At 34.2% G+C, this 72,089-nt stretch overlaps 1 protein-coding gene across 5 annotated transcripts; it reads left to right on the top strand.

The window, feature by feature from the left end:
- Positions 1-13,821: 13,821 nt before the first annotated feature.
- Positions 13,822-58,325, top strand: LOC149566691 (tRNA-specific adenosine deaminase TAD2-like). Of its 5 annotated transcripts, XR_016362290.1 has the most exons (4): positions 13,822-14,508; positions 33,842-33,909; positions 45,619-45,864; positions 57,678-58,325. XR_016362290.1 is itself a non-coding variant. In XM_089820002.1 (2 exons), the coding sequence occupies exon 1, from the start codon at positions 13,855-13,857 to the stop codon at positions 14,410-14,412; it is 558 nt and encodes a 185-aa protein (XP_089676128.1). In that variant the 5' UTR covers positions 13,822-13,854; the 3' UTR covers positions 14,413-14,422; positions 57,678-58,325. The 5 variants fall into 5 exon arrangements, 2 of the variants coding, with proteins under 2 accessions (XP_089676128.1, XP_089676129.1); XR_016362289.1 differs by lacking the exon at positions 33,842-33,909; XR_016362291.1 differs by lacking the exons at positions 33,842-33,909; positions 45,619-45,864.
- Positions 58,326-72,089: the final 13,764 nt, after the last annotated feature.

The raw sequence follows: 72,089 nt of genomic DNA, 5'->3' as shown, positions 1-72,089 counted from the left end.
ACCACAAGAGTTAATGTGCAAGACTAACATCAATGTAGCCAATATATTAATGACCAAAACCATACAAACAAATAGTATGTTTCTAAGACCAAATCATTTAGTGCACCAGATCCATAAAATGTTTTATATCACAAATGTTCCATAATTGAATGGTTTTGTCAGCTTCTAGAAAGATATCTTCAAAATCCAATCCATCAACATAACGAGGTAGAGCTTTTGTCATAAGGACTTTCTTGAACAAAATTTCATAGCTCCTACCGAGACATCTGCAGTGGAAGTATAGCAATTTGGAATCATATCATTCCTTAATACCACACCCCAACCAACGAGCATATTACCTTGATAAAGATCAACATGGTCTCTAGGGTTGATGACTAAGCATTCTACATCATGGGAAGGCAATTGTGTATTTTCTGACTACAAAACAACTGTCTACATGTTTGTCAGATACAAAAACCAACAAATTTCTACAAAACAAAATACAAGTAAAGGAAATACATGTTCAATTTCTCCCTCTTGCACAACACGAGTTTTTTTCAATGTCCAAGTCCTCTACAACATCTTCCAAGGATTTCAAAGGGGATTCTAGATTTATTGACTACAAACTAGGTGTCCAAATGTTCACAAGAATACAAATCCAACAAAATTCTACTAAACACATTTGAAGTTAAAGGGAATCTATTCTACTACATGTTTGAAGATAAATATACACATATATATTCCTATAATGTACAAAAAGATTAAAATATGCAATTATGTATGTAATAATAAGTATAGACATATACATGCTCACATATAAATATAAATTATTATAATACAATATATACAGATAATTACACATAAACTATATTTCAGTTTTATTTACTTATAGGATGGTTAAAATAGTGAACACGTATGATTAAAGGAGGATGGAGGGAGTCCACTTTCCACTTTATTTAAAATGTTAATAAACAAACACATTTGCAGAACATAGGTATATATGAATGAAGTATACCATGCCCTTCAAATGAAGTGCAACTCTAAAAAAATAGTTGATCCTATTCAATTGTCACCAATAGACTAAACACAACTAAAAAGACAATAATTATAACTAAAGTAGAATCACACCATGTTACAACCACAATATGATAACAACCAATTATGAAAAATATACCAAATAAATTTAGATTTCCCTTATTGTACATTAACAACAAAGCGCAACAAATAACCATGCATAAAATATGCAATGCGTATTTTATGCATAAATCAAAACACATAGTTTGAATGGTCCAATTGAACTAGAAATAGGGACCTAAAGCATTATAGAATTAAATAAATATAAAGGAAACAATTGCACATTTGGAATAAGCACTAGTTCCAATTTCATTGAAGAAGGGTGGCTTTTAACTAATGGCATCAACAATGCTTAGTAACCCTACTAATGGTTTGTACACTATTCAATGAAAAACTAGAGACCATTGCCAGTTACCATGGTATATGAAGCAATCCCTAATATTTTGATGTTGGTTTACTCCTCCTTTGCTATCTATTTTGGGCAACAGAGAAAATGCTTTCATCAAATGTACGACACCTCTTGGGGTCCTTGTGCACCATTGGAGGGGTGATACCTAACATGTAAAATTTGAGGCTATGTCTTTTAGGGGTAGGAAGGGGATTGTTAGATTCTTTAACCACCTTCAATGTGTCCTGCACTTTAGCCTAAAGTTATGAACACAAGTTGGATGAGTGCACCCTCCAAATAAATGACATCAATAAATGCAAACATCAATAAACTATTAGCATAGGAAAAAACCAAAGAGACAATAATACCTTATGTTGCTCCAAATCTATATTAGAGGACAGGTCACAAATGTTCCATGCTTGAAAAGAATTTAACGAGTAAGTTAAAACTTTAGAAAAAGAATGAGGGTAGGGTAGCCTAGCAGTTGGGTTAGCAACCTCTACAATTTTGACTTTTGTAGCCCCTGCACAAAGTGGTTTGCTATTGCACATCACATCGCTTCCTACACCTTCAATGATACCTTTACCTACCAATATACCCTAACATCATAGGTATACATGATCACAAATACCATAAGAGAAAATTGCTTCCTCTTTGCCTCCCTCGTCATCATCCACTCCCTGCAATTGTAAAATATGCTTAGAGGAAACCTAGGTTGTTTGTCCCAATTATAATTATATTGTTGCTTATAAATAGAAAGAAAGGATACATCTGTCACTTTTATTGATTCATGAGGACTCTATGACTTATCTTGTACATCTATCTAACTTTCCATGCCAATTTCCAAAGGTGCAAGTTTTTGAATCTCTAATGGGTGTGAGCTTATAGTTCCAACTAGCCTTTTGGATCACACAATCAAAGAATCATGATATATCACAACATCTCTCCTCATTATGTCCTAGCCCACAAAAATTAGAAAAATGCTTTCTCAAATTATAATAACTCTAAAACAATCTTCCTTTGGGCACTAATCCAAAACATATTACATATATCTCCATCTAGGGCCTCCATCATGGATGGAGTATTAAAGAAAACACCACCATTGTCGACCTATATTACATATAACCAAATAATATAGGTATTAAGTCACATGGACACTATCTGCTAGAAAATGTGACTTGTTGGGAGCACAAATCAACAAACAAACATTAGTTAAAAATCTCAAATATGCATCAAAGACACAACAAAAATGAAGGAACATTAACTAACTAATGCTTGCTTGAGTTTTGCAACTCTAAGTAGCCAACAAACCAAATCCTCCAGCCACCTCTACAGCTCAACAAAGGCACCCATGAGAGGCTTTTTTGGTGTGTTAGGATGGAGGGTATGTTTGGTGTGTTCTCCCAAGCACAACAAAATGATGAATCTCTTGAGTGGATGTGCAAATGTGAGTAATGATGAAATATGAACCTAAGCTGCAATGAAATGAAGAACACCTCAAGAAATGGCTATGGAGAAAGCCATACTTGAAGGCATTCAATGGTGAAAATATGAAATGCAACAAAGAAATTAACTAGATATGCAAGCTAAACTAAGATGTAAATGAAATGGAGATGAGAAAATGCATATAAACTAAACCAATAATGCAAATGCAAAGCTAAACCAATTACCAAATGGTTAGTATTCACCTAGAAATCTCTATGAAAACTCAAACTACAATGAAAACCCTAGCATGAAAACTCAAGACTCAAAATGGCATGGTAACAATGCAATAATGGGAGATCCAATGCCTAAGACAAGGCCTCTATTTATATGCTTGAGAGAGAGCTTGGTGAGGTGGCATCCATGTAGATGCCACATAATGCAAAGCTAAACCAGCTACCAAATTGTTAGTATTCACCTAGAAATCTCTATGAAAACTCAAACTACAATGAAAACCCTAGCATGAAAACTCAAGACTCAAAATGGCGTGGTAACAATGCAATAATGGGAGATCCAATGCTTGAGACAAGGCCTCTATTTATAGGCTTGAGAGAGGGCTTGGTGAGGTGGCATCCATGTAGATGCCACATAAGGTGACATACAAGCCATGCAAGTAGTCAAAAATTCAAAGTTTGCTCACACATGTGTGAGCAAACTTGAGAAGAAGAGTGGGAGACGAGAGTGCAAAGGGGAGTGTGTAGGCATGCCATCTCACACGTGTGAGCACACTCTTGGGATAATGAGAGGGATTAGGAAAGAGATTAAGAATGATTAAGTGGGATTAGAGAAGAAGTAGGCTTAAGAGGATGAAAATGATGGTTATAGGCTAGGCTCTAGGTTATGCTTAAGATTAGATTAAATGAAATTTAATTTAATCATGGGTTTAGAGGAATTAATAGGATGTGAGGATTAAATAAACAAAATTTATTTAAAAAAGGAATGATGTAGGATAATGTGTTAAATTAATTTAACACATTAAGGCTAGGAGTATTTAAATTAAATTTAAATACTTAAGAGAATGAACTCATTTAATTAAAATAATTTAATTAAATAAGTAGAAGAATGTGAGCAATATAATTAATTAATTAATAATTAATTACAATGTCACGGGCAATATTAATAAATTAATATAGTCTTTAGGGATGATTTTAAGCATCTACAGATGCCACTATCAATATTTCATACACTAAAGTCTCTACTAATCATTAAATTGTATGTAAACATACCACTTCTTCAAAATGTTCAATTGTAGGTTGTTGTCTTGCACACCCCTAAGCACCACCATTACCATTAAGAGTGAGTTATAATGAAATTAAGAACACCAATAACATATGTGTCAAATAACACATTACTACGCTAGCCACATACTACTTACCCAAACTTCAATCTCATTTTCATCAACCAACATTGCTTGTTTGTGCTTTCCTAATGCAAATTTACTGTCACTCCTGCATTTCACCAATGTCAATTTAACACCTGCACATACAGAAGTCATGAGAGAAAGGACATACCCATCTTTACACTCAACTGTTGTTGCAAAAGTGTCTTTCGTGGCAGACAAATAACATAGAATAAAACATTTGTTCCAATTTTTTATATATCAAACCAAAACATTCACAACCACAAAATGCATGAGTAGTGAAAAAAATTAAAATTAAAGTGTTATTCGATCTTACAAAAATAGAAAAATAACATTTTGTGTTCCTTGTTACCTCCACCCTCTCATTCTAGCAACAGAAGGGATCCCTCTTAAATCATCCTCAATGTCAATAGTTTTTAAAGCTCTTAAAAAGGTTCTTTTTCCTCTACCAGACTTATTCCGTCATGCACTAGATCATTATGTGCAACTCTTATCACCTACAAATGAGGTAGAATGTGGTGCATATATTTGATCTTTAAACAATGTCATCCACAAAACCCATATTGGCTAAAGATGGAGTACTCTGGCAATGATACATTTAATGAATATCGACAGATTGCTCTAAAGTGGTGCACATTTTTGCATTGATTTTTCACATAAAGAAAAAACTATTATATCAAATTGATCATACCATGATCTCTCTTCTCTTCACCAATGCTACAACCCTTTTCAATCTCTCCTTCCTCAACTCATCACTCTCATAGTAATGCATTTCCTCTTCAATCTTGGCTAGACTGTCTTTCAGAAGGAGTTCAACTGAAAAGACCTTGTATAGTTTGCATATGTGTTGTTGTAAACACCTTCTTTGGGCGTAGAACTTATCCTCATCTGGTAATCAACACTTGTGGCCCTCTTAAAGATGTATCCTATTGATTTTGACTCTTAACAATGTCACTCACTATTCCTTACAAAAGGCCACCCGTGACAAGGTGCCTCAATAAATGGGAGATTGTGAAATTGCATCCTATGTGGGTTCATCCTTGCAATGTCCCAAAACTTTTTTCCCCCATCAACATAACAACTTCCAACAAGGTAGTAATATATCCTCCTTTGGGTAGACTTTTCAATTCTATATCAACCACTCCCCTACATAGATGAGACCATAACACAAATATAAATATTAATATACAAAAAAACTTATAGCATGTAACTATAATACATATGAGTGACAACTTCCTATGGATTACATCATTTATCAACAATGAATGCAAAATTTGAGCCTTTGTACAATTGAGGGATGTGTCACCAGCAACATCAGTATCACATTCACGAATTGGAACATCTCCCATTGCTTCTCTTGATGGAAAAACCACTGCTCTAGGTTTCTCACTTTGTATATGAAATTAATTGTAATTTAGTAGAACTATCCACACACAATTCATTCAAATTATACAATGTCAAAATGACTATAAATGATAATGACTTTAATTGTCACACTCATATGGCCATCTCTAGAAAACCTGGGAGAAGTCCTCAGCACAACAACCTTGCTCTCTTAAGAAAGGAAATAAAAAGAATTGGACATTTTCAACATTGTTCTTTGTACTCGGAGGATAATCTATTTTTTGGGTGTTTTCAAACCACATCTTACCAATGTCTTTTTTGTATGCACTCTTTCCCTTCTGTAGAGCACCTCTTTCGTATCCACAGAAGGATTCACTCTTTCGCCTATATAGGGTGCCTCAAGTGAATTACTAATTTATATTAATTTCTCTCTTAATTTTAACATCTTATATAGTTTACAGTAATATAGTAGGCTTGCTATTGAACACAACTTCCTAATACATTCAGCACCTTGCAAAAATTAATAGTTCCATGATGTGTGGCTTTTAATAGAACATAGTACAAATTATTGCTTCATTGTCTACAACATTAAATATGGAGTTCATCCAATCTTTGATATCTATCTATATTTAAACTTATTCAAATTTTTATCTATCTATATGGTGTTGCATTCTTGATGGAATTTTGTTGCATAACATATAATCATAATCATTGTCTCCAAGACTACACCTAGTGTGTATATGGTGTATTGTCATTAGCTTTAAACCATTCAAACATGTGGATGACAAATCATAAAATATGAGATATATATTTTTAGGTTGTAGAGAGTATTCATGAACCAAGATTTAAGCACAAACTATGAATAAATCCTCTTTTGAATTGTGGTAGATGGCATAATCAAAATATTTCTCTCACTAATTACACTCAACCAAATAAACTACAACCTTTGATTATATTAGAACATAATGTTTTTTAGTTATTTTTTTGGTATTGAATCGATGCAAAGATAGAGTTATAGAAAACTTACACTAAAATACTATTATAACTTTGTTTTTGTTGGAGGTTTAGACTTGTGAGCATGGATTCTCAATAGAGGCACAAATTCTGTGAGCAAACCAATCCAATGAGGGTCACCACAAAATTTTTGTTATCCAATAGGAGAGCATGAGTGCGCAAGTCAATGAGTTGACCTCTTCAACTATGAGCCAAGAGTTGAGAGGTATTAATTCTGTCAAATTCATCTGAAACATAACCTGACATTATCTCTTATAATGTTGGAGGCCTTACACTCAACAAAACTTTAGTGACATAGATTTATTTGAAACCATTCAACTTCTCACCACCTTAAAAACAATAAGACCTAATTAATTATTTAATTTTTCTAAATATTTCATGCCCCATTTTAACTAAATTGCATTTAAAGCTCCATGTATATACCATCTATTATTCTAACTCTATCAGAGTTGTTTGAACTCTATAAAAGATATAATCAATGAGTATTATTATTGGCATCATCAATTGTACTCGAACTATTAAGCTTCAACCCTTTCATTATCTCAAACTTAAACTCAATGATTCCTTATCAATCAAGTTATTCTATGCTTTTGCAACATTTTAACCAACCTACATTTGAGGTCTTCCCACATGTATACATATATGTAGTATTAGCTATAACTCCTCATAGAGATTCATTGGAGAGGTAACAAATAGGCATATAAGTTTCTTTCCATTATAATCTCACTGAAAAGTAGATTAATGTCTTGATCAATGTATCTACATCTCTTGCAGTACAAATATTGATTGATGCCTTGAGGCTTTTATGAGTTAAACCCAAGTAGGGAAGAGGAATTTTGAAGAAGTGTTTTATGCTTTATTCAGTAGTACTTTTACTTAGTTAATCATGGATGCTAGAGCCACTGGAATAACAAATAATGGGAAGGAGAAGCATGGGTTCAGTGTACTTTAGAAGACCATTGTAGTACCAAGTAGGCAAACTAAGTGTAAGTATTGTGATCTTGTAACATTTGATATTCCTTGTGTTACTATTCACTACAACCAAAAGGTGATTATATATTCTTCCATAAGCAAAGGGTTTTCCTCCATAGTAGAGGCTCTGAAGAAAAGCCTCTTGGAAGCTCTGGCCTATTTCTACCCTCTTGCTAGGAGATTGTGTATGAAAGATGGGATTCTTATGGTTAAATGCAATGATCCGAGAGTAGACTTTATCCAAGCTTCATGGAATGCTGTTGCAGTTGGTGATCTAGTAGGAGCATACTCTACTTACTTTGATGGAGGACATTGTTCTTTTCAATGATACCATTAACCTAAATGGGTTTTTCCTTCCAATGCTTACAGTTCAGGTGAGATTCCTAGGAATGTTTCTGACCACAAAAATGTTAGGAAGAATGGAATTTTATAAAGAAAATAGAATTAGAGGGAGTTAGATATACATATTATTGTTTGGTTGGTTACCATGCATCACCAAGGAGAAGTCAATGCAAGTTAGGCTTCGTAGACTATTGTTAGAGTTATAGGATGAGTAAATATTCAAGTTGATAAGGAATATGTTTGGGAGTATGTTAGTTCTCATGTGGTCACTTAAGCCAAGTCTTTGCTAGGTTCTATGTGAATATAGTGATTAATATTACTCTCCCTAATTTCATTACTTTATAATCAAAACTTATAAACTAGGATTTATGGGAATGTTGTAGTTCACTATCAAAAGTATTCTAAATTAGGCCATGTCATAGCTGATTGTAGGGTATAGCTAGCTGATGCTCCAAAGATGAAGGGGAAATTCCCTACTCCACCTCATAGTGAAATCCATGAGGGAGAATTATTTCAGAGTGAAGACTGCACTTTTACTAAAGAATTCTTAGAGCTAATTAACTCCATATTTGGTATTAAAAAAATGAGGCCTTTACAAAAACAAGATTTCTTGCATCTCCTCAAAATTCAACATCAAAGGTAAACCATATTTTATTTTGTTTTAGCTCTCATAAAACCTTTCCTTGAGAAATTTAATTCCAATTTGATAAAATTTGAGTCTCTTTAGTCTTAAGGTCACCTAAAAAAAGTTTTCAAAACAAGATAATTTTAAGTGTGTCTATAAAAACACACACAAGCACATGCACACATGCAAAAGTTTTCACATATAAAGACACACACACACACACACACACACACACACACACACACACACACACACATCTATCAAATGAGCCCATGAAGAAACAAAAACTAATAATGTGCACCCTTCATAAACCCTATAGGGCCTATACAAATTTAAACTTTTGAATATTATAATAGTGTACCATACAAATGCAAACCTCATCTCCTTGAATAAATTTGTAATATCTTCACATAGATTGTCCACATCATCAGTGAATGAGAGTGTATGTATGTATGTATGTATAGATATCTGAACATGTATGTATGTATGGATATCTAAACCCATACTTGTACATAGGGAAAATAATTGATACACCATCATGCTTGATACTCATACTCATGACTGTACCAAGAGCAATAATTTAGATTATAGGAGTGAAATGGCAACAAATATCAAGATAGATATAGATTGTGCAAGATCAACAAAAATTGCATGTTCTTACTCACCATGACCCAATATTTATTGTTCATAAGAATACACCCTAACTCCCACACCATACCCTAAAGATGTCATTTGACAAATGTTAGCTACTTGAGAAGATGCCTTCTATTAAGTATTTGTGTTAGATAGAGTATTTGAATTCTCATCAAATGGAGTTGCTAAATAACCAAGTCTCTTCCATAATAGCCAAAACTTAGACAATAAAATTGGTAAGATAAAACTTATGTTACATTCAATTTTCTGTTAGTCAACGTTCAATTTTCATGCATCCTTCCCTTGTAATGTTGAAATGCTTATCTTTGAGATTTTTTGTTCAGTTATATGATAGTTAAGCAAACATTTAAAGTAAAAATGAAATGGAAAATACTTTCTTAACCATGTCAATCAAGAAATCCTTCAAAAAATTTCAAGACTAAGGATAAAAAAAGAAAATTCTACACAATCAATCTTTTTGAATTAGTTAGCTAGGTTTTGAGTACACTAGCAAATTATCTTCCTCAATAATGTCATAAACAAAAACACAATTTGAAACTTAAGAAATACCATAAAGAAACCTAGATTTACTCTTACAAGCTTGCAAGAATGATGTTTTAAGCATTTCTGTTGTCTCTCAATGAAGATTGAAATGGACAAATAAAATGAAATATGTGAATAAATGATTGTAGCTTTCTGTGTGAGGAATATATGTCTTCTACATTCCATCATACTTAATATATAATCATTAATACAATGAAAATGATGCATCCCCCTTCACTTGAAATGAACCACAACTCTTAGGTAGGGATGAAAATAAATGTGTATTGGATATAGCTTACTTTCAAACCCTATATATGAATATTAAAATAAAAATTTGGCACACAGAAGAATCATCTCTCTCTCTCCCCCCCACCCACCCTCCCTAGTTTTCTACCCTCCCTAGTCCTAGTTTTCCACTCAGCCACATCCATCTCTCCTTGATTTTCTTCCCTATCCTTGCCTCTATGTTTCTCTCTCACATATCTGCTAGTTTTATTCCATTAGCTAGCTTTCAATCCTATAAGTGGATCAAACTGAATGCAATTTTCTACCATACCTCTATTCAACATTGAGTGGACGATTTGACATCTTACTAAGATCAAAAGTTTCTAGACTCATACAAAACAACCACTTTGTTCATATCCTACAACCATGATATTTCATGAAAGTACATTTGTTTTAAGCATTTTGCCAAACAATTGGTGGTGTGTCTTGTCAAGGATCATACTTTTCTCTAGATTTTGACGTGGTAGATAATGGATTCAATAATATAACTAATTTGTAATGATTTTGACATAAACCTAAACTGATTCTTTAATCTTTAATGCTTTAATTGATTGAACCAAAGCGATAGTACATTTATCATAATCATTGTATCGACAGGATTGACATTGCTCTGTAGGTAGACAATTTATTTCCTTCATTTTTTAATCAATTATTTTTGCATCGTTTACATTTTTGATAGGTAAAATTGTTTGCGTGTGTGACTTTCAGATGTAATCTCCGTTGATAGGATCAAATAAACTATAATTTCACAGTGTCAGTATTGGTAATTTTAAATTTTACATATATTCACACTGGGTCAATTTTTTGGGGAGACTAGGGTCTGAAATTTAATCTGGTCTCTGGTTCGAATCTCAAGGGACAAATTAGAAAAGGTGGTGGATTATTTTGATGGCGGAGATTAAAATCAGATCCTTTAGACAAAAATAACTTCTACCTTCTCAAATACAAGTAAATGCAACATTAATTAAAGAAAACATAACAATAGTAGAGAACATAAATATATATGAGAACATAAACATAAACCCTACAAGAGCAGAGAACATAAATAGATATACAACATTTGAATGCTATATTAAGAATAAAAAATGACTCCAGTGATCTACATTTTCAAATAGAAGAAACCCTACAAGCAAATTCATTCAATGAGATGAAATTCAACATACTTGAATGCTGCAAAAATGATTTTGTATGCTGATTTTTGCAATATTCCCAAGTCAAAGAATGCTAGGAAGACGGTAAAGATTTGAACCTTATCACCGATCTTCAAGAGCTCATTGATCTTGGAGATGCCAGAGGAAATTGCAGAAGGGAAATGCTAAGCTTCCACAAATCGACCTAAATAATATTCACCAAACATCGCATAATAGTTGCGTGCATTGTATTTTATTTTACTGATCTTAATAGTTAGATGACAACTGCCAGTTGTCTACCTAATTGTCAAATGGACAACTACCAATCACTAACCAAACAATCAATTCCCCCTTCAAATCGAGAACATCGAGTTATGTAAAGTCAGGTAACAATGAGCGGTTAGGAGTCTACAGATGGTCTCTGTAATGGTACGATTATGTTAGCTTTTTTGGTGGATGACAAGTAATCTTAAATGAATCGGCTAATGATTCCCCTAATTATTAGCATATTGTCGTCTGACAAACAAACTAACAAGGATCAGATTGACACCCTGACACTGGATGTATGGTATGGTAGTAGCATGCACTTTTTGTCTGGAGATTAGCTTGTCCCTTACATTTTAGTTTACGATTAGCCATTGCCTAGTTTTGGGGCTCTGGTTATGATGCAACATATTTGAACTAGAAGCCTTTGTCATTGGCATGGCTACCATTCTCATTCTCGCATGTGAGCATCCCATTAATAAGTACACTGTCAGTGCTTGCATTCCAATGCACTATCGCCTTATGTCAAGTTAGTAATTATTAATTCACTAACACATTTCTTATAATTTCATTCAATTAAATAATTATACTATTTTGTGTTAATATTTATTATGAAATTAATTAATTTTAAGTTTTGTTATAAGTAAAACTAATCTTAACATTCTTTCTTTTTTCTTATTTGTATAAATGATTATAATTTTTAATTTTTAACTTTTGTAAATCAATTTTAAAAGCAAGTAAAAATCATTGTGAGGGATTCTTCTTATCAGTTTGTGAGATGTTTCTTTTAACAATATCAAGATTTACTCTATAGTTTTTGAGTCAACTTCATTGACTCATGGTTCATGAATATTGATTCACATGAATCCATCCCTTAATAAATGGAACACTTAGCACTTATTAGATCTAGGTAGTACTCACAAAGGTGAAGCAACAACACTTTTAGGAGGTCATCCATCCGAGTATATTTTTTGTAAGATTTTTCAATAAGAGTTTCAAAATAATATTAGAATAAAATTCAATACTTTGTAAATATCATTGAAACATTTGTAGACTATAGAAGTGAAAATTATAGAAATTATAGAAGTGAAAATAAGATAAAAGTAATTTTTACTTATATAAATATAAAAAATAAGATAAAAATTCTATATATATATATATAAAAGTAAAAATAGAGTTAAAATTATTTCTATAATTTTATAAGTGAGAATTATATTACGTATAGAAGTATATTACAAAATCATTATACATATTCCTATATATGGTTGAAGTGACATTAAAATAGTAAAAACTTATTGATGAATTATTTAGAAAGTTCCCTTAATAGTAATATCAAGTCAAAGCCTTCCTAAGAAGTTGATTTGTTAGCTTAAGTTGGTTGATTATTCATTGTAAACTAAGAACTATTTCCACTAATTTTTTAAAAGATCTTATTATAATGATTTGTATTGGATCGGAAAACATTGGTCATATTATAATACAACATTAAAAGAGCAAGTGGAGATTTAGATATAATTTTATATTTGATGTTTTCAATTTTAATGCAATTTGAATTTTTTTAATGGTTATTAATAATTTATGATTGTTTTTTCTATTTTCCGAATGATAAAATAAATCAACTTTAAAAGTTCAATTTGTATAATATAACTGAAATAAAATAATTTTATTCAAGATTCATAAATTCAATTTTTTATACATAACATCATTTTGGTCATACAAGAGATAATAATTACATTCATTAGTTTTAATTTTAAATATAATTAATGCTGATAGACATTCTATAATAACATAATGGGTGGTGTGGGATAACTTTTATTCTTTTAAGTTAAATTTGACAACCATCTATATGTCAAAAGTTTAAATCTTATTATAAATAGAAAACACTTTTAAAAATAATTTAATAAATATCACATAAAATATTTGTTTGAATTATAATATTTGGCAATATAAATCATTCATTTAAAAAAATTAAAATTAAAAGTTTAAGTTAGTAAAAACTTAAATAAATGAAAATAAAAGAAATATAAATAATTTTAAATGTAGTAAATTAAATTATAATTATTTTGTAGTGTATATTTAGGTAGATTTAAAAATTAAAATTATTTAAATAAATAAGATGAAAACAATTTTAGTAAATGTATCAAAAACTAAAATTATATATAACATTATTATACTTATATAACATTATTTTAGTATAGCAATAAATAGTAATTACGTTTATAAATTTTAATTAAAAAATTTAATTGTTAAATAATATGATTTCAAATAAATTGATGATAAGAAAAAATTAAAATTATTTAAATAAATAAGATAAAAATGTATTGATAAATTTATTATAAAATAAATATTATTTTACAACTACAAACTAATTTTTAAAAATTTTTTTTTTTGGTTATTTTCGACTACCTACATAGCTTACATGACGACACTGACATTGTTCATGCCCAAGATGGCATATATGGAGGCGGCTATGGAGGAAGCGAGGCGGGCGTTTTCCCAACTGGAAGTTCCCGTGGGGTGCGTAATTGTTGAAAAGGGTCAAATCATTGCACGAGGGAGCAACGCCACCAATCACACCAGAAATGCAACGAGGCACGCCGAGATGGAAGCCATTGATAATCTTCTTCATCTTTACCGTGCTGCCAATCTCACGCAACAGCAAGTCGCTCAGCGCTTTGCAGCATGTGAGCTCTATGTCACCTGTGAGCCCTGCATCATGTGTGCTGCTGCACTCTCCCTACTTGGGATCACACGCATTTTCTATGGCTGTGCAAATGACAGGTTTGGGGGATGCGGGTCTGTCATGAATGTGCACAAGCATGGATGTGGCCCTTGCGGGGACAATCAAGCCGAGGAGAGGGGTGGAGAATTGACATGTGTTGGGGGATTAATGGCCGATGAGGCGGTTCATCTATTTAAAAGTTTCTATGAGAAGGGGAATCCTAATGCTCCAAGGCCTCACAGGCCTCTCAGTTGAGAAATTGACAGTACGCGTTCCTTTCAAATTAAATTGCATGCTGCAATATGATTTTCATATTTTGTTGACAACGGGCACGTTTCCTTTCTAGCTACTGTAAGATTTATTTACTGATGAAACATTTATATATTTATGAAAAAAATGTTGGTGACATTTTCGGTCCTTTATATGGCCAATTCGACTTCCTGTACTGCTTCCTCGTTGGACTTGTATTTCTTTCAATATAGCCTCTCTTCTTCTGTTAGGAGATCTTTTAAACGTTTTTTTGATTTTTTTTGGATTTGTTCTTAATTTTTTTGCCCTTCAATTTACGAGACAGGTTCTTTTGGATTAGTACTACTTTAGAGCCCGCAGTTTGGCAATTGTAAATTTAGAAACAGCATTTTAGTAGATGCATATTCTAGTTTAAATACATTACAACCGTTATTTTGTTGGAATATTAATTGCAGTTGGTTGTTTCTCCCTGGAGCCAAATGCCCACCTACCACCCTTGGCAGATTGCAGAACAGTCATAAACATGAATGCGGTAGGTGAAATTTTGAAATAAAAAAAGAGGGGGAAAAATAAGACAAAAAGAATGATCTGATTCATTTCGACCACAGAGAGAGAGCAAAAGAAGAAGTTGAAGTTGCAGAGCAGAGAGAAGAGAAGTGATCAGCAGATCCAGTCGTCAGAGTGCAGAGAAAATGAAGTTCATTTCGTGCTTGCAGTTGCACGTGTTTCTTCTCTGGTCATTCTGTAAGTTTATTATTTGTTTGATTCGACCTGTTGAAGCAGTGTTTGCTTCAGGCATTGTAGTATGCAGCCATTAGAGCTGTAAGTTTGAAGTTTTCCAGTTTGAAATTTTAGGGTTATTTTAGGATTTTCTGGTTGAAGCCGAATGCTCCCAAATTTTGTAATGATTTAATCTAAGTTGAATAGAAAAGTAAGCAAACAGGCATATGTGAATCTATTGCTTCTTGTTCTTGCATTTGATAAGTTTATTGTTGAGTATTTCAAGCTTTGGGTCTCTGGTTTTAATGGTGAAAATATTCACGTCATAAGTTTGCACTCGGTATTGTCTTTGGTAGAAGTCATCTGCAGTGGCTACCGAGTTCACTCAGTGCTTTCTTCTACCGAGCTTCACCCTCTTGTGGCTACCGAGTTCACTCGGCATCCACACTACCGAGCTCATTCGGTATCCAGTGTCTACCGAGTTTTTTTCATTTACCAAGTTGTTTCTTCATCTATCAAGTTGCTCTTCTACCGAGCTCACTCGGCATCCTTTGGCTACCGAGTTGCTTGCTCTTCATTTACCGAGCTCACTCGGTAACCTCTCCTGCCACTCGGTTTCTTAAGTGTCGAACAAATTTTTGGGACTCGGCAATAGTATTTGCCGAGCAAATTTTTAGGTTTAGGGTTGATTTTTAAAGGTTGTGATTAATTTTTCACATGGTATCAGAGCTTTGAGGCCCCACATCCACAGTGAGTTAGGGCATTTGTTTTTCTGGGATATTCATCATGGCAGGAGATGCAGGAAAGATATGGCAGCAGCCACCACCATTCAATGGACAAAACTATGATACATGGGCAAAGAAGATGAAGACCATAATGGTTGCAAATGATTTGTGGGAGTTTGTGACATGGTTCAATGATGTAACAGATCCAACTCAATATGCTGCACTCACAAATGCACAAAAGACTCATTTGAAAGAGTCAAGGAGAAAGGATGCTAAGGCATTAAGTCTTATTGAAGTAGCAATGACAGAGACAGTATTTCTAAAGATTGCAGCAACAAATTATGCAAAAGAAGCTTGGGATATCCTTGAGACAAACTTCAAGGGGACTGATAAAGTCCGTACAGTAAAGCGACAGAATATAAGGAGGGAGTTTGAGAACCTTCAGATGAAGGAAAATGAATCAGTTGTAGATTTCAGTTCAAGGACCTCCAATGTGATTAACCAACTGAAATCAAATGGAGAAGACTATCAAGAGCAAAGGATAGTGGAGAAGATATTGAAGAGTTTACCTCATAAATATGACAATTTGGTCATGACCATAGAAGAGGCAAAAGACCTCATTGTTTTGACAATGGATGAGTTGATGGGTACACTTCAAACCCATGAGCATAGGATCAATAGATCTACATCTTCTACTTCCCAAGAGCAAGCATTCATAGCTCAGTCAAATCCAAGAGGAAGGGGGAGAGAAGGAAATGGCTCAGGCAGAAACTCCAGAGGTAGAGGCCGAGGTAATGGAGGACAAAGAAATGCTGCAGCAGAAAGCTTAGGAAGAGCAGATGGAGCAAGTAGCTCACAAAATACTTCAAAAGGAGGTAAGAAAAACTACAACTCAAATAAGAGTAATGTAGAATGCTACTACTGTCATAAATATGAGCATTATGCAAGTGAATGCTGGAAGAACCAAAATGATTAGTCAGGACAAGCAGAATATGGGAAGTGGAAAGAATGCCACTGCCTTCATCATGTGTAATGTTGGTGAAGAAGGAAGTCCTGAGATTTGGTACCTCGACAGTGGATGTAGCAACCACATGAGTGGTAATGAAACCTTGTTTTCATTCATTGACAAGAGTTTCAAATTTGAGATTAAAATGGGTAATAATGGAACCCTACCAGTTGTGGGCAAAGGATCTATTATGGTCTGCACCAAGAAAGGTGAGAAGAAGGAAATACAAAATGTATATTTTGCCCCTGGTATGAAGCACAATTTGATGAGCATTGGTCAGCTCATTCAAAATGGATACAAAGTGCTGATGGAGAATGACAGGTGTATCATTCAAAAAAAAGATGGGAGCAAGAACCTACTTGCAGCAGTTCAAATGACAAAGAACAGAAGGTTTCCCTTGAGGATAGAGACATGTTTCTCATTTCAAGTTGGTGCTGCACCTCCCACAAAGTCAGCTCTAAGGAGTGTGTTTGAAGACCCCTCACGGCTATGGCACCTCAGTTATGGTCATCTTGGCTATGCTGATTTAAATTTGTTATCAAATAAAAGAATGGTAGAAGGTTTGCCATGAATAGGAAATTCATGTGACAAGTGTGAGGCTTGTATTTTGGGTAAGCAACATAGGCTTCCTTTTAATTCTGAAAATTCTAGGAGGGCTAGATATCCATTAGAGTTAGTCCATACTGACTTAGTCGGTCCTATGCAAGTTACTTCCATTGGGAGGAGTACTTATTTCATGACATTCATTGATGATTTCAGTCGTAGGACATGGGTGTATTTCTTAAAGAATAAATCTGAAGCATTTGATAAATTTGTAGAATTTAAAGCCCAAGCTGAAAGAGAATGTGGACACTATATTAAAGTCCTAAGATCAGATAGAGGAGGGGAGTATACCTCCAATTCTTTTGTAAATTTTTGCAGGAAACATGGCATAAAGAAAGAGCTCACAGCCAGCTATACACCACAGCAGAATGGAGTGGCTGAAAGAAAGAACAGGACCATTGTTGAAATGGCAAGGAGCATGATGAAAGAGAAAGGTCTCCCAACTGAATTTTGGGAAGAGGCTGTGGCAACAACAGTTTACCTAATTAATAGATGTCCTACAAACGTAGTCCGTGATAGAATTCCAATGGAAGCATGGTCACGAAGAAGATGGACAGTTGAACAGCTAAGGGTGTTTGGATGTGTTGCATATGCACACGTGCCTAAAGAGAAAAGGCAGAAATTGGATGACAAAGGTGTGAAGTGCATCTTCACAGGGTATAGCTTAGAATCAAAGGCATACAGATTGTATGACCCATTGAACAACAAGATGACTTTTTCAAGAGATGTGGAATTTCTTGAAAATCAGTCTTGGTATGGTCCAATTGATGAGTCACCGAGCACTTCAAGTAAAGTGCCAATTATAAATGAAGAGGATGCTGATGAACATCAAGAAGGAGCAGATAGAAGAAAAGGCAAGCAACTTCAGTCATTACCGAGCTCCTCTAGGCATGATCGAGTGTCAGTGCCAAGCAACAGCAGCGAAGATTCTAATCCCACACTCTCCTCCCTGTTACCAAGAAAGACCAAGAGTCTTAGGGAGATATACCAAGATGAAAGGTATGAAGATTATGATGAGAGTGTTAATTTTGCATTATTTTCTCATAGTGATCCAATATATTCTGAAGAAGCTATTAAGGAGAAGAAATGGTGTAAGGCCATGGATGAGGAGATAGATGCTATAGAAAGGAATGAGACATGGGAGCTAACTGATTTGCCTCCCAAGAAGCAAGTGATTGGAGTGAAATGGGTCTATAAGACCAAATGTAATGCTGAAGGCAAAATTGATAGGCATAAAGCAAGGCTAGTAGTCAAGGGCTACAAACAACAGTATGGCAGAGATTATGATGAGACATATGCTCCGGTTGCAAGAATGGAAACTGTGCGTGCTGTCATAGCAATTGCAGCTCAGCACAAATGGAAGGTATACCAAATGGATGTGAAATCCGGCTTCCTAAATGGTGTATTGAAAGAAGAAGTATATGTGGAGCAGCCACCTGGTTATGAAGTAGTAGATGAAGAGAACGAAGTATATAGATTGAAGAGAGCTCTTTATGGGCTCAAGAAAGCTCCAAGGGCATGGTACAGCAGGATTGACTCATATTTGATGAGCAATGGCTTTAGCAAAAGCAATGGTGAGCCTACTCTCTACATCAAGGCAGAAAATGAAAATGTGTTGATTGTTGTCTTGTATGTAGATGATCTAATTTTTACTGGTAATGACAAGGCTCTAATTGGTGAGTTCAAAGAGGTCATGAAAAATGAATTTGAGATGACAGACCTAGGTCTCCTGAAATATTTTCTAGGCATAGAAGTAAAACAAATGCATGATGGCATCTTTATCTCTCAAGAAAAATATGCAGGGTAGATCTTGGATAGATTTAAAATGCAAAACAGTAAGCCAACCCCCACACCAACAGCAGTAGATATGAAGTTGAGCAAGGAAGACTCTAGCAAGAGAGTGGATCTAACACTATACAAGAGTATGGTTGGAAGTTTAATGTATTTTACTGCAACTCGGCTAGACCTAATGGATGCAATAAGTTTGATTTCTAGATTTATGAAAACACCAAGGGATTCCCATTGGCAAGCGGGAAAAAGGATCCTAAGGTATGTGAAAGGTACTAAGCGATTTGGGATTTTGTATACTGCAAATGATGAATTCAAGTTGGTAGGTTATACTGATAGTGATTGGGCTGGAAGTATAGATGATAGGAAGAGCACTTCCGGATACATGTTTCATATGGGATCGGGTGCAATTTCATGGGCATCCAAGAAGCAACCTATTGTTGCTCAATCTACAGCAGAGGCTGAATACATAACAGCAAATGCAGCAGCATGTCAGGCTATTTGGCTAACGAGGATCTTGACAGATTTGAATGAAAGGCAAGGGGATGGAACCACAATTTATTGTGACAACATCTCATCAATTGCATTGTCCAAGAATCCAGTTTTCCATGGGAGAAGCAAACACATAGAGATCAGATATCACTTCATCAGAGAGTTGGTGGAGAATGGGGATATCAAGATGGAATTTTGCAAGTCTGAGCAGCAGCTAGCAGACATCTTTACCAAGCCATTATGCATTGGAACTTTTGTACACCTAAGAGGAAGTCTTGGTGTAGTTGATTTGGATCAATAGTGATCCTTGTTTGTTTGGCTCGGGATAAAGGGGGAGTGTTGGAATATTAATTGTAGTTGGTCGTTTCTCCCTGGAGCCAAACGCCCACCTACCACCTCTGACGGATTGCAGAACAGTCATAAACATGAATGCGGTAGGTGAAATTTTGAAATAAAAAAAGAGGGGGAAAAATAAGACAAAAGGAATGATCTGATTCATTTCGACCAAAGAGAGAGAGCAAAAGAAGAAGTTGAAGTTGCAGAGTAGAGAGAAGAGAAGTGATCAGCAAATCCAGTCGTCAGAGTGCAGAGAAAAGGAAGTTCATTTCGTGCCTGCAGTTGCATGTGTTTCTTCTCTGGTCATTCTGTAAGTTTATTATTTGTTTGATTCAACCTGTTGAAGCAGTGTTTGCTCCAGGCATTGTAGTATGCAGCCATTAGAGCTGTAAGTTTGAAGTTTTCCAGTTTGAAATTTTAGGGTTATTTTAGGGTTTTCTGGTTGAAGTCGAATGCTCCCAGATTTTGTAATGATTTAATCTAAGTTGAATAGAAAAGTAAGCAAGCAGGCATACGTGAATCTATTGCTTCTTGTTCTTGCATTTGATAAGTTTATTATTGAGTATTTCAAGCTTTGGGTCTTTGGTTTTAATGGTGAAAATATTCACGTTATAAGTCTGCACTCGGTATTGTCTTTGGTAGAAGTCATCTGCAGTGGCTCCCGAGTTCACTCGGTGCCTTCTTCTACCGAGCTTCACCCTTCTATGGCTACCGAGTTCACTCGGCATCCACACTACCAAGTTCATTCGGTACCGAGTTTTTTTTCATTTATCGAGTTGTTTCTTCATCTACCGAGTTGCTCTTCTACCGAGCTCACTCGGCATCCTTTGGCTACCGAGTTGCTTGCTCTTCATTTACTGAGCTCACTCGGTAACCTCTCCCGCCACTCGGTTTCTTAAGTGCCGAGCAAATTTTTGGCACTCGGTAATAGTATTTGCCGAGCAAATTTTTAGGTTTAGGGTTGATTTTTAAAGGTTGTGATTAATTTTTCAAATATTTATTATTGAGAATGACATTAACTTGATGCTGTGACCAGGCTCGTCTTAGTCGTTTTATTTTAAATGTAATTGCATCAAGGTTTGTGCCAGACAGATGTTGCATGGTTGTTTAACATGTTGGCTATTTTGTTTAACATCATTTCTATAAGGCCATAATGTTTTTATTTGTTTTGCGATGTATTAGAGTTTTCTGTGGTGACATGATGTGCATTTTGCCAAAAAGTTATCATTGGCAACTGTTCAAAATGTGTAAAGTTTTACAATACATTGTTGAATTCATTGGACAGATCTATATCTATTATCAGAATTCAATGAGTTTAATCATGTACATTCATAAAGTAGCTTAGTAAATTCAACCCGGGATTCATGGCTGTTTGCGTTAAAAGGGATTTGCTTGGATTGACAATAAATAATAATTTCCTGTGTTGCATACCTGTTAGCTTGAGCTTAAAATCAAACTAAGTTATGTTGTTGCAAATAGGCTTGTTTGCTCAATACGATTGAATTCATTGCCTTTTGGCATGATTCAAAAAATGTCTAGTATTTTAATTCTTGGCGTTATAAGCACAAGCAATTACACCACTCTACATTTTCTTACCTCATATACCGATTTTCTAATCCCATATTTTGCCTTTGAGCAGTAGTGTCTGGTTGCAAGAGCAGATACATATTGGAAAGAATCTTGGAAATGGTCCCTTACATTATGAAAGTTATGTATTAAAAAGATGCCTCTATCCCTGCATTCTGCAGTTTGAGTTTGACATTTAATGGAAATCCTTAATTTCCGAGTTTGATTGTCTAGGTTTGTTATTTACCTAGAGAGCAAACATTGGTTGACTCAATTGGGATAGGTGAAACTTTATCCAACTTTGTTTATTTTTGGTCTTAATAATCATTTTTCTTGCAAGGTGATTTTCCACTTCAGCTGAAGCTGAACACCACTAAACTTTGCATAATTTGAATTTGATGGTGAGATGGATTTCCAAAAAATAGAAGTTAATTGTTTCTCTCTTAGATCATAAACAGCCTTCTGACTTTGCCTACACTGCTCGCAAGTTTAGCATAAATATGGGTCACTGACCGGGATGGGAGAGTTCCTATAATATAATGTTGCAAAATAATTGAGGGTTTTGAAGAGGAGGCAATAAATATTTTATATGTGGTCAGAGGAACAAAGAAAACTTTTTATCTACAGAATTAATGGAATAGAGAGATTGGCTTCCTCCACTTTTAGAGAGTATCTATCTGAACTTCTTAATTAGTGTTATTTTTATAGGAGAACCAGGAAACCAAAAATCTACAGTAGTTCTCCATTGAGCTCTACTGAAAATATGTTGGAAATGCGGGCTTATATATACATATATTGTATGTATATTTGTGTGTCTATATGTGGTCAGAGGAACAAAGAATTTTTTTAATCTACAGAATTCATGGAATGGACAGATCGGCTTCCTCCACTTTTAGATAGTATCTTTCTGAACTTCTTAACTAGTTTTATTTTTATAGGAGAACCAGGAAACCAACAATCTGCATTAGTTCTCCATTGAGCTCTACTGAAAATATGTTGGAAATGTGGGCTTATATATACATATATTGTATGTATATTTGTGTGTCTATATGTATGTATGTATATGTATATTGAGTGCAATATGCATTGCCTCTCACTCTTAAAGAAATGCCATGCTTGAATTGTGGAGCAGAAACTGCTCACTTATGTCTAACAATTCAAAAACTCAAAACACAAAACACACAAAAAAACAGACTCTGTTTGTTAACTAAAACACATAACACAAAAAGAAACAAAGACTTTTTAAAAATTGAACACTTAGATTGTGACAAGAAATATTATCTTTTTCCCGTTAAATCTGCAAGCACCACTTTTACAGTAATGGCCTCAATAGCCTTTCTATCTACATGATTACGAGCCATCTCATCTGTGCTTCAGTAGCCAAAAACCATAGCTTTCCTGTTTTTGGCTGTAACCCATGACGCTCCTCTTGGCTAACTTATCTTCCATTTCATAAGCTGCACTTGATTTTAATAGACAACAGTCCAAATTGCCGATGCCTTTCACGCTGTAAACAACCGATAAGCAACTCTGCTGACTTCTGTTCTCCCCTCTTGTGAATTCGTATCCACCATTTGCGTCCCCTTCTGCAAAGGTATTCCTCCTCTACCCTTTCATTTAGTAGGATCCAACCCACCATCATCCAGCCTCTTCCACCAAAAAATATTTCCACTCTTATCCTCTTTCCTTGGTTTTGACCCACCATGAACCAACCACCTTCACCCAATCCTTCTGTGCTATCCTCTATTGCTTCCATATGAAAGCATGCAATCTTCTGACACTGATCTACAAAATCCACTTGCCTTTTTTCTACATGCACTAATTCTTCTTTCGTCTCTGATTTCAGCTGTGTAACATTCTGTTCAACATCTATTGCTACAGTATCTTCTTCCCCATTGTTCACTGCAACCATTATATCTTTTTCCTCATTCTCCAATTGAAATGAACAACTCTTCAATCCTTTTTGATCTTGATTCCAAGCAATGCACCATCTCTATCAGGTTCTTTATCAAGTATATGGCCTTCATAAACCTCTGCTGCAACCTCCAAGTCTACCTTCTGAGTTCTTCCTCTTCCACTACCTCGTTTCTTTTGTTCTTTAACATTGCCACTTTGGCCTCTCTCAAGCTTCTCATCATGCCCCTAATTTCATTTGCATACATTCTTTCTCTATTAAAAAAGACTAAAATTCTCAAAGGATATTCCATAGCCAACCTCATACTTTTCCTCTTTGAAATTTTATCAAACAATTCACATGCTTCCAATGTGCAACACACAAACATGGTCAACTCTCTTTCTGCATCTTCTGACCCTTGGTTCTAAATTGCTCAGGACTCCTCATATGCCTGCAAAAATCCTCTTGAGCCTCTCAGACAATTCTACTGCTTGAACTCCATCCCCAGTTCTTGTTGCCAAACTGCCTTATTTTGGCACTTGGCCCACATGCTGAGGAATATTTTGATACCATTTGGTGCAAAATTTGCTTACTTTTGCCTGCCAATTCAAAATCTCAAAAGACATAACAGAAAAAAGACAGGGACTGCTTTTAATTGAACACTCAGATTGTAACAACAAATATTATTTTATTCCCATTAAATCTGCAAACACCACTTTTACAGCTATGTCCTCTCACCAGTCTTTCTATCTACACAATTTCTGTCGATTTCATTTGCTTTTCCAGCCAAAAGCCATATCTTTCCTCTTCGTGGCAGTGGTCCAATGTGCCTCTTTTAGTCCATGCTGTTAAGGCAGGAGACTAATGTTTTCAAGAGTCTTTTTAGCATTAGTCTCCTTGAAAACTGGGAAATGAACAAAAATCTTGTCCGAACCTATAGTCCTCCAAAATTTCTGAAATTAATCTGACATCAAAAATGTAAATTGCTTTTTTCCTATCGGTGCTGGCAATTTTCCTGACAGTCCTATTTTTTCTTGTTTGTGGAAAAATTGAAGAAAATTTGATGGACATTGCAAGTGGCATTTTGACAGAGTGCTACATGGCATAAGTGGTGTTTTCTTGTTGCATGGTATGAGTATTCGGAATTCCCAATATGCTTTTCCAGACAGGCCTCCACTTGTCCGCTTGTAGCTGTATTTGAAGGAAAATTTTAATTGGGGTTTGTTTGTATGTATTCAGGTGGATATTATTTGACCCTTTTGGTGCTTAGATCCATGTGAGAGCAGTTGCTTCAAATATAGAAACTTATAGAAGTGTTCTTTATCTAATGCTTCAAACATGCAGTGAAACATGAGTTTTTCTGGGCAACCATCCTGCATTGCTGTAACTTTCTCCTTCTCAGTTTCCTTTCTTGAATCATTAATTTTAAAAAAATTAGGTTTACATGCCACTATTGAGGCATACCAGTTGTTGTTTCAATTGGGATTGCAAAATCCCAATTGAAAATGGTATTTTTTTAATCTCTGAAGTTGAAATTTTTAGTCCCTGTGGCTACATAGGAGACTAAAGTTTTTGAGTATCACATTAATCATCAATGGAAAATCCTTATTAAAGGAGACTAAAGTTTTTAGTTTCATTTAGAGGAGACTGAATTAAAAAGTCTGTTCTCAAAAAATGTCCTTGTTAAATTGAATTTTTCATTTTTATTATCTCTTTCTCTATTGGCTGTGCTGATTTTTCAAGGTAGTCTTTTCATTTTCTTCATTCTAAAATGCCACCGTATTTATAGATTGGGTAATTTCAAAATTGAACAAGTGCTATTATCCAAATGATTAATATGGCTGTTATGTGCCTGTAACTAGATAACAATTAAATATGACATATGTCATTTACATATGCCTATAACCAGCAGCAGTCCAAGATGGTACATGGCTTAGTAAAAGGTGGTTTCAATTTTTTGCTGGCCTCCACAAGCAATTGGCAAGAAAGGCTAAAAGGAAGAGTTTCCTTGCTACAGGGGAGTGAAGAAGCCTCTCAATGATTTGATCAATTAATGCATGTTTTTCTCATAGGAAATATTTGTTTTAAAATTGCAGGTCTTTTGTTGACCCTTTTTAGGTTTTTTACACTGCTTTTTTGCTTCCAGCACTCTGATTTTGAATTTTAAGATGAAGTATTTTCTCATGTAGGAAATAGAAATTTGCTATGTCATTGATAAAAATATAAGCGACTCATTATAATGAAGTCTACTAGTAATTGGATTTCATAGAGATCACTGAAATGTAGTAGGAATGTTGTTATGCCATCCATTTTTCCTTCACAGCACTGTGCCTTCACAATATTTGCACTTCCTTCTGCATTTTTTTTATTAAGATAAAACCCTAGCACTTTCAATAGTGCAGCTTTAATTTTACTAATTTATAATGGGTATACTTTATCACACATATAGGAATCTTCTGCCTGCAAATTTTTTGAATGAAAATCTTGATTTTTAACACTCATTGTCTGTAGATTTTCCTTCATTAAAATTTTCACCTGGTTATACAATCTCTATCTGCATATGGATAAGCTAATCTTAATTGGTTTACAAGAATGTGTTACAAATCACATCTTGTTTAGTAACAAGAAAACTCTGGCCTCTGACTTGCACATTGCAACACAACCTCTGCAGCAAAAATTGAGGAAGCAAACAGAGACTCCAAAAGAGATTTTCCTTGTAGACTACAAGATGCGGGATTAATTTTTTGACACAGTATGGTAGCGCCATTTATTTTTTATCTTACGAGTTCAGTGAAATTCTTGCTATGTTATTTAGAATTTTAGTCTTTAGACTTCTGAATATGTAGAAGGATTTTGGTCGGTATAGAATTATGGTATATCTATTGCAGGGTGACTTTCTTGTTTCAATCATGTAGCATGTTGAGAGCCATTACTTTCATTTGTTTTTGTAGAGACTCTTGAATTTTTTACATTTACTGTGTAACCTCCATAAAAGGGATAGTCTGTTTAAGGCCAAATAATAACTTGAACACTATTTGGGGAGTCTTTTGAAAAATTTGTATATTTGTGCATCTAGGAGAGTAGCATTATTATGAGAAGCCGTCAATAATAATTTTTTTAATAGAAAACTTGTTTTTGGAAGTTGAAATATTTTGTAAATAAAAATGTTGAAAAACAAAGATTGTATTTCTGTTGCAACTGTAAGTTGTGAATTATATGCATACCTCTAGCCAAAAGAAGGCAAGCCCTAAAGCATCAATGGAAGCCCTTCACCACAGACTTTTTTAGTTTCATTTAGAGGAGCTAAAGTCAATATGCTTTATAATCTTAAAATATATATGAATGCATTTCAATCACTGATAGTTCAGAAAGGTCACAACTATTGGATGAAGGCTTTGGTTACTGCATGAACTCTGCAAGATACAAAGTTGTGACACAATGTTTTTAATAAAGTAAAAATTAGTTAGTTCTATTCAACAGTTTCCTTAATAAATTCCTTGCAAATTTCATCTCTTTCCACTTCAGTAATGTTGGTCTAATAGTCTGAGACCACAGAGAAACTGACTCCCTATAGTACGTAATAAAGTAATGTTGTAATTAGAACTAGTTAAGCTTTGTTGGGACAGGGTAGTTAGGAGTGGTCCACCCTATTGCCTTGGTGGTACAACCTGCAGGAAAAATGGATGTGCAGAATGAGAAGCACAGGGAAGAACTCCTCAAAGGAGACACACTAGTTGAGGATACACCGGTTGAGGATACACTACTAGAGGAGGCAGATAAATTGCTTGAAGAAGTTGGGATGGTACCTACACCCTCACCGGCCCCCCTGGAGGTAGAAGGGGAAGACATAATAGAAATACAAAATGAGAAAGTGGGGGACCTTTCGAGACAATCTCATTGGAGGACAAAGCAGAAAGATTTCTCAAAGAGGTACAAGTTATGGAACACACTACCAAGGAAATCATAAAGCAGGCTAAAGGTCAAGACCTAAAGGCTATAGTTAGAGCAGTGAAATCCTTGGCAACATTCATGAAGAGGAAATGCCATACAGATTGGAGTCTACTTCAGCAAAGGGGGTACAAATAGGAGGAAATAGTTGAGATTTGGACAACCCGATACACTGTACCTCTAGCAAAGGAACGACCACCCCCCAATGCACACACTTGCAGAAACAGATGTAGCATTTAGAAGGACATACTTGGAACTTCAGCAGAAAAATGAATTGACAAGTCGAGTGGAAAGGGAGTGAAAGGTAGCAAAAGATGCTTTAGAAGAAAAGTGGAAGGTAGAAATAGCTGCTATGGAAAAAAATGGAAGATAGAGAAAGCTGCCGTGGGAGAGAAAGCAACAGAGGCAAAAATGATGGATGCATTGCGTGTACTGCAAGGAGTTTGTGCCAAGCAGAAGGTTGTTGAACGAGATCTCCTATGCCTCCAGGAACAAACCCCAAGTCAAGGGATGTCTTCACAACCTACTTCTTGAAGTTTGATTTTCTTTTTAGTTTTGTTGGGTAAGACGACTTCTTTTCTGAGGGGGATAAATGTAGTACATAATAAAGTAATGTTGTAGTTAAAACCAGATAAGCTTTGTTGGGATATGTTAGTTAGGGAGCGAGGGGATGCGTCCATTGGTTTTCCCAACCAAACAACCATTATATAAGATCTTTGGAATATGGATGATGTACTCATGTTTTTGGGAATCAATATAGTAATAGCATTTCCTCACCATTTTGGTATTCTGGTATTGGTAATGAATGTCATATTGGTACAATTATATTGTTCTGTTTAATGTGCATTTATAACCATTCTACACCCCCCCTGCTACTCTAAGGAGTTACAAATCATATAATACTAGCTACGATAGAAGCATGAAACTATACTTGGTTATTCATAACAAGCATATAAATTATATTAAAAATCCAATTAAGAAACTTTTGACTTTTGACTATAGAACGGGAACTATGCCTATGGTAAATTGTGCAATCTCATATTCACTAGAACATAGTAAAAAAATAAATTATGCTTGACATATGGCTATAGAAGAAGTCTTTGTATTGGTATTATAAAGATCAAGAAGAGATCTGAAACGTTTAGATAGCTGTTCAAAGTTCAAGTGAAGCATAGACGTATCCTTGTTGTTGCTTAATCGATAAAGCTTGTGCTCTGAGAGTGTGAAATCTAACTTGCATATGTTTATACTCGGCGCCTTTTGACGTCATTTTTGCCATTTCTATATTTAGTTGTTTTATCATATGATGCATTATCTTGAGTTCAAGGTATGGTAATATTAATAGGCTTTTTTTGTATTTATTTGATATTACTGCAAACAAATTAACATATTTGATATTTAATGGAAATCTTTTAGGGTGAATTACTTTGCAACATTAAGCTTGTCTATTGTGTTGTCAATTCTTGATTCATGATCTAAAAAGCAAGGTCATTAACTTGCATCAATGTGAAAAGAAACACATTATACTTGTTGAACTCTCTATCTGTTCACATTTTAGGCATAGTGAGCATGTATTCCTTATCTAAACCTATTAGATTTAGTTGCTTAGACCCAATTTATAATATTAATAATCTATTATGCATTCAATAGAAGGAAGTCAATGGAAATTCATCATATACTTTTTTGTAGGCACTCAACTGCCCTTCTCTTGGATGAACGTGATCTTAAATATCTTTCAGTCAAAGTAAACGAAAAAGAGGAGGCATGGTTGCAAATTTTTCATGCTTGTCTCGTCTTTTTTTGACAATGACTTATGATGTTTTGTGATTGGTAATGCTCGTTATCTGTATAGTATTTGGCAATTTCTAGTCCTCTCAATTAGGATCTATTATTTGGGTGAATTAATTTTTCTACTTCCCTTTAGGTTACATTTTCACATGAATGATGTTGTTGTCTACAGTTTGCATAATTGGTCCTTACAGAGTGTCCTAGATATGGATATATAAATTAATATCTATTATCTGTGCATTTGGTTAGTTATCTTTCATTATCATGTTGAAGTCTGGACATTGTGTATGTTGAATTGTTTTAGGATTTATTATTAGCATTGAATCTTCTTTTTGACAAAGTGTTTTTGTTCGCATTGTAGATTTATAACTACAAGTAGTGCCATTAAATTAGTTTCAGGACATGGGAATTCTCTAAATTTGTAGAACAAATGAAATCAATCATGTGTTTGTCATCATAGTTCATTATTTGAATTTTGTAGGCTATTTTCTTCAAATTTTCAATATTAATCTTTTCATAGGCGGACTGATGCACTACAGTCGTCATTAAAATATGGAAGGCTCAATTCCTATATGATGTGCTAGACTAAGCATATAGAAGGTAGTACACTTAAGAAAACCTATAGTTAGAACCTTTGCAGGATGTCAATGAAGTACTGTAGTGTTTCTTAGTCTTGTGTGGTGAGCTGTAATTTTCACGACACTGTTGAATTTTGTCTGAAGCTGCATGTGTATAAAAATGTGGATTCAAATTAAGGTTTCACTTGAAAGATGCTTCTGAGAAAGTTATAATTTGTTGTAAAGCATTGAAATTACTTATAAAAAGTTTCTATATAGGCATCTATTGCATGTTAGATGTCTGCATCCTTAATTGTGATATAATATGTTTTAAGTCAAGTTGGGAGAGGAGACATTTTTATAATCAGCTTCCAAGTACAAATAAATAAATGTTGATGTTTTGTATTCCTTGTAATTCCTAGACGATAAGCACATGATTTTCACATTGGTAGGTAGTTTACAATAACCCCACTATTTAGTCTACACAATCATATAGTTAATTTTATTAGAATATTATAATGTTTCATTAGTTAGTCTTTAGTTTATTAGGTATTCCTATTTTCATCTTTAGTTCACGATTGTTTCTTTTAGAAACATCGTCTTTGTAAATATATATAAAGAGCTTTCACCTCCTCTGTTTAATGTTAGAAATTGTGAAAACAAATATAAATCTAGAATATATTGGAAGTGTTAGATTAAACAACAAGAAATGAAATTGACATAATAACAATATGAGACCAATTTCTGATGTAAATGCTTAGAGGCAAAATAGTGTCAATATTTCCTAATATGTTCTATGATATATTTGAGATATGAAATACAAAGAGTTAGCCTGTTTATATAGGCATGAGCTGGGAGGAAACTTGGACAAGATTGAGACAAGTGTCTCAACTTGGAGGAATTAGAGTCTTCATGGACTCAACCACCTACCATCCACCTACAATCTAGAAGGGTGGTGTCCAAATTGGAATTAACCACATGTGACATTTTAGGAGTAGTTGAAGTCAAAGGGATGACTCAAAAATATCCTCTTGATAATAATATTCAAAATATATAATTCCTCCTAATTTATGAGTTCACTTAAATAAACTTAATAAAAGAGTAAAATGGCAAAGAACCATTTACTCTTAACACCCTCCCTTAAGTGCAACTTAGGGAGTCATATAATGCAATATATAGCTAATGGGTCTTGACAACAAAGCCATGTTCGGTACCCATGTACAACTAAAAATATGCAATCTCTCGGAAAGAGAAGAAAGAGGGAAAACCACACGAGAAAAACCCTCTCCCAAAAAGAGAGAATTGAAAAACAAGATGCATAAATGGAAGGTATAATCAACCCCCCCCCCAAAAAAAAAATGACATACATCATGCATATACTATCGATAAGTATGAGAAGAAGAGAGACATAACAACCCTTCTTCAATGTAGAATGTTGACCAGTGGTAGATGCTCTAGGTTCAATTTCGAAATTGTGTTGTGATTGAGTAACACCATTCCTCCCTTTAGGAAGAAATAAAACCAAAGGTGCATTAATGAAGCCTCACCAATCTGAAGGTAGAAACCTCACAAAGTATGGAATCGCTAGAATGTACTCAAGTGTCCCCATGTCAAGGCTGAAAGAAGATGTCATGAACCAATCAAGATCAAGCCCAATAGAAGAAGGTGATAAACAAGGAGACATCAGTAATTGATCCATGTGAGAATGTGTACTTGGGCACTCTGCTGAAAAAGACAAGTCGTGATCAACTGAGGATGAATTTAGAACATTATTCATTGGGTTAATTTTTTTCTCAAAAATTATTCATTGGGTTTTAATACTTTTTACCTCAAAAAACTATTTATTGGGTTTCACCATTTTTCCTAAAAAATGAGGCTTTGTATTCTCTTACTTGTGCCTTGGATTTTGTTGCTTGGTTTTGATCAATCTTTTATGTTAAAAATTGTTTTTGGTATTTTTGATTTTTTCCTAAAAAATTGTGACTTTTTGCAGTTTGTTTTGGGGTGTTGTGCTGTTGTGCAAAATGTGGGAGGGTTTGCCCATTTTATCTTAAATTCGTGGTAGTTGTTCTCAGTATGTCATTGGCTACAGAGAAGGACAACTTTGTTACCCAACATCAGATTGAATGGCTTCTTGGTCATTAACATTTTGCAGATCCAAGGAGGGCCTTAGCAAGACTAGAATGTTATGAAGAATTTGTGACCAAAATACATTGTGTATTTTGCATGGTAGTTTGATGGTGACCAATAAGGGAGGGTATTAAAATATTATAATGTTTCTTTAATGGTATCTTAGCTAGTCTTTAGTTTATTAAGTAGTTTCTATTTTTGTTTTTAGTTTACGATTGTTTCTTTTATAATCATTGTCTAAGTAAATCTATATAAGCAGCTTTAATCTCCTTAGTTTAATACAACAATATACAACGTCTATTTACCATAACAAATTTCTGTTCAAGGTTCATTCTATTGTGGAATATGGTATACATTGGATTGCAAGGATATATGCATATGCTTGTTCTCACATTTGATGATGTTGACTGTAATAGTAAGTTTAGTGTGACTAATTATACCTTAAATTGACTACTCTATTCTTTTATTTAAATGATAGTTTGGCTCAGGGGAACATTTAATGATTTCACTAGTTTCAGTGCTGATGTAAAGGATCAAAGGAAAAGGTTTTAGTCGGGCTTGAATTATCAAGAGCAACATATTTACATGATTCTACAGTTCAAACTTCGAATCATTTTAGGTTGATCTTTGTTTTACTTTTTGTAATGATCCCATCTTTTGGCCTTCATGTTCTTTTAGTAGTTGACCAAGTGTGTGTGCGTTAGCCTTGTTCTACATGGTCCGGAGGGCTAACGAAGGGTTTAATGGGATCCTGGAGTGTTTTGGCCTAGTCATTTCCAGTTTAGGCCAAAACGAAGTTGATTTACTCAGTTTCAGGTATACTTACTATTTTTAGTAAGTCGGCAGGACATAGTGCAGGTCAATTTTGGTGATTGGATTCGATACTCCTCGGTGAGAGCTTTCCGATGAGCTACCACTCGCATTATTCGGAGTCCGATTGCTAATACATTTTAATGCTTGAAGTTTTATTAAAGTAACGTCTAATTTAATTGTAAAATATTAAAGAGTTACTTTAATATTTATTTTATGGTGATGTGTACCCAAGGGAGACATAAGGGGTATTTTAATATATGTTTTATATATTACACATCTTTTATCCCACATTGCCCATATGAGTTGAGCGGACCCTTGGGAATAGAATAAAAGGAAGCATTTGTGGCTTCATTAGACAGGTTGAATATGAGAAGAAATTGGTGTGTGAGTTGCAGCTTTGTTCTTGGCATTTGAGGACGTCTATCCTCTCTTGTAACATTCTAGACGTCATTCCCTTGGGGTTTGGCCTTTGGAATTCTTTCTTATTGGCTTCATTATCAGGCAGTTTAGTTGCATTTCCGGCTACAGGCAAATTTGATATTTTGCTCATATCTTCTTCACTACTTGTCCGACGCTTATGCCGCTCGGAGGGAATGGTATTATGAAGGTAGTGGACTGATTGGAGGACAAAGTATTGTAGCAGCAAGTTCGTAAGCATGGGCTGGAGTATTATGACAATATTGCTGAAGTAATTAGTGAGTTGATAAATCTGCCATGTATTTGGTTTTATGAATTCTGAAAATAACATTTTATTAGCAGCAGTTCATTTCCACTTTGCATATTGTTGTAGTTTCTTTCTTGTTTATGTTGTATGATACCAATTCCATGCACGAAACACAACAAACAAATAAACGTTTGATTTCCAGAGTTATAAGGGGTTTTAAGTAGTTAAATGCAAACTGTTTGACATAATTCCTTTCAGCAATTTGGTTTAGTTTTTGGGACATCCAAGGGTGTCCATTACACTTTTCAAAGCTCATTGCTTGAACTAAATGTGAATTTTTGAGTTTTACTTTCGCACTGTTTTCTCAAAATCTCATTATTTTACCATTCTCTAAATGTGTTGCAGATAGTGTGCTCACTGTCGCTTTATATTTTTATGCTGATCAATGTGGTTGATCAGGCTAATGCTCAATTGTAAGTGTATGACAAAATATAAGATCCAGTCATTATCTTAATGTTACGATGGTACACTTTCTGCTATTTTATATGTTCACACTACTTTAGTTTATATGTAAATCTCAAAATTTGTTAGTTTTCAGTGTTGCAGGAAGACATTGTTACTAATTTTTAAAAAATTACTGTCAAATTAACATCATATTGCGTTTTAAAGAATCCATCTTTCAAGTTGGTAATGCCTACTGATAATTTTTTTACACGTAAAGATTGGCCATTTGTATGGGCATTTAAACAAAATAGGAACTATAACAACTTTTGATCACAATCAATGAAATTTTTAACAAGTTGGATAGTGTTTAAGACGTGAATATGGGCTTGTTTAGAAATTTGAACATATTTGGAGAGCTTTTGAAAATTGTGACTTATTAAAGTAATTTCAAGCTAACCAAGATCATAGGATTGTATTCGAGCTTTGTCCATTTTGTGGGATGTAAGATCCAAGATTGTAGTTGGCTCTTTGGATGGATGAGATGAAAGGGGCAATTGATTTTGCTATTGATATAGGAACATCTAGGTCCATAGGCAATCTTGCATTGCCCAAAAATATTTTATTTTATCACTGAGTTTTTTGTGTTTTGTGGTGGTTTCAAACATCTCTCAGCTAAGGAAAGTCACTCATTTAGTCAGATTTACAAAGAAAATCCATTTTTTTGTCGAATTGTCGGTTGTGAGGCACTGGAGATGATTTTGGGAAATCAACAGTGGGAAAAATCTGTAAGAGCTGGGCTAAAATTATTTTAGGAGTAATTTCTTGCTTGTAGTTTTTCAAATGTGGCTTAGGGATCATGATCATATTTTTCAATAGAAATTGGGAAAGTTTGGGGCAACATCCTTTGGTGCAACTTCCTGTGTATTGTCCAATACCATCATTTGCATATTGTCCAATTTCTCATACTTATCAACTGATGAGCTAAAGGGGCTCTATAATGAATGGTTCATAAGGCACAAACACTCGTTGAAGGTTTTGCAAATGGGGTTGCATGCTAAGTGGGTTTGACCTTGGAGAAAACTCTGTGTTTAAGTGAGCTTGAGCTGGAGTAGTACTGGGATGGGTGATACTTGTGTGAAAGTCTTGGTGCTTCACCTTTGTGAGCATCATCTAGATGTATTGGGTGCTAAGTGTTCCATACTTTCTCATGAGAGATGGGTTCTTGTGAATCAACACTTGTGCAATAGGAGTCAATTTGTTTGACTCAAAAACTACACATCTGATTCCTGATAGCAATATTACAAGTCTTTATAAGATGAGCTTCCAACAATACTAATGGAGGAAGTCACTTGTCAGCCTTCTCGATTCAAAGTTTTGTGTCAAAATTACCCTTCGTGCATAAATTCATTCATTTGGCAGTTCGAGAAAGAGAGACGGTGAAGAAATATGAGTGAATGTTTTCATATACAACAAAACGATGAATTGAAACATTTTCTAACGATTCAAATATTGGTTAAAGATTGTCAGAATTCCTTTCATATTAAATAGAATGCAAATATAACTTACATCAAGCAAGGGTTAAGGAGGAAGCCATTGAAAAAAATAGAAAATGCCTCTTACAGGCTATTACGATTGAAGATTTATCAACAGGCAAAAAGGAGTTTTAATTTCCAATTCAGAGATTGTTAAGAATATTAACTTGATCACCTACAGATCTGATAGTACAAACCGTACTTTCTCTTCTCATTATGATATATCTCTAAACTAGCATTAAATATAACTCTAGGGGCTGGTGACTTCTCATGAAGAAACAAGTATAATGCTTAACTAAACTAACAATTGGTTAGTTAGGTGTTATTAGTTATGTCTTCCTTGATCGCCAATTTAGAAGGAGTTTAATTAGTGCAAGTTTAGGAAGGGTTACATCCCTTTGAGGGACATACCCTTCAGGAAGGATATATAGGGAGGTTATCGATGCAGATTGAGGACACACAGTTACAAAAAAGTCTGCTCCTCTAAGCATCCATATCCTGCAAATTGTATCAGAGATATCCCCTCACAGTCAAAGGTATATTATTCATTATTGGATCTGCATCAAGATAAGTGTTAACTTCAACAAATATTCAAAACATTGAAGACCATTCTCAGCATTTAAAGACTGAACCAAAAGTTTGAATCAGAGATAAGAAATTTGCAGAAAAATTTACATGGTATTAGAGCTTGGTTATTGAACCTAGGCTTTGCAAAAATTTTAGTAATTAGACTTTGTATACATCAAGCAACAATCTCTTATCTTCTATGGCATACACAATCAGACCCGAGGATAGGTTTGATGGGAAGGAACATTGTGAGGCCTGGAAATTCAGAATCATGATGATTCTTTAAGAGAACAATGTAAAACAATTTGCTGATGGAGTATCCAAACAACCTCCAGTTGAATCTCACAAATCAATTTGGCGCAGAGGAAATAGAAAAGCTATTCAAATTATCTTGGATGGAGTAAAAAATATATCATACCTATGCGTACAAAACATCAAACTGCCTTTGATATGATGAATGCATTGCGAAATGCATATGAAGTAAACAATGCAACTAGGGTTCTCGTACTAAAAAGGCAACTGAATCACATTCAAATAAAGAAAGGGGAATCGATAAATTCTTACTTCCTAAGAGTTGCCGGCATTAGAGATGAACTATCAAGCATAGGAACCACCATTAGTGACATAGAATTAACACTTATGGCTATAGATGGATTGCCAGATTCGTGGGAGACATTTGCACAAGGAATAAGTGCCAGAGATAATCTTTCGGACTTTAATAGACTCAAGAACGATTGTCTTCAAGAGGAATTCAGAAAACTAAAGAAAGGAGGGAAACCAAAAGCAGAAGATAAAGAACTTCACGTTCTTAATACAAACTCATATAAGGGCAAGAAGAAGCATTTCAAAAAGAAAAAGGGAAATCAAAAGAATGGAAAACTCAAGGAAGATCTATCTAAAATAAAATGTTTCAAATGTGAAAAATTTGGACACTATAGATCTAATTGTCTTGAAAATTCCAAACAAAAAGCAAATTTTACAAATGTTATTAGAGAAGAAGACACTTATGATCTTGAGAACTGTGTTTTGTATTCCTCTCTATCAAATAAAATTTCAAATAAAGCATGGGTAATTGATAGTGGATCCTCTAGACATATAACGAGAGACAAAGAAACTCTAGATTCTTTATCGGAGAAGGTTAATGGTGAAGTTACCATTGGTGATATCTCAGCACACTCCGTTGAAGGAATTGGAAATTGTACTTCGAAACTAAAATCAGGAAATACTCTTCTTCTTAAAGGTGTACACTATGTACCAGGAATTAAAAGAAACCTTATCTCAATTACAACACTTGAAGATGATGGACACAATGTTGCATTCGTGGATGGCAAAGTATTAACTTGGGCTAAGAACTCCTCCATCGAGAAAGCAAAGTTAATTGGTCAAAGAAAAGGATATTTGTATGAATTGAATACAGAATGTAGTCGATCCATTCAAGCCCTAGTCTACGAAGCTACAAATACAAATGAAATATGGCATAGAAGATTAGGGCATCTAAATTTCAAAACTTTATCAACTATGGAAAAGATGGTTACTGGATTACCCAAATTAAATAAAGACCACCCTAGTATTTGCAAAGGGTGTGCTCTAGGTAAGAACACTAGAAGTCCCTTTCATGATAGTACTAGGAAAACAAATAATGTACTAAAAGTAATTCATTCATATTTATGTGGACCCATGTCTTTTCCTTCTCTTGGAGGATTATGGTATTATATTTTGTTTATAGATGGCTTCTCTAGGAAAACATGGATTTATTTTTTAAAAAGAAAGGAATCAGAAGAAATCCTAGAAAGGTTTAAAGAATTCAAAACATTAACTGAAAACTTTTTAGGGCATAAAATTAAAATCCTTAGAACTGATAACGGAGGAGAATATACCTCAAATTTGTTTAAAAGGTTTTGTAAAGAATCAGGGATTAAGAGGGAGTACACTGTTCCTTATAACCTAGAGCAAAACGGGGTGGCAGAAAGAAAGAATAGGATTATTATAGAAGCTGCTAGAGCTATGATTTTTGACCAAAATCTAGAATATTATCTTTGGGCAAAAGCTTTTTGTACTGCTGTATATATTCAAAACAGAAGCCCTCACTCCTATCTAAAAGACAAAACCCCTGAAGAAGTATTTACTAAAGTAAAACCCAATATAAGTCACCTTAGAATTTTTGGGTATCCTGCATATATCCATGTTCCAAAAGAAAAAAAGAACCAAGTTAGAATCCTCTGGGAGGAAAGGTATTTTTGTAGGGTATAGTGAAACATCTAAGACATAGGATTTTCATACCTGGACAGAAAAATATTGAACTTAGCAGAGATGTAATCTTCGAAGATCTTGCATTCAAAAGAGCCATAAGTTCTAATGAACCTTCTCCTTTATCTAGTTCTAAGAGAAATAGTGAATCTGAGTCCCAGAGGGAGAACTTAGAAGAAATCAAAGATGAAATTCAAAATATGAACCTTGAAGAAAATTCAAAGAAAAAGACCACTTTGGGCCATTAAAACAGTTGAAGCAGCTCAAGACTTTGCTGCACCTTCTGGAACAGTCAGAGAGAGCAAAAGACCTAAAAGATGCTCTGGTTATACAACAAACATGAGTGATTTATCCAAAACAAAGCCAACCAATCCTTTTGATGTTATCAAACATACAACTTGGAAAGAAGCTATGAAAGAAGAATACCAATCTATCATGAAAAATGATGTTTGGGAAATTGTTCCAAGACCTGAAGGAAAATCTGTTGTTTCTTCCAAGTGGATATTTAAAATAAAGCATTCTGCTAATGGTAGTATTTAGAAGTATAAAGCCAGATTTGTAGCCAGAAGAATTTCTTAGAAATAAGTGATTGATTATGAAGAAACCTTTGCTCCTATTGCGATGTACCTCCGTAAGAGCAGTCTTAGCAATTGCCGCATCAAAGGGATGGAAGGTACATCAGATGGATGTGAAAACAACATTTCTAAATGGAAAGATTTCAGAAGAAGTATATTTGGAGCAACTTGAAGGATTTGAAACTCATGATGCTAACGCTTTTGTTTGTAGGCTCAAGAAAGCTCTCTATGGGCTTAAACATGCTCCCAGGGCTTGGTATGAAAGAATTGATAAGTATCTCACTAGCTTAGGGTTCTCCAAGAATGAAGCTGATCCAAATTTATATTATAAAAGAGATAAAAATGATATGGTAATTTTGATACTGTATGTCAACGACTTACTAATAATAGGTGATGATCATCTCATAGATCAGTGCAAGAAAGATCTAACTAGAGAATTCGAAATGAAAGATTTGGGACTCCTTCATTACTTCCTAGGATTGGAAGTACGACAAAATTCTAACAGTATCATACTTAAGAAAAGTATACATCAGACATTTTGAAGAGATTTGGAATGTGGAATTGTAAACCTATGTCTTCTCCAATGGAGACTAATCTACATAAACTTAAGGAAGCAGCAACAGAATCACCTTCCATAGATTCTACTCTCTACAGACAGATGATTAGGTCCCTTATGTACTTAGTAAATACAAGACCAGATATTTGCTATGTAGTTAATGCCTTAAGTCAGTTTATGTGCGAACTAAAGAAGATTCACCTAGTTGTAGTTAAACATATTATGAGATACTTATAAGGCACTCCTAATTATGGACTCAAATATGAGAAAGTTGCTTTAGACTTACATGGATTCACTGATTTAGATTGGGGTGGAAGTGTTAAAGACAAGAAAAGTACTTCAGGATGCTGTATCAGTTTAGGATCAGCTATGATATCTTGGATATGCAGAAAGTTGTCTTCAATAGCACAGAGTTCCACAGAAGCCGAATACATTGCAGCAACTATGGCCTCTCGTGAAGCAGTCTGGCTGAGGAAGTTACTTGTGGGATTATTTGGGCAAGCTATGAATCCCACGATTATTCATTGTGATAATTAGAGTTCCATCAAGCTCTCAGTGAATCCTGTTTTTCATGACAGGTCCAAGCATATTGAAATTCCTTACCATTATGTAAGAGATATGGTAGACAGGAATTCTATAAAATTGAAATACATTTGCACTGCAGATCAAACAATAGACATACTCACCAAACCTCTGTCTAGAGAAAAAAAGAACATTTCAGGAGGAGACTTGGTATGGTTGAGTTGTAATCCATTTGTACTCTTTTGATTATTAATAAAATAATTTTTATTTTGTCAGGCTATTGATTGTTATGGGCTCTACCATGTGTATTCATTATTTAAAGAGATGATGATCTCTGAAATGATGAACACTTGTATAATTTCATAAAGTTTCTTAGCATATTCAAACCATTGGGTGGCAGTAATATTATTATTTTCAGTTTGTTTTCTCCTTGGTTGGAGTTCTTTCCAAAAACGTTTGGGGTTATTTCTGCCCAAGAAAATTAGCTCCTCTCTCTTTGTGAACATAAAATCAGTTTTTTTCTTCTTTAGGATCTGTTTGTAGGCCTTAATGTCAAGGTTAGTTTTATTTGACTCCCTTAGGTTTCTTCTAGCCCTCTTGCATTCCTTATCAAACCAAGCATTGGCTGGAAAACAATTAGTTTCAGATTTTCTATTTTTTGCTCTCTTGCATTTTGAAAGAGCCTCATGAATCATATTTGATAAATCATAACTGTTAACACCATGTTTATACATAGGGTGTCCCATACAAAGTTCCTCTAGAGTAGCTCTGAAAGTGTTACTGTTTTCTGAAGTTAACAAAATTCTGCCCTGAGAAGGGGGGTATTGAGGGCCTTGGGTTTTTGCTCCAATCTGCCTATCCTTTGCCCAATACAAATCTACGTACAGCGGTCTATGATCTGATTTGAGATCCCAAATGTGTTCTCCAATTTCAACTTCTTCAATATTTTCATACAAATTCTGCGAACAAATTACATAATCTACCACACTTGCCCCGTTGTATGTGTTGCAAGTGAAAGTACCTGACTTAGCCCATCTAGCCAAACCATTACAAATTATGAGATCAAATGTGCCACATAAAGTGATCAATTCTTCCCCAAAATGATTGCAGCCTTTAGCATCTTCGGATATTCTTTCCCATTGATGATTTTTTTCTTCTGTGAGCCAAATAGTGTTATCATTTACTTTGGAGTTGAAAATACTTGCTTGCCAATTTGCTGTCCTAGCATTGAAATCTCCAACAAGAAGAACATCCCCACGTTGCGAAAAAATAGCAACATCTTTTTTTAACGCAGCATAGGGTTCATTGTGATCTAAGCCACACTTTTTATAAGTTTTAGATATTTGTGGAGCAAAGTAACAGGCTGCAATCCTGATAAGAGTGTTATTTTCCACAATTTTGAGCCATATAAATTGTTTATTAAAATCAGTCTTTTCCAACTGAATGGCACGACCATCCCTTTCTTTTACTAGAACCATTATACCTCCATGACCTTTACCATTTCCTGCTACCTCATTCCACACTGCCATCTTCCAGTATCCTTCAAACAATGGGGTCTTACATCCCTCATGCTCATGTGTCTCTATGAGACAAATAATGTCTTTGCCTTCCGCAATAGGTCCTAACCCAGGCCCATGTCTCCATGGATAACCTCTGCAATTCCAACAAACTAAACTTAAGGACGCCTGGGTTAAGTTTGATTGCTATTTGTTTTGATGTGAAAGACTCGAAGTTGAGTTATTATCGCTAAGCGTGATTGCTGATCTTGTTGTATCGCTGCATGCTAATGTGTTTGTTGTCACACCTTTGTTGCCTTCTTGCTGCCCTTCATAGGAGTGGTGGCTAAAATGAGCAATAATTGCTTTTCCCTTGAACATCCAAGCTCTTTTGCCTTCATTTCTAGCGGTTCTGATTTTTTCCATTTCCATTCTTCTTTCTACTTGCTGTCTCATGGTTAAATCCTCCTCTATAACGAAGTGAGAACCCCTCGAGAGCTGTTTTTTGTTAAGTAGATTTTGTTTGTCGCTAATGCTGGGCATGACTACTTTGATTGGCCTATTTCTCTCAGCTTGTGGTTTGCCAACCCTCCAAGCTTGACAGATTTGTCCTTGCCACAACAACACATCTTGTAGGAAATCCCTCGTTAAGTTGAGGGTGTGTTCGCCTTCCCCATAATATTTTATCCCTTTGATAATTATATTGGATGCCCTACGCTGCCTTTCCTTGACCTCTCCGTCTTGTGTGTTCACAAGAATCTTTGCCTCTTCTCTTGCCATATCAAGGTGTTTGCTGTTTTTGTCCCAAGTTTTGGCGACTTCTGAAAAACTTCTCCTCTCCTCTTCAACCCCTGCCTTTCCCAACGAATTAGTGTGAAGAATCGGTCTCTCCTTATAATGAGATGACTCAATATTTGTTGTGACCTTGGTTGTTTCCAATGTAGCATTCAAGTTTTTCCATTCATCCTTCATGTTCTGCCATTCAAGCTTCCCTGCTAAAAGTGTTTCTTGCAGCATCGATATTTGAGCTTTTAAAATGTTGTTATTAACTGCAAGAGTTTTATTTGCTGCAATTAACACCTGCATATTACGATAACTTTCTTGTTCCTTAGCCTCTAGGAGTTCCAACCTCCTCTTGGCCCTCAATAGTTCTTGCACATAAAGACTAGGCATCAAGCGAGAGGTGTGGAGGTAGGGTTGTAAGTGACAGAATCAACAAAGTTGCTGCTACCACCCAAATGACTGTCACCATCTAAGTGTGGAGGAGGGTACATTTTGACAACATTTTTTTGTTTCTTCTCTGGTTTATGCAATCTCTGCCTGTGTTTCTGCTTTTCATGTGACCCTTTCAAGCGAGCAAGTCTACGTTTTAAAATGCCCTTGAACTGTTTAACGTTGACCCAAATATATTTCCCTGTCTTGCCGAGTGATGCCATTTTGACTTGACCTAAATGGTTAGTTTCAAAGTGCACCAGAATTTCTTGACCGTTTTTTACCAATGATATGGTTTGTTTCCCAATGCTTGCATATCCACTGTTTGTTTTCCCATTGTTTGTGTATCCACAATTTGTTTTTCCATTGATCAAAGGAAAGAAGGACAAAACAAAACTAACAAGAGCAAATATATAAAGCAAAAAAAAGTCGGAGAGTGCACCTTGAAACCCTTGGCTGAAAAGCCTACCCCTATCTTGCTGTGGGCTGGGCCCAGTCGTCGTTTTTCCCTTGGAAACGAGCTTGTCTGGTATTGTGTCTGCTGCCTGGTCCCACTGTGATGCTCCGGTGTGATGTCCTAGTCCCACTGTGCTGTTACTTGCTTAGTGCCCTGTCTTTTCTGCCTTGGAGAAGTGGAGCCCAGAGCCAACGCCAGCCTGATTGAACAGGAAAACTCTCAAATACTCTAGTTGTATCTTGCTTTTACGAACATGTTATTCCAAAGTCTTTTTAGGATTGTTGTTTTCCTGTCTACTGTAGCGACTTGCCCTCTGCTTTGCCCTTGTTGCCCTTGTCCGAATGACTCTCGATTCAGAGCGCTGTCCGTCCTGTGATCTGCGTATAAATCCCCCAACGGCATGAATCTCCCAATTATGTTATTGCTATCAATCTCCCAACGACATTTTAGAAAGAAAAATCATTTTAGATGTTGAAGATGGATTGCGGTATTTAATACATCAGAAAGATTACAGAATGGGGTGCCTACAGTTGAAAGCCTATAATAGATTATATAGTGTGAAACTTTACCCAAAAGATGATATAGTGGAAACTGCTAGCTTTTGAAAGTAGATAGAGAGATGGATGGGAAAAGTTATAAGAAGTTATTTGTGTTTGATGGTAAAGGTTTCTTTCGAGTTGTAAATTAAATTGTAAACAATCTTGGTTCCGATCTTTAAAATTATGTTGGTTATCTCTGTGCATTATTATAGAGAAGAGTTTTTGTAGAAGTTGATTTTGTGCTGATAGTCTGTGAGTATTGACAACTCTATTGGAGTTGCTATATTCATGACTTGCTTTAACTATTTAAGAACTTTGATAACTAGAGGACTTTCATTTAATGTTTGCTGAGTTAATTATATTGCTAATACCACAAAATAATAGTTTGCTTGAGATTTGGTGTCCTTGGATAAAACCTGTAAATGATGGTAAGGTATTGCATTAACTATTTAGTATAGTATAGGGTCTAGTAAGTTCAAAGAATAGGACTAGAGCTTTGTTTACTCTATGCGATATAGGATGCACTTGAGCTATGTCCACTCTATATGATGAAGGTTTAATGTTGGGTGTTTGATGAGATGGAAAGGGGAAGGGTCAAAGTTAAACAGTGATTAAACTTATTTTCAACAGCCAATGACAATTCAAATTCACTTCAATATTTCCTTGTCTGTTTGTGCAGCAGTTAAAGATGCCAAATTTTTTAAGTAAATACTAGTTTAAATTTATTCAGCTCTATGTTAATGGATTCTGTTTTGGTTGTAGAATCGTAGAGGGGGGTTTATAGATTTACGATACTAGAAAATGCACATTTCTTAAGGGCCTGTTTGGTTGCCAGATTTGGAGAGGAATTGGCATTTGTAATTCTAGAAATTTTATAATTCAGTGTTCAGGTGCCCAAAATTAGAATTGGAATTGGGAAAAAGTAGAATTTGGTAGCCCCATTTACCCCCTAAAACCGGAATTTTTATCTTCCATCTAAATAGGTGGAATTGCTATAACGCACATTCTAATTCCAATTTGCAAAAAAGGAGCATTACAATTAATTGAAATGAAAACATTTTGAGGTCTGCTTGAACTAGTGTCATAGGACTTGGCGAGTCTGGCAAGGACTCAGGGAGTCCTGAGGCGAGCCAAGCAAAATGAGGCAAACTGCCTCAGGACTTGGACTCGATATAGTCTTGGCTGACTCGTTGAGTCAGCTGATTCAACTGACTTGTCGAGTCCCTTCAACCTGATTCAGTTGAGCGGGCAGTGTTTAGAAAAGGCAAAAAAAAAAATTTAATTTTTTTTTTTGGTATTTTAAGCACGAGTAAGACCTAAAAAGATCATTCTATCACTTGCAAACACAAAGAAGAGAGAGAAAGAGTTGAGGGAAGAGTATGGGGGTTTTGGGATCCGACAATGACGATGGCAATGGAGGAGGCTAGAGCATGAGAAGACCCAACGCAGAACCTTGAGGCTGAGAGTGATGAATCTGACTTTGATGATGAGGATTATTAGGATGAGTATGAGGATGGGGATGATCATGATGAGCATGTCACTGATTTTCAACCTCAACACAGGGAGAGAGGATGGCTCTAGAGTCTTCCATAACCTATCTTAGGGGTACTCGTAGGAAGACATAGGCTACTATGAGCCTTTTTTTTGATGTATGTTTTGAACTTTTGATTCCATGGATTGCATATTCCATGGATATTGTAGACATTTGATAGTTGCACTATATTTCAGATTTCTATTGTGTTATTTAGTTTAACTTCAAGTAATTTCTTTCAAAAATTTGCATTTATACTATGTGATCTATGAAAAGTTGTATACGTGTGCAAAGTAGCTTCTATTTATCTCTGTTATTGTGTATTTGAGATAATTGGCTAAATGATACATGAAAAAAACTTGAAAGCCTTAATCTTTGAATTTCATGGATTTTTTAATTTGCCGAGTCCAGCTACCGAGACCAATTTGGGCCTAACCGAGTCCGAGCTGAGTCTGAGGCTGGTAACATTGGCCTGAACTAATCTGGCTTTCATTTGTCACACAGATTTCTCATGCGGTGTAGATCATTTCATTGCCTCTCCTGAGACCCCTTCTGCTCAGTGTGTTATATGACAGATTCTCAAATAGATTCTCTAGAATTGAGAACAACAATGAAAATGCAAATAGATTTTTTGTTATCAACTGATAGAGACAATTACATAGGAAAGTGAGAGACTGCAATGGTATAACTGCTGGCCATTTGCTGGCATTTGATGCTGAAATTACATTGGCAATGCTATTTCTCTCCAAAGTGAGTTCAATTTTCCTTCAAAATTGGTCATTTCATAATTTAGAGAGTTGTTTATTCTTTGAAAAGAATCTCATAAAACCAAGTGATGAATAACTGTAAAGAAAAAGAATTAGCCTGCACTAAGCAACAATTATCTACTCTGTGTCTGAAAAGTGGCTTGTACAGTTCCGAAGCATTAGAATCACAGAAATAAATAGGAACAAAAATATCATATTGAAACAAGTTTTACTCTTCTGCTGTCAAACAACACAAAAAGATTTGATCTTTGAAAACTTTTTGATATATGTTGCTGTAATGAAGTATTATACTATTAAGTTATATAGTTTATTGATTTATGTTCTATAGGTAGTGAGTAATCAGAATAGAATGATTTCTACACTTGATAAATATAGGTGTGGATGCCTCTGCAATTCAAAGATAGAAGGTGATTAGTTGGATGCCTCCGCAATCAGACAAAAAGTGTTTAGATGCATTTTCATTTATTCCATAACCACATCAATGTAGGAAAACTGGCCAAACCGTCCTAAATCATATTCTGAAAATGACAAATCCAGAATTCTTGGTGAACCAAACGGTCCCAAACCAAATTTGAAAATCGTAATCTGGATATCAAATTCTAGAATAACAAATCTATAATATCAAATTTGAATTCCCCAATCTAATTCCGACAACCAAATGGGCTCCTAGGAACTGCGCTGACATAGCAGGATTGCAAAGGTTTCAATGCAAGATATTTGCCAACTTTCTTGGTTGCATAGAAGTCCAGCTGTTTCAAAACAATCCCACAGAGGAGAGTTGGCCGAGAAAACAGGTGTCACGCAATTGACAAGTGTTTAATATTTGTTGCAAGTAGACACATTCTGCTTACAGGAATTTGAAACTCAAACTCTAGTAAGTTGCTCTGATTGGGGATTCCTTTTTCTCTATTGTTAAAGTTTGGGCTTATCGCTTTTGGAACTAATAAGCAAAACCATAGAGTCTAAGATCATATTAGCTAAACCAAGAAAGTTTCCCAAAGCATCTGTGGCCTACACTAAACTTTGTCTCCTGAATTTTCTAGAAAAAACTTAAAAACTAAATCATGATTAGCTCTTCAAAATAATAAAAGTTATTCTAATTTTATATCAATATAACACCGGTATTGGGGTATGTGGGGATGGCGGGATGTTGGGACGAGTTTCCAAGACAGGGGGGGGGGGAATGGGCCTCGTTTTTGGGATAGTGGCAAGGGGAGGATGGGGCAGGGAGGGGTGTTATATAGTATACATATAGAACTTGAAATGCTTGTTATGAAATGATGTTTTTGTAAAACATACCAAATTAAAATACTTGAACATAGCAAAATTGCAACATGAACTAGAACCATTGAACATTCAACATAGTAACATATTACATACCCAACAATAACATTTAAAAATCAAAATTCAAGTAGAAATCCAAGTCCCCATTCCAGTGGCAACATGGTTGCGGAATGACAGAGGTGGGGTTACTTGGGTACGCGAGTACCCGACGCGGGGACGTCTTGGGAATGGGTACACTCCAAGGTTTGCGATGGGGGTGTGAGTCCCCTTGTAACACTGTTTTATATCTACAAATAAGAAGAAAACTAAAATTTCATCATAATATGTACAGGATTATTACTAGGAAAAAAATCTTTTGGGAGCTTAGATTTCATAAGCCAGGGAATTGTTTAATTGCATAAGGCTTCTAGTGCACTGGGTTACAGGGTTTACGTACATGAAGGGACCTAATGTTAACTCTCTGGCTAGTTTTATTGCCCTAGTGTTGTATAGGGTCCTTAAATTTTTTTTCATCTTTTTGATTTGTCAGCCAAAAGGAATTTCCATTTCTGGCTTGTCCTTAAAATGATGTAAATTTTTTCTAATATGCAAATCCTTTTTGGGGGCATTTTAGCAAAAAGAGAAATATGTTGTTGTACATTTTCAAAATAGGCAGCACAAGCAATGTTTTAAGGATTTTCATTTTGAATGAAGTCTGTTTTTGTATTGGCAACATTTTATTGCTTATGTATTTAAGCTGAGATGCTATTGGTATTAGATAAACATAAATCCTTGTGAGAAATAACATAAACATTTTCTTGGGTTAGAAGTCAATTTACAGTTTTTTCAGGCTTTTGTTGTCAAAGATATGCACAGAAATAATGTTAGCAGCAATAAACAAGAGTAGAACAAAATAGATACAATAGACACAACAACTTTATCTTGGGAAAACCCTTGAGCTGTAAGGGAAAAACCCAACCACACCAGAAAAGCATCTTTTATTGATAATAAAAATGATCAAATACAATGCTTTCTATTGAATACAATACATATGAAGAATTGAGAGACTCTTTGTTTCACAATTGAAGGTCTCCTCAATATCTAAAAACATGTCTTTTCATATTTTCAAATGCATGCCCCTTCACATGAAGCATGACCCATGTCTCTTTAAATAATATTATCTCAAATAAATATCTTAAATTTTTTCTCCAATTGTAAACACAATATCTAGGTATTATCACATTTTCAACATATAGTAAAATCAAAGATAAAGATGTCTATCACAACTACAATCTTCAACATTCCCTCTTAGCAAGAGAGAGATCTTTAGTATTGCGGGCACACATAGTTGCAACCAAAGATGTCAATGATAAATTTACATCACATAAAAACATTTTATCTCAGCATAATATAAAATTTAAGTCTTGAAGTCACATGACTTCCACCATGCCTATTCATAGAGGGTGGTCCACCATACTTCCTCACAAAAGGTGGATTGAGGGCTTTCACTCCAAATTTCTCTCATAGAAGAATGCATTTCCACCATGCCTACTCGTTGAGGGTGGTCCGCCATACCTACTTGTAGAGGGTGGAACAAAGGTTTTCACCTCAGACTTATCCTAGAGAAGAATCCATTTCCACCTTGCCTACCCATAGAGGATGGATCCACCATACCTACTTGCGGAGGGTGGAACGAGGGCTTTCACTTCAGACTTCTCCCTGAGAGAAATGTATTTCCACCATGACTCATTGTAGAGGGTGGCACAAGCGATTTCACCTCGAACTTCTCTCGTAGAGAACTACTCATTAACAACATGGACTGAGATATTATCTCAATAGAGACTTCCTCTCAACAAGGACAACTTTGATCACCGCAATAAGATAGCTGATCCCAATTGTTACACATAAGCTTGCAAAGAATTATCTCCTTGTCACACAAGCTCCCTCCGAATCTGAGTAATCTCACCTTGAATATCATTTTCTATATATGATCTATCTTTTTTAATGAAGATGTGTGTCACAATTTAGTCCAAGACTACAAGAAGCCTCCTCATGCTTTGCTTTGCATATAATCCGTCATCACCTCATTGCTTCCATCCTCTTTGTATCGAGATCTACGAAAAGATATTGCTGCCTTTTAGATCTTCTGCAACTTGTAGAAGCTCTGCATTCTTAGTAACACAATCCTTGGGTATGAGTAGCAAAGACAAGATTTTTTTAAATCCTCCACAAAATTAGCCAATTGTGTGTGTGCCGCTTCATGAAATTTCTCATGTCAATAAAGTATGAGCTACCAAAAACTCTTCAGCCTTAGAAACTAACACTTACATAATCTGAAAAACTTCAACTTAAATGTAGCACCTTCTACCAAGTCTAAACCTGTCCAATCCGAAACTTTATACTTCCCTCTATGCCTGTGGCATAGACAGATAGGCGGCACAAACAATCCAATCGCCGCAAACCTCTTAAGATTTATAGAGGCTTCAGAAAATAACAATAATGGATGTCGTTCTTCTACCATTAGAATGGCAAGACTCATTGCAATTTGAACCTGACCCAGAGTTTCTTAAAATACTCAAAAATCGTTTTTAATCTCAGAAGAGAATGCTGAAGAAGAATTTGCATCCATAGGTGACCAACCAAAATAATGAAGATTAATGAGAAAAATCACACAATCATCTTCACACTTGCTGAGCACAACCTGACAATTGGTGCAATCACATAAAAAGATAAAGCGTCTGCCTTTGGACATATTACTCCCACAACAAAGATGTTCCTTACTCGCATCCTTCACCTCCGTGTGAGATTTTTGTTCGCACAACAGTGTTGTTGTGCAAATTTCAATGTGTAATATGAGAATGAATTGATCTTCGAAGGATATTTCTGGTTCTGAAGCACTTTTCTGACTGCTCAAAATTATTCATTAAGACTTTAATTTGCTGCAATGTAAGGAAGAAAGAACAACGATAGGAATTCTAGTGTTGTGAATTTTCAACCATACCTAGTGACAAACTTAAGAGGAATATGCTGTAAAGTGCCCAAGTACAACCCCTCTCATTAAGCCTTGAACAGATGGATTCTACCTTGAGCAATAGAAGGACAAGATGCGTCTAGCAAGATAAGTAGCAACAAAAATGACCCCATATGAGCCTTAGGCCCAATAATATCATCTTGTGTATTATGATAACTTTTGGTGCTCTTGCCGATTTGTGATGGTTTTATTTGCAGAGGACATGTAGATAATACTAGTAGGTGCCCAATACCTCCTCTTCAGTCATTTGGAGGATGTTTGCAAAACCCAAAATCAATAGCTTCTCCACAAAGACCCCCAATTTGAATGCATAAGCTATATCGTTGCATTCCGAAGACTTGAATAAAATAAAATAAAAATTTCCATCGCATGAGAGGCATCTTGATGCCTGAAGAATCATTCATTGATTCATGAATGATTACAATACAAGATTAACTTTTGCAGAGTATTCAAAATATGGTGAGGAAAAATGAAACAACACCATAATAAAACTGATGTCTTCAATAGCCAAAAGGAATCATCAACACATGTAGTAAATACACCTGCATGCCCACAAATGTCCCTTTGTTCAGGTGTCCTTGGGTTTACCAAAGAGATGAGTCGACTTGATTATGCAGCTCTTACCACAGCAAAATATCGACATAGATGTATTTCACAATATGTCTTCTATCACAAGGCTTGCATACGGATAGAGTTGGCACAACTATACTTAACCAAAAATGAATCATGCTGAGGTTTACAATAGAAGCAATCCTCAAATCTCTGGGTAACCCTACCAAGCAATTTGTCTTTCTAGCAAACCTAAATTGATACACATTCAAATCTTGGAATAGTCATTAACAATCAAGCTCGAGCCTAAATGAATATTCATGGGAAGGTTTTGTTGTTAGGTTTTCACACCATCGCCCTAAAATTTTTGGGGACCCCCTTTTTTGGGCAAGCCTTGGCAATTTTCGCGGATTTTCGAAATTTTTTCAATTGCCTTAGTAAATTTTTTGGAGTTGTCCAAAAGTTTTTGATTTGAAAATTTTACATTTTGGACGCCTTCGGGCCAGGGAGGAGGGATGTATTTTTTTTTTTCCCACCTGGTGTTAACTTGATTTTTCGGAAAATGTAATTTATCCTTAAGCCAAACAAATTTCAAAAATAACATTTTTTTCGATGGTTAGAATAATATTCGATAGGATAAATTTGCAAAATTTTGGACTTAGATTTTGGAAATTAGAAATAATTGTATAGACTTGAACATTTTCAAAATGAAATTTTTTAGATTTAATTGTTTTGGAAAATCTTAAATTTTTCGGTAAAAAAGGAAATTTTTGATAGCGAAATTGAAATTAGAAAATCAATTTTGGATGCCAGGAAAATGATTTATTTTGGTTAAAAATTAAAATTGCATTGCAAAATTGAAAGTGGATTAAATTGCAAAATTTCATTAAATTGGTTGAAATATTGCCTAGAAGATTTTTAAATATTAAAGGAAATTGGTAAATTGAAATTGAAAATTGATTTTAGCTTGCTAAATTCAATTTTAATGATATTTTAATTGCTAAAACGTTTTTAAATGAAAATTTTGGCATCTTCTAGGCTTTCCTTGTTTTATTTTGCAATTTTTGATCACAACCGGCAATTAAATGGGCTAATTTTCACTTTGAGCTAAGTAATTTTAGCATGGCATTTAAATCTAGGGCATTGATAAAGATTCTAATTTAATTTTGCTTTCCTCCAGGGCAAGTCGGCTAGCTTGAAAGGACATGGTAATTTTGGTATAAGAGGGGCTCCCCCATCTCTCATCTCCTCATTCCATCTTCCTCCTCATGTGTTGAGCGATTTTTCTCTAGAAGGGCAGCTTGCGGACTTGGGCGAATTTTTGCCCTAGGTCAGATTTTGGAGCAGATCTGAAATTTTTCTCTTGCTTGGACGATTTTGTGAGGTCTGATTTTCTTTCAAAGGTTGCGAATTTCTGCCCTAGATTTGGGTGATTTTATTTGGTAAAGGAGATACATGATCCAAGGGTTTGATTTTGACAAATGTGGGCGATTTCAAGGAGACAAAATTCTGATTTTTGCTAAGGCATCATTATTTGCAAGGAGGATTAAAATTTTGGAAACCTGATCTGAACTTGAAGAGGGCCTGGTTATTGGTGAAGACAAAATTAGGGTGCAATTCTACTCATTTTAGAGGTGAAGATTGGTTTAAAGGCGGATTCCACTCCTTGTTCTTGCTTGGTTTGTTTCTCTTATATTCTTCTTGCATTCATCATCCACCACTTCATCATTCCATTGATAGGTCGAAGTTTGGAGAGATAAGTGTAGATTTCATGATAGGACACTTAGCGAGGTAGAAATAAGCTAGACCACCATAGGTTGAAGTTGGGAGATATAAGTGTAGTCCATACTAAGGTAACGAAGAGGCAAAAATAAGTGGTAGTCCCGCCCCTAGGTTGAAGGTTGGAGACTGATAAGTGTAGAGATAGGACTTGGCGAGTCTGAAATAAGTTAGATTCCATTGATAGAAAGAAGGTTGGAGATCGATAAGTGTAGTCCATATCATTTAGAACGAAGGGGAAAAATAAGTGTTTAGGATGGTAGATGTTAGTGCAAGCAAGAACCCAAAGGGAACGAATACCAAAAAAGACAAGGAAGACATGATGCTTAAGACCACCTTCTTCTCAAAAGTGAGGCAAATAAGTGACACCAATATCGGTACAGTAAACATGATGCAGTTAAAGGATAGATTGAAGGAAGGGCAATCCCCCACGGCAAAAAAAATTTACAAAAGCGGAATTGTACATGTGGCGACCTTTCCTCCTACCTTGCCTTGTCCAGAATTGGTAATGGAGTGTGCATCTCGGTTTGATATTGTTACCAAGTCTATCATTTTTTATGAAGGAAAGAGAGTGTTGGGCAACATCGGCAGACAAGTGGTCAAAGAAGTATTTAATATTCCCTAGTATAAAAGCATGATAGTGGTAATGATGGATTAGGCGGCTAAGTTATTTCAAGATAATCAGGAGGCTTACTTCATTCACCTAAAGGAAAATTGGTTGCACGAAGGCAAGAAGGGAGTTACCAGATCATCAAGGCTCACCGTGTCAGATTTCAAATCAAAGTACGACGATCTCATTGTACTTCTCAGCCGGATCATGGGCTTAGCTCAAGGTATGCAACTCCAAAACTGGATATATTATTTTATTGATGAAATTGAGAATGGAAAGAGAAAGTTTGATTGGGCTAGGATTATAAGCGAGAATTTAGAGTTGCAACTTAGGACCATGCAAAATCAAAAGCAATTCTATATGGGGTCCTACCTCTTTTATTTGATTTAGAGGCGGTGAAAATTGAAAAGTGAATCTCAAGGAAGAGTGAATTTCAAGGAAGAGCAAATTTGGAGGAAGTGATTTGAAAATATTTGAGGCTACAGACCAAAGGGATAATTCAAGTGGACAAGAGGAGAATGTCAATGAGATAGAATTTTGATCAAAATTGAATGAGTTGGGGAAGGTTGCCACCAAGAAGAAACATTTGGGCACCCTTGCCTCCCTCAATGCCTTTATCGGATACACGAAAGAATATGAGAAGGATCATGAGAAAACACTGCAAGCAGCGAGCAACATGATGAATTCAGCTGAGTTCAAGATGAAACATACACTCTACCCTCCAATGAAGGAAGTCAACGACAAGCTAGCCAAGTTCATTGCTTTGGCTAAAAAGATGAAAGAAAGGGGTAGAACTATATTAGAAGATCATTTGATGTAAGCCCAAGTGGCAAATTCTCCTTCTTGGGTAGGATAGGTGTCTGATTCTGATTGGCTACCATTTCGGTGCCTTCTCACTGGTTGCCACTTCCTTTTTTTTTCATTTGTCCATTGATGAGGTGGCATCTTCTCATTGGCCGATGGGGTGGCAACCCTAATTAGGGTTTCTAGGATCCAATCTGGATTGTTGGTTTTGCCTCTTAATCTCTACCGCTGGTTGTAATTTTGGCCTCTATATAAGGCCATTTGCTCTCATTTGTAAAGGGTCGGAGAAAATTGTTGCTAAGATAATACCAAAATTGCCTCTCTTTATCGTTGTTGTGACTTGCATGGTGATTAAGAACATTTGGTGTTATTGCATGGTTTCTACTTCCAATAGTTAGAATTAGATTTCCTTTGAAATTGTTAAAGTAAATTTCATTTCAAGAAAATTAGTAAGAGTAGATGGATAGTTGCATGGTGATATTAGTGGATGTTTGATAGGGATCTATAACTAGGCCACTAGCATCCTAGCGGCTTGTTGGGAAGCCTTGCATGGTAAACTAGTCTTTTCCTTTGAATCATTGCATCTATGGAGGTGGAGCTGCTGGTTAGCTTTCATCATATTTGATCCCCGTCCATTTGCTAATCTTCCCATTTATAGTAGGAGTAGTAGAGCAGTGAGTAGTTTATTATTTGGAGCTTTAAGGAAGGAATTAAGGAGAAGCATCATTGGCAGACATCATCCCCTCATCACCACCATCAACATTATCTGGTACTCGTATATTTTACAAACCCATCATCATCACCATCATCCTTGAATGAACAACGTAAGGCCGCCTACGTGATTACCAACAAATCACATCGATAACTGAGTTGGTATCCATAGGTGTAAGGAACATTGGAGTTGTTCTCATGTCTTCATGAGTATCAATTTTTCAAGAGAGGAATTGAGTGTTTGATATCCCATATCAAGTTTTCAATTGCTATATGTTATGTAGTGGTAAAAAAATGACATCAATAGGTTTCAATACAGACTGCACTGAATGGTCCAACCGATAAGCTTTGGCCTATCAATTTATTAAATCAGCTACAATTGAACACAAAAAACTGCTCATATACAAGTGGAGACAACTCAACTACAAGTCGAGTAAAAAATGACAAATTCTTATATAGTGTTATCTAACTTGGCTTTGATACCATGTTAAAGATATGCTCAGAAATAATGATAACAACAATAAATTAAATAGATACAAGATACACGACTTTATCCTGGGAAAACCCGTCAGCTTGAAGGGAAAAACCCAGCCACACTAGAAAAATCTCTCTTTTATTGATAGTAAAACATGATCGAATAAAATTCTTTCCACTGAATACAATATATATAAGGAATTGAGAGAGACTTTGTCTCACAACTGAAGCTTTCTTCAATTTCTAAAAATATGTCTTTTCATATTTTCAAACACATGCTTCTCCGCATGACACATGACACATGTCTCTTCATATAATATTATCTCAAATAAATCTCATATATCTTCTCCAGCTGTAAACACAATATATAAGTATTATCTCATTTTCAACATAAAGAAAAATCAGAGCTAAAGAGCTGTATCGCAGCTACAATCTTCAACATTTGTAACTCTGAGTATGATCAGGATTGAATTAGTGCTGGGTGTTTTAAATATAATAGGATTGTTGCTGAACAGAGAAATAACTTTGGGATTTGGGTTTGATTGACTCTGTTGAATTTGGATAAGCATTAAATAGCACTACAATAGGAAAACATGCTGTGTGATCATATTTGTAGACTTTGCTCCAGTTAATTGTTTGTACCAAATATCCCGAGGCTAATAGCAATGTTTTAGTGAAGTGCATATTAGATTAAGCTATAAGACATCATGTAGTTTGAGCTCAATTTGTGAATATGCTTTTGTCTCATGGAGAGGACCACTGCTTTTAAGATTTTGCTTTGGTAGCTTCTGTTTAGTTATTTTAATGCTTCCTGTGTGGGACTATAGTGGAGGTGATGTCATTAAACAGTGAGTAATCAATGATACAACAAGCCAATCAAAGTTAAATTTTCTTGTAAATCTATTTTCTGTTTCAAGTTGAGAGGGTTAAAGCGCAAGTTTTTTATGCAATATATTTATAGAATTGTTTTTGCCATTCTGTGATTGTCTTTCATTTGTGCTTGTAAGCTTGTTTTCAGTGCTAGAAGCGAGAGAATGAACAATTATGTAGGTGTGGGGGCAGAGTTAGGAAAAATGCAATTACGAGCATGGTAGCTTGGGTGTTATAGCACTGGACGTTTTTATTATATTTTTACCGAGTTGTGGCATTTCAAAGACAGATGTCCTACATGTGAAGCTAGGGATTATAATTTCCAACTCAATTTTTTAACAATTCTCCCTTCTGTGAGTTATGCTCTGATAATGGATGTGTTTGCCCTGTTCCAAATTACCTGTTAAGCCGAAATAGGGAGGAATGCTACTGAAGGCAATGAAAACTTTTTTTTTTTTGACTGCTCATTAGGGTGTGAGAAAATCAAGAGAGGTTGTGGAATTTGCTTTATACCTTCCAAAACTGCTGATCATTTGACTAATTTATCTAGAAAAACTCTTTTATTTGGTTCCACTTGTTTTCAATCAGTATTACTTTTTCATTTTATTTGGACAAGGAATGTTTTAATGCTCTTTTACATTGCTAAAATCCTTGTATGTATATTTTATCCTTTGATTAATTTAATACAATCAAATTGTATAATTCAAAGTAACGAGAATTGGAATCGGATCGGAATTGGCAAGGCCCAATCAAATCGTGAATTGGTCATGAATTGGAATCGAATCGGCCTTGAATTGGCAAATTTGAAAAAACCCTTGAAATTTAGTAACTTATTTCATAAACCCTTTATCACTAATTCGATTCACTGACTCACAAAAAATCGTTTGGCTTGAATTGAATTGCTGAATCGCGTGAATCATCATGATTCTTGTTACTATGGAATGACTATAAGCCCTAGCTTTTCATTGGAGAGACAAAGATTTTGCACTTTGCATTGGTTATGTGCACATGGTGAGGAAGATGTTGAATGTACTATGTATGTTTGTTGCAAAGCAGATCCTCGACTTTTTATAAGGAATGATTTGTACTGATGTGTTTCTCCAAGTAGAATTTGGGGCTCTTTTATTTTCTTGGTTTGTTATTTGGTGATTTTAATGACAACTTTGATGTGAAGTGCATTTACAAAATCAACTACTGTCATTTTTCAGTGGCAGACAGAAATCTCATTAACAAAATTGATGCATGGAAGAGCTTAGAGGTCAGTTTTTTCGAGTCTTCATTTCTTTGAGGTCTTGGTCTTGATGTGGATTTTGCTGCTTTGGTTGCTTCAAACTTACTGAACATAATTTGAAATTCATTCCATTCTTCGGGCACATGTTGCAATTATCTGTGTGATTATTTGTGTGACTTATTGAAGGATGAATTTTGATGTAAATCAATGAGCATGTAGGTTTTTTTTCCTTTTGTCAGGCATGCGTCTCTCTTGGCCCTCACTATTTTTAGGGCAGTGTGACACCGCTACATGCCGGGCTCAAATCTGATGCACTTCATTGTTATTATAACTGTCTGTTATTGCTATACTCTAACCCAAAATTGATGAACATTACTTACTATCTTAATTCCTTTTTTATAGGTTTTTCTAAAGCCAATATATTTGAGTGATGAAATCTAATTTAAATGTTCTCCTTCTCCACGATGTATGCAGGTTTGCTCTGCGTTTAGCTCATGGTTTTCTTGCTTTGTCTGTTGGGAGCTGCAAGGAGAACACAGAGAGCTCAAGGGCCTGTCTCCATGGCCGCCAGTTGGCATTTGTTATCCACATGCTCTTCAGGGTTCATTTATTTTGTATGCTATTGAGAGGTGCATGGTAGCATTAAATTGTAGTTCATAGGTTCCAGTGACACTGTAAATACAAAACGGAATGGTAAAAAAATTTACATCTGCAAACGTCTTGTTATTAACAAGGAGCATTTATTGTTTTGGATGTGAGCTGTAAGTTTGTTAGGGTACATTCTAGTTAAAGTGCAGATACAATCCACAAATGATTTGGTGTTTCCCTCATTTGGTGTTTTTATATTGAGATGACACAAATATCATAGTTCTATCACTGTAAATGTGATAGTCTGGCAAATATTCAATGATTCACAAATCATACATATAATCAAAAAGAGTAGTAGTAGTAGGTATCATTTTTAGTGATTGTCTTCTCTAACCTTTTACGACTGTGACTATGTCATTAGAGTGATTGTCCAGTATGAGAAGGATTGTGCTCTTGGCATTTTGTTTTGCCTTATCATATCCAATCTACTGAATGATTTATTATGTTGAATGATTCGAGCTTTCTTAACGCCCATTGACATCTTATGTAATAGAGGGGGCACTTTGTTTTTTCTCATAATATAATTTAATATGGTTAGAAGAAATAAACAAAGCATGAATATTCGTCATCTCTAAAAAAAAATTTGGTAGGACACTTTATAAAAAAATTAATTAGATTCATTTGGTTTTAGTTTTGTATAGGCTATCTTTGATAAATTTTTGACAAACTTTAATAGATATTTTGTTTTTAGAATTTAACTTTGGTTATTTAAACACTTTTCTTAGTTCAATCTTGTTAATATCTGAGATGATATTTTTTTGACATGGCATTGAACAAAAAATGGAAAGAAAAAATAAATGATAATAATTGAGAAAGTTTTGGATTAAGGGTTGTGTTTGACTTCTTGTCACCATCTCTATGTGACTCCATGACTTTGGTGTATGAAATCTCTTACTCTTTTGTATTTATTATAGTTTTTTTCAGGCTTTTTTATGACCTTAAAACTATTTCAGTCTAGCAATTCATGTTGATGTTGACAGTTTGGTGGCTTTGAGCAATGGCATCACCAGATAAGCATCTTCAAAGAATATTTGTCAAAGGTTATTTAATGAGTTAAACATTCTTAACATCTAACAAATATGGTTTTACCAATCTTTGAATTTGATAATGTATGTACATGGTTATAACATTTTAATTTGATAGAATATCTTATTAGAACTTCCCAAGAAGCATGCTTGGTGAGTGTGTTAACTATTGGGATTAAGATTTCTCAACCTTCATATGTCCCAAAATTTATTTAAGTAGTTATTTAAACATAGGTTGCATATTTTACTCATTATGCCCAAAGAGTTTAATTTACAGACTTTGTGATACTCAGTTGAGTGTTACCTTCCTACATGGGCAAAGCAAAAAAAATGTCCCAGTTATCACTTAGGTGGTCTTTTGGAGAGGAGATTGCAAAATACTCTCACCCCGAAGAACATCATGTAAGAAAACTCTGGCCCCGAACATTAAACAGTAGAGAGAGCAAATTGACTCCTATGCAAAGCTACATCGGAAAATGAAATCATTTGTCTATTGCTAGGTAGGTCATTTTGAATTCAAATAGATTGGGTCATCTTTATAAGACTAAAAATATTGAATTTAGATTTAAAAGATGAACTTGTCCTTAAAATTGGGAAAATATTATTGCACAAGAAACTTGCTTGCATGAAAACCACACCGAAGCTGTAAAGATTAGATTTGTGTACATCTAATGTGGCATAATCAACTCCCCTATTTTGTACATTTACTTAGATATTTTTATAGTTGAAAACAAATTCTACTTGCACTTGCACCTGGAGGAGCAAGGGGTATGCCGATAGTGACAAAGGTGCATGCCTATATAAGATGGCTTCCTACATATATTCTTTTTGGTATAATATGAAAGGAAATGTAAAAGAGAAAAATTAAATAATCATAGTTACATAATAAATAGTCGAGTAGCATACATGATTTATTCTTAAATTCATTTGTCATTCTTATCTATACCATTAGTTTGTCTAGCTAAAAAAGAAATTTTCTATCACTTCTTTGCAGAAAATTATGAACATTTGGTACAAGAACAAGAAAATCGAATGCAAGATAGTATTAATTTTTCTACATGTGTTATTTGTTTTTTTGAAGGATAGATGGAATGCCACTTGAAAATAATTGTTGAAACATTGGCCATTTAGTATTTGCCACACTAAATATGAAGAATAGAGTAGCTTCTAATAGGGTAACCATATCTAAAAGCTCACCGTGCAACATTTGTTCCAATACATTCGGGATCCCCACAAGGAAGATCTGAAATACATCAATCGTTAAGATAATTGAGCTTCAAAAAATTTGTGTTTGTGGATGCAAAGGTTTTCAATGGTGGTTGGGATGGAGTGATCATCTAGATTTTTCTTAACAAACATAGACGAGAGTCCTTGATTGCAATGTCTCATGTTATTAGATGCACTACAAAATAGAAAAACCTTGGGTGGCTTTCAAATCTTCTATCATGGAATCTCATTAAGTGTATTACATATTCATGCATTTTAACTTGACAATAGTGAGTTTGTATTGGCAATGCAATACCATCCAAGAAGAGTATGGGAAAATCCATGTTGATAAGTCCCTCAATATTATATTCATTTATTCAAGCTTTGACAAATGAATAAGGGGTTCATTTGCATCTATAATTTGCAAGGTTTCTTTGACAATATCCATCTCATGTTATTATCAATATCAATTGATAACAATTTTCCAGGGTAAAGCATGTTTGAAATGCCTATACTTGTATCATTAAGTAGTTGTAGATATTAAATATCTATTTGAACATCCTTATAGAATGGGTCATATGTAATTTTATATTGTAATGTGGTATACAACTTCTACTTGCATAGAAATCATAATAATTTTCATGTGTATGGAGTCTTCAAATATTAGGACATCCAAATTTGTAATTCTACATGAGAGATATTCTATTATTTTAATGTCTTATGGGAAGCTAACTGTTTGCCCACAATATTTGTATTGCTCATCATGAGTGTTGGTCACTTGAACTTTGGATTTACTCATGTTATGAACATCTCTTTTAGATTTAAAAAATTTTCTAGCTATTTTCCTAGGTTTATAATATTACACATAAATAATCAAATCCTTCCTTTCTTGTGAGAACAAATAGTATAAATTGTACCACATTAGATTAAAGTGGTATGCATCCCAAGGTAGCATAGTTTATTGCATGTACTTTACATGTTTACATAGTTGACAATGTGTATGTCCTAATGTAGAATTGCTTAGAATCTATTGCAAAGTTTGTATTGCATTGGGGTACAAGATGGTTCAAATGAATACTCAGTGCCTAAGTATTCATACAACTTAATTTTTACTTGCATTTCTCTTTAAAAAAAGAGAATCTGATTACAACTACCATTTTGGATACATCCTGCAATTACAACATTCAATGAGAGAATATTTTCTATTGGCATCTTTGTGAGTATTTAAAGAGAACAATCTATATTCCAACATATGTTGTACATATCATTTATGAAAGTTCCAACTAATATGTTAATTATATCAATCCAATATCTCTAATGGGGTAAAGTTTTAATTTTAAAGTGGAGATTGAGTATATGAGAACTACAAAAAAGTGGGATGCATTAGAGACTAGAAGGATGAATATTGTGGAGGTTGTGCGTGAACATTCAATACTGTTTGTCACTTGTGGGATGATTAATTTCTATAATTCCATGAACATTGTTCTACGTGACTTTCTTTCTTATAGTCGTAGAACTTTGCTAAGATATTTTTTTATTCAATATCTTATGCACTATATATATATTCATGGTTATAAGAACATATGCTATCACTAAGTCATTAATAATCTATCTTAAATTCCTCTATTTGATATTCCCAGGACTACAATCACAACTATGACTGAAAAAGATACAGAAAATATCTTCTCTAGTTGAAAGTGTGTTGTGGTAGTGGTAATAAAAGATCTTCTCCATTGTATGCTTCTTTAACCATCTGTGTTGCATGTGAACATTTATTTGTCTATTCCTATCACTTTGTGTTGTGGAGAATCAATAAAGATAATTTGAACTTAGTAGATTGTTCCACATTTCATCTTATCTTGTGCTCCATAACTTTCTTATTGCCTATTTTGCTTTGGATATTGCTTTCAGATTGACCTGAGTATTGAGTTCACAAATAGGGTTTCAAACTATTCACTCGCATGCATGACAACTATTCCAACCATTATGCCACCATTTGTGAGAATATATGTTCATGTTGATTCCATTGCATCCCTAATTTGACGTCTTAACCTCTCATGCATCTTTAGCAAGGAAAAATGCCATTGGGATAAATTCGGCGAGTTAAACAACACATGTACACATTTATATTGAAGATATTTCAAAGTTTAAGAGGTCCCAAAATTTTATTAGATTGGGAAGTGGCTCCTACCACCACATAAATGGGTTCACCTTAGTTGTTTTATGCATTGTGAATAAAAATGAAACTTATCCATATATGACAACATTGTCCTCTACAAAATGCTAACTAAGTCAGACACTGGGATGACATATAGCCTCAATGATATCCAACCATAGAAAAATGTAAAATATTAGGTGTAGATAGCATATTGTAATGCCAATAGTAGCATTGTTTGAAGACACTTATGTGTTTCACATAGCCAGTTTTGTTTATAGCGAACAATGATTGTCTTTGCATACCCCCTTTATTATCCTAATTCATATTCAAAATGATGTTCTTGCCCTTGTACATATACAACCCCACATTTGTGCTAACTTCAAAATGATGTCCTTGTTCCTGTTAATACATCACGGGTCTAGTGCAACATATAATGTGATTATTGTGCAACATATCATTCTATTCAAATGAGCCAAATGTTTTTTTTTCATGGGTCCAAAGCTTGCTCTTCAATAATATAGCAAGTTTTAATTTTCTCTAGACAAAATATATCATGATTTTTTTTGAAACTTTTAGGTTTTTCATGTTATTTTGGCTAATGAGTTATTCTCTATTCATAGTAATGTTTGGTTCCCCTATTTTCTTATATATTGACCTACATTTCTCAAGGTATTTGATAATTGTTATTATGTACTTTTATTTTTCCAAGATTAAAATCAAATATACTATTCTTATTATTATTATTTGGATTTCATCTTGTCTTCAACTCAACCTATCTCTTCTTGTAAGAAGAATTTTGTGATACAACATATACATACAAACACTGTGATCTTTTAAATTCAAATAATCACCTTAAAAAATTTAATTGAAATAGACACCAAAAATAATAATTCAATTAATTGTTCAATAATTACTAAAGATAATTATATGTTCTTTGATTATACCACTCCAAAGATTCAAAACCCTATATACATATGACATAATAGAAAGATCATGTCCCATACTTTAGTAATATAAATATTTTTTAATCTTTGACTAAAAAATTAAAAAGATTAATTTACTAACAAATATTTACTAATTGCAATTCAATTTTAAATAGAAACATTTCTCGAATCACCCAAGCATTCCCCAAAATCTTCTTAGAAAACTCTACATTTCTGACACCCTCAATCAAAATTAAAAGTGCCAAGTTTTCCTTTCACTTGGTTGGGCAAGCATTCCTATTTTTATCCATTAAGATAGATTATTAATGACTTAGTGATAGCATCTATTCTTATAACCATGAATATATATAGTGCATAAGATATTGAATAAGAAAATATCTTAGCAAAGTTCTATGACTATAAGAAAGAAAGTAACATAGAACAATGTTCATGGAATTATAGAAATTAAACATCCCACAAGTGACAAACACTATTGAATGTTCACCCACAACCTCCACGATATTCATCCTTCTAGTCTTTGTAGAACAAGCTATTGAACAAATCTTACAAATTTGTTGATAAGAATTAAAATCTGATCACATAGTTATCACTCCTTAATAGAACAAATATAATGTAAAGTCAAAATATATCAAAATACACATGTTATTAGAAATAATAATTTTAAAAAATCAATAATAAATATCAAACTTCTAAAGTTGATAAATTGTTTAATAAAAATATTTTAAATTAATTTATTAAAGTTTAATTAATAACCAAATATATACATAAAAATAAACCTAATATATAACAAGTAATATTAACATAATAACAATTAAAGCCTAAATTTTCATTCAAAAATTCAATTCAATCTGAATATCATAAATGGGATAACTATATCGAATATCATATGCCTCAAGCACATATAGAATGTATCTCCAAAGATTTTCAGAGGGTATTTTATGGGATTCAAGCATTTTTACCCCATTACAGGCAAGACTTGTAGATTTCCAAAGAGATCACTGATTTCAATGATTTGTTTTCCTGAGCTGAGTATTATTCGATAACAGTGAAATAGATTTCAATATTTATTGAAATTTGTGTTCATTGTAGAGCCAAAGATTTTATATACAATCAAAGGTTTGCAAACTTTTGACTCCACTGCAAAAGTAGTGGTTGCATAGTATTGGGTATACTCGAAAAACTAAAACCAAATCTACAACAACAGTTATGGCTTCTTTTATGGTTTATATAGGTAAAGAAATAATTACTAATAATCCAAATAATTTGATGTGCTCTGTAGCGCCCTTATTGAAACTTTTATGCCTGAGCAGCTAGTCCTTGAACATCCTAAATTGAAATCGATCCCTAGAGAGACCTTTAAACTTTTGAGCAAGCTTGTGTAACCCTTCCTTTGCCTCTCCTCCATCGACACTCCTCTTCTTCAATTCAATACTTTGCTTCCTACAAACTTGTCCTCAATGTCTTTGCTTCCCAATTTCTACTCATGAATTTGTATACTGAATGCACCTATCAATACCCTTAATCTATGGAAGTTGCATTAATAGTCTAAATATAAACTAGTAGAGAAATTAATGAAAATGGAAACTCATAAGGCAAAATGTAAGAACACAAGATTTTTCATGGTTTGGCAAAACTTGCCTACATCCATTAGGGAGTACTTTATTATAAATTAAAAGATATAATCTTACATGGTTGTACACACCCATTATGTATAAAGTTCTTTGAATACGAAGAGTTGAAGGAGAATAAATATTTATATAACTATTGGGCTTTATATCCTAGAGTCCAACTGACATAGCCATGGATCATGGCATCCCTTGTTTCTTATTTTCGAGGTCTTGAGATGATCTCAAGATTGCCAAACTCTGTTCCAATACACTTCCGATGAGTCTTCTCCAAATTATATCAGAATCAAAGATATCTTCACTTATGAAAGACTCAGACATAAACTTGCCCATCATCCCATAATTCAAAATACTAAATTTTGTAAATTTAATACATTATTTTTCTCCATCCACAACATGATCTCCTATTACTAAGCTCTGCTTTTCTCCAACACAAAATAGTGTATTTAAAAGATCACCATTATCTAATTCCAATATCGAGCTATAAAATTGCCAGATCAAATATCCTTCTCCGAAATTGTTGAAGTCTCTTTTCCAATTTCCCCCACTGTAATGGTGTTCTGCATCCATCAATTTGTCTTCAAATTTGTCTGCCTTTGCAAGCTGAATGCTATCCAACCAGCTAATTATCTTGTCCACAGCCTATTCAATCATTTTCTCTATCGACGATTGGGCTTCTCTGTCCACCTTTGACTCGTGATCACAGTTAGTGAATATGGCAGTGGGCACATGTGCAATATTTATTAAAAACACCTCTTGACTCACCTCAATCCCATTCTCAAATCTTAGCAACAATGGAAAAAAACGTTCTGCATTGGAAAAAGGTTATCCTGAAGTGGATATCAAAGGAAACAACCTACTCCCCAACCCGTGATGAGATTAATGGGACAGAGCTTCATCGTTGGGAGAGAAAATGAGGCTGGAAATGTTCTGAATGATCCCCAATAATGCGATAACACACACTCCAAAAGCATGCCAGTAGTCATTGTGCGCGTCTCATCCCCTTCGGAGCTGGTGACACATTATAATGACCGCTGCACAACATGTGGTAAAGACCAATTTTATCTACAAAAGCCCAGAAGTAATGCAATGTGCCAAAATTGTAGAGGAAAAGCAAATATGTCAAAAGGCCTTCCATATATCTTGAAGGAAACAGAAAGACATGAGATGAGGTATAGTGAAAGTACTCCAACCCACAAAGTTGGCACATCGAGTCACAATGCTCCTAATCTGATAGAAAAGAGACTACCCACAGATTATGTATTTCATGGAGAGCCCTTAAGAGACCAAAGTTATTCTGGCCAAGCACGGATATCCAGCTCACCAGTTTCTGCTCCCATTGCTAATATGCTCATTTCCCCTGTCCGCTATCTACGCAATAACACATGCTTGAATGAGGGACAAAAAATGGCATATAAAGCTTCTCATATCTGTAATCACGACTACCCCCTACAACAACAAACTTACATTGAACTCTAATATAGGATAAGAAATGATTGCTCAAGTCTGATTTGATTGTGAGATCTGATTTGACTGTACGAATCTAATTTGATTCTAAAATTCAATTGTAAATCTAATTTGATTCTGCATGATTGAAAACTGCAAACCGCCTTCAAAAACAACTGGTGGTTTCAAGGTGTCGGATAGGTTTATATGAAATGTCCACATATAATAGCCTATCGGCTAAAAATTGAGCTTCGTTGTGGAATTGCATGCGAGACAATAACAACAGAACCCTACATGAGTAAACATCAATTCAAGCATATTTTAATATTCTAACAATAAAAATGAAGGAAAGAAAGTGTTCAAATTTGGGCACAATTAGCTTAACGTTCAACTGTGCTAAAATAGCTGTCGTTATGGTGATGCATTACTTGTTTATGGTGGGGGCATTATTTAACATAGAATATTTATTTATTTGTGTATTCATTATTTTTTTTGAAAATGATTATATTAGGAAAATAATATATTACAAAACATTAAACATATATATGCGAATAAAGATGTCCTTAGGTTATTCTTATTGCAATATGTGTAGTCTTTTGAGGGTCATTAATTAGCAAAGATTGTTTAGTTTATTATTATTATTTAATTAGAAAATGTGAAATGAGGAGTTGATTATTTAAATTATAGCAAAGTTAAAAAAAAAAATTAAAAAAAGTGAATGATGTAAATCTATGTTTACATATTGAAAGGAGCAACAAGTATATTAATTAGCTTATAATTTGATGAGGAAGACTGACAATTCTATATAGAAGAAAAATAAGCATTTGCCAATTTAATGCACCTACTTGTTATGTATTTAATTTTTAACTTTAAAACAAGCAAAACTTGACTTTTTAAGTAAAATAAAAACTAACAAATAGACAAATAAAAATTAATTATTAATTTTAATATTTTTCTATCATTATAGTAATTTTAAAAATTTAAATTTAAATTATAAATATACTTCAAATAAAGATACTTTAAATAAATAATTAGTCTTGTAAACCATACGCAAATGACAACTTTTCTTGAAAAAATTCTAATAATTTTAGAAAATATTCCGCAAACAATGATAAAGGAAAAGGGGAAGTAGGAAGATGATGAGGAGGAGAGGAGGAGGAGAATACAAGGAAGAAAAATAAGAGTAAGAGGAAGAGGAGAAGACAAAGAAGATGAAGAAAAAGTAGCATCAATAGTTGATTATACTTGAGTGAATTAGAATGCAATATATATCTTTGTATCAACAATCCTTCACTTAGACAAAGGTTTAAAAAGAAAGAAATGCACATTCCTATTTATTGTTAATTTTTAAAATAAAAATAATATAATACTAAATATATTTTTCTATTGGCAAAACATTGTACCTCTTTAAGTACAGCTGCTAGTATATGATGGATGCCCAAATGTGGATCTGGAAAGTTTCTATGTAATACCTCTCATTTGCTATCATTGTACACTTAGTTGTTAAATTTCTATAGATGTGTTAGCCCTTATTTGATATTTGAAATGTAATACTTTGATATGTTGAGTAATTGATTATGCCAGGTTGTAACAATTTTCTACTTGCAGATGCTTTAATTGCTCTTAGTTAATTAATGAAATTACTTTTATGATGACACCATATGGTGTCTTAGAAAGATGTTATTATGTCCTCACGATGATGAGATATTCATGTTAGAATATGATGTTATTTATATTTAAGATTTACTCTTAAATCTTAAATATGATGTCCTTGCCTTGTCTTTTTTTCTTCTTGTTGCTTTGTTCCTTTTCAGTCACCATTTGGTGCCTTTGCTTGCCTGGCTCTTCTATTGTATGCTCAGTCCCATAAACCATTTTGGTTTTTTGTGGACATTAATAATTTTATCTTATCTTATCTTATCTTATACTTACCCCATACTTGCATCTGTATGCTGTGCGTGTGTTTGTTTCACATTTATGTTTGACATGCCTGATATGGCTGAGGGAGGGAGTCGTAGTCACCTGCTAGTTGAGATCTACATGATGTACCACTCCTCACCATTGTTTGTTTAGCTTAGATATATGTACACATGTACATGCTTGTATTTTATACAAATTTGCTGGTACTAGGCATCAACTTTCTTGAATTGCCAGGATGAGCGTGCCCTATCGCAATAACTTAATGGTAAGAATGAGGAGATAATGTTCAGGTCCACTCCCAGTCATAGCCCAATTACTTGTCTTGAGAAGGAGAACATGTATTTGAATTTCCATCCTTTTTAAATCCAAGAGTTTATCTGTGCCTGTGTTGTTTAATTTTGAGTTTTGATCAATTTTAGTAATGTTGCTTTTATGTGGATTTGACTATATGATTTATTTGGTAAATTATTTAATTATAATATTTGAGTTAATCATATCATATTGAGATTTATTAAATATTATTTGAATAAAAAAGAAAAATATTTAAATATGAGAATATTTAATTATTTAAAAATTAATTAAATATGTGCTTTGATTTAAAAGAGCTAATTATGAAAGTCTAATTTGGAAAATTGGTTAAAGAGACACTAACATATGATGATATTTAATTAATTAGAAATTAATTAATTTAAGAAGTTAGATGAAAAGAAATTTAAAAAGATTAAAGATTTAATATTTCTTTATTATATTTATTTAATTAATAACAATTAAATTAGAGTTGCATTCAAATAATGAGCTTTAAATTGTATTATTAATTTAAATAATAAACTACGTTTTAAATAGTGCTTGCAATAATTAATAAAGTGGAGAATATAAAAGAAAGGATATTTTAAGTAAAAGGTTCTTTAAGTGTTCATTAAAAGATTAAATAATTAAAGTAAATTAATATTTAATAAAGTTAGTGGCTTTAGTAATTCAGGATTAGAAACCCTAGTTAGGGTTATGATTCTTTGTGAGGGGGTTGGTAGTTCATTGGATTGATACAATTTTTTGGGAGCAAAACTCAGAATTGGATCAAAAAAATTGTTGAAAGTCTTAGAGGGTTTGGATTTGCATGCGATCACATATTGTCTTAGATTTTAGCTGTGGTTTTGTGGTAGGGTTGGAAAACCCATTGTAGAATTTTATTGAAAGATCTATCTACTTCATGTCTTTCTGGGTGCTCACATAATGTTTATTAATTTATTGTATTAATTCTTGGATAAAGAATTATGTTGTGAATTTTTAAAAGGAAAACTTATTAATCAAGAAAAGAATGGATTGAGGAAGTTTGTAGAAAATTTTAAAAAATCATTATAGTTATATGCTTTTAAAATCCTTTCTAATATAAGGAAAATTCAATTATAGAAAATTAGAAAAAAGAAAAAGAAATTGATCAATTAGGATTTCAACTTTAATTTTGTCACCATGTGATTATCATGAATTTTCTAAATAAAGATAAATATTCTTCTTATATAAAATAATTTAGTTGAAAATTCATTTGAAAAAATAAAAGATTAATTGAGAGGAAAGCATGTTGCAACTAAACTTATACATGTGAAAATAAATATATTAAAGATAGAAAACTAAGTATACTATGGGTGCATGAATTGAAAGATTAAAGACATGCTAAATACTAATTGCATGTTTATTTTTATTTTATTAAAAAATTAATATAATTTTTGAATTTATTTATATATTAAATTTTTAAAAAAATAAAAATAAGAATTAATGGTCAATTATTAATTTTGGAAATTTAAAAACATTATTAAAAAATTATTTATTTATTTTTAAGAATTAAATAAATAAATATTTATTATTTTCTTATAAGTGGATTTTTAATATCAATTACTTTTAAAACTCTTAGTGGAATATAACTAATTATATATTTATTAATGTAAGTGAAGTAAATATTGATATTAAACTTAAATAAAAGTCAAATTAATATTTTAGAAATGAAATTGATATTAATATTTAATTTAATAACATACATTTATGTTATTAACTAGTATAGATATCTTAAATAAATCTATCTAAAGAAATGCTGATAGATATCCAGTACAAAATAATTATAATTTAATTTACATATAAAATTATTTATATTTTCTTTATCTCCATTTATTTAGGTTTTTACTAACTAAGCTTTTCATTTTAATTTCTTTAAAAAAGGATGATTTATATCTCCAAATATTATAATTAAACGAATATTTTATGTGGTATTTATTGAATTATTTTAAAAGTATATTCTATTTATATTAAGATTAAAACTTTTGACATGTAGACGGTTGTCAAATTTAACCTAGAAGAGTAAAGGTTAACATTAACACGCTCACATCCTAAAACAAACAACACAAGAAAAAAAAAATAGAAAAGCTCTACTCTGCTATATGCGAAAATGCCGAACTTTCTTCACCCAACGAAAAACTCATGAAGGGAATTTTTGCAAAAGAGATGGAAGGGGTACTCCGACGGCCAAGGGATGAATTGGTCGAATTCTTTAACAACCTATGCCCGAAAAGGGCAACAGAAGGAATTCCAAACCTCTCATGACAAACGATTTGCAGTGAATACTGAAAATAGGTTTGAAGTTCTTGATTATGGCACAGAAGAGCCTCGCAGCCAGCAATAGATCAGAGGGCATCATGGTCAAAAGAAAGCAAAATCTGTTTAGGACCTTGTTTCGTCGATCCCTGTCACCCTCACAAAGGTAATTAAGAACCCAAATCACCATTTCTTCACCATAGAACAATTAGACAACCAAATTCATATTTTCAATTTAACCAGATACACCCATCCAAAGATCTTCAAATCTTCGCCCTCCTCACCGGATTCATTACACCCGGCTACACTTCAGGTAGGAAGGATATATGCTAGGTCAGGTTCTTTTGGCTCTTACATCCCTCCGCATCATAGAAGCGATACCAAATCTCCACCATTTAACCCTAGCCCGCCACTTAGGTCAACCCTACACAAAGCGGAGAATGAAGTTGTCAGAATTTCAAGCAAAGAAGTCGAAGCCTCCTGGAATAAATGTCTAAAAAGAGGTATCTTTGCTATATGGAATGGACCACAGAAAGAGCTCCCTCTATTATTCGAATGACTAGAGGAGAACTATGAGGATCGGGTAAGTATCTCCTCTTTCTCAGATAATACTCTTTTTTTTACAATGTTCTGATGAGTTCATCGAAAAAGAGTTTCTCTTAGCTTCTAAATGTTTTTTCAACGGTCATTATGTCAAATTTATAGATTGGTCTCATAATTTCAATATAGAACAAGTAGAATATTCTCTACCCTCCTGGTTTGTTTTGTCGTCTCTCCCTCCGAAGCTTTGTCATGAAGATATCATCAAAGCTATAGGGTCTGGTAGGAGAGGTTAGAGGTATTGATGCCTCTTTCTACTGTTGCAATAATCTCAAAGTATTAATCAATGTCAGTTTAAACCATCTAACTAAATTTAAGAAACAATTTAAAACTAGCAAGGCACTATATGATATTAATTTTCAGATATACAAAGGGAAGATAGTGGATATATTAAGATTTGATGATCTTCATAAAATTATGCCTAAAATCCTCCCCCTTACCTCAGATTTTAGAAGCAAATTTCCTTGGTTGAGAGCAATGAAAAACAAAAGACTTAGAGTGTTGGAAGAATAGATCCCCCTAGCAGAATTTCAAATCCAGGATGATTAGAAAGAAAGGATAAAATTCGAAGTCCAAGATATGGTTTCTCTAGGAAAAAGAAGACTTAAATCTGTAATAGTTTCTAATCCTAAAGAGTATGCAGAGATGAGTTTGGATGGAACACCCTCTCAAGGAGGCTGAAAGGAAATAAGAAAAAGGCTGTGGACAAACATGACAAGAAGGCAAGAAAAAAT

The sequence above is a fragment of the Cupressus sempervirens genome, chromosome 3 (genome assembly GCF_028749045.1).
Source record: "Cupressus sempervirens isolate cs-2001-9-10 chromosome 3, ASM2874904v1, whole genome shotgun sequence".
Lineage (NCBI taxonomy): Eukaryota > Viridiplantae > Streptophyta > Pinopsida > Cupressales > Cupressaceae > Cupressus > Cupressus sempervirens.
The sequence above is the reverse complement of the archived record's forward strand: the minus strand, read 5'-3'. Positions and strand labels throughout refer to the sequence as shown.

Excerpts from the sequence above, each read along its gene's own strand:
- LOC149566691 (XM_089820002.1), top strand. The coding sequence starts at position 13,855 with ATGACGACACTGACATTGTTCATGCCCAAGATGGCATATATGGAGGCG.